Below are 72,089 nucleotides of genomic sequence, written 5' to 3'. Positions count from 1 at the left end.
GATGCAATTGTCTGGCCCCTCTCTGCCTCTACTATTTATCGCTCTGGAGTCCAGGAGCGATTCCATGTGCCGACCGCGCGCGTCGTGTCCTGTGATGGGGGAAACGGAGGCTGCGGTAGTTTGTGGTGGTATTGGTAGTTTAGGAGGATGGGGTGGGGGGAGGAGCGGTACCTCTATCTCTACGGCGGCCGTGGCCGAATGATCTTGTGTCCGCTTGCACTGTTGCTCCTTAGTAGAGCTTAGTATTGGTCCCCAGGCCTTACTGAGTTGGTACTCGGTACCCCTGTTGACAGGGTTCTATGTTATGGGAATTCCTATAGCCTGTTTGAAGATGCAGTCCCAGTAGTTATTTGTAGAGGCCAGTATTATTTTTTTGTCTCGTCATAATTCACTGTGTGTTCAGTGTACCTCTAGGGCAGATTGGCTCGGTGGCCTAGGCGGGTGCAGCGTTGGTTTTCCTTGCATCGATCTTGCACCGTACGAACTGTCTGACAGATAAAGGATTCGCCACAACAGCACAGCATTTTGTATGCTGAGGCCGACATCGTCTTTCACCGTTCCTAGTAAGACGAGTGTCTTCCCTGGTGGTCGGAAGACTCCCTATTTTTGACGACACGTTGCCTGCAAAAGATAAAAGCGCATGGGCTTTTTTCTTTTTTCCGTTTTTTCTTCTTCTTGATCCCTACAGCGCTTCTGTTGTCGGAAGGCCCTTTGGATTTGGCGGTTGCGGTATCCATTCTTGCGGAACAGTCTCCAGGTGTTTGAATTTCGTTGATATATTTTCTTCGTCCGAGATCGTATGTGCTCTGTGTACCAAAGTGTTAAGCTGAGCCGGATGCTGGCAGCTTGAAGCATGTAGGTGCAGGTCAATTTGTGTCGCCTTGCGATCTGATCTGATCGCCATCTGACCCGTGCTGCACCAGGACGTCAAAAAATGATGGTTGCCCTTTTTCTCGATTTCTTTACTGAACTGTAAGTTATATGGACGGGACAGCCATCTTGCAGAAATGTTTGTAGTTGACCTTTTCCATGTGGCCAGATTAAAATTATTACATCAGCACCAGCTGGTGATGGCGGGAAGGTTATTCACTGAAATATCGTGGTCATTCGACGATCGGATCCGGCTGGACACCCGAGAATCCTTCAACCAGCATATACGCGTGAGAATCCTCAGATCACAAAAGATTAGACCGTTGAAATACCGCCGGCTGGAGTGGCAGGGTGGTTCTGGGCGCTACAGTCTGGAACCGCGCGACCGCTATGGTCACAGGTTCGAATCCTGCCTCGGCATGGATGTGCGTGATGTCCTTAGGTTAGTTACGTTTAAGTAGTTCTAAGTTCTAGGGGACTGATGATCGAAGTTAAGTGCCATAGTACTCAGAGCCATTTGAACCATTTTCTTTGAACCGTTGAAATATTAATTCCGCGGAGTGTTATGAACAATACTGATAATGCATCCGCGAGCAGTCAGTGATTGTCACCGTTACCTCCAGTTGTTTTGGATTTAAATGAGTTGCATAAACTTACATAATTTATTTGCAACTTAATGATCTGCCGCGCGCCTTATAACATTAACCGTGGCTGTGGAGACATTTAAATTGCTTACCGTATGTAAAACTGGTTCGCCAGAATTGTATAACTATATGCTACTGCTAAAACGCGAAAGCTGTTAATGGGCACATTAACTCGATAATCAGCAGATTAATTGATTTACTACGCTAATATGCGGAATCAAGAGTTTTCCGCATTTTACCTATGTAATGAGAATATTAATGGCTTCCATATCATTAATATTCAAATTACGATTCTCTCATTTTCTTTCCCTGCTCCTTCTCCCTCCCCCTCCATTTTTACGTGTCGGCTGCCAGCGCATGTGTTTGTGTCGTGACTCCTTTTTAAGTTGATACATTAAGCACCTAGTATGTAAGCAAGCATGAAATGGGCGAGTAAAATGAAAAAAAAAACATTTCGCAAACATTTTAGGTAATAAAAATAGTGTATTAATGAAAAAAGGAAAGGATGATTGCCTAACTGTAGATGTAAATCGAATAAAAGTTTCCAGGAAGGAATTATCTCAAAATTATTAAAGTATTCAAAAATATGGTATGTTAACTGTACAAGGCAGTGAAAAACTGAACCGCTGTCAGAAGTGCGAGAAAGTGTGAAAAAGATTGGCCATGCAGAAGAATTGTTTGACGTATTGTATTCTACTCATTTGTCCATTGGCAATGGTGGAAGACACAGAATGGTCAAGCAATTAAATACGTTTTTAAGCAAAATAACAGAAACCGAAATAAAAATCAGTTTTGATTCAATAACTACATCCCTCGAGTAAAAGAATTTAAATATTTAGGTGAATGGATTGCAGAAAATTGTAATGAAAAGAAATCTGTCAGATCAAGAGTCCAGAAAATGGAGACGGCGTTTCAGTTAGCAAAAAACATTTACAACAAAAAGAGTCTCTCGTGGAACTGCAAAATACGACACTACACAACAGTAATTAAACCCGAAGCTCTCTACACATCTGAGAAACTAAACCTTCAACACAGAACACTAAAAGAGGAATTAGAAGTGAAAGAACGTAAGATAATGAGGTACATTATCCAAAACCCAATGCAGAAATATATAAAAATATCTCCAAAATAACAGACACAATGCGCATGAGAAGAATCCAATTCATGGGGCACTTAGAAAGAGTGGACTCAAACAGGTTAACGCACAAAACCCATACATTTTTAAAGAACAAAACTACAAGACCGAACTGGTACAAACAGACGGAAAAAGACCTGAGAGAATTAGGGTCTCCAATTCTACATGATAGAAATGAAATCAGAAAAATCACAAACACACGGGGTTTTGAGGAAGAAGAGAGAAAAACTAACCGACATACATGGTCTACGCAGCGTTGTTTATGAAGGAATACTGGGCGAAAGGGAAGGCCAACAAATGTTGATTACGCGTGGTCCTAAGTGATCCATCCGCGAAGAAGAAGAAGAAGAAGAAAAGGAAATAAGAAATGTTTTCGAATTTATGCGAACCTTGTCAATAAAAACAAAAAATTTCAAAAAAGGGGATTGTTGTGAAGCCGCTTATTTCATCGCATTTCAAAACCAGATGCCAGACGGATCTCATCCATTACCAGTCTCAACAAAATGGAATCTAAGTTTCTTCTCGAATATCAAACTATTTGAAAAAATTATTGTGCTGAAGCCGCTTAAATTAAAATGGGTGGACTAAGTAGCTTATAGCTTCTTTCTTATCTTTTTTTTTCCTTTTCGGCGCTCCCAGTATTTTGCAGTTTGTTAACGGAAGCGAATTTTGTAATAAGATCTTAGAACGTGTAACAGAATTTTAGACACAAATTAAAACGGCTAATGGCAAACTTTGACACAGCTAAAGTCAAGGGAATGTGGAACGAGCGAATCAAGAGACTGAAGGCATACTCGCTACTAGGGTGGCTGATAACCAAATTAAGAAGTGAAGTGAGGGCGTGCATTTTATAGAGTTCATGAACGATCGTGCCTATGATTCTGCAGTTAAAATAAGTCTATACGAAGCCATGTCCGGTTGTCCCACAAAAGTGGGATTATCTCCGTCCATTTCCATTAACACAAAATGTATGACTTTTGACAAACAGGGAAGAAGATCTTGATAAATTAGAAGATTCGTAAGAGACTTTGACTATGGGATTATAGTCAAATCTTTCTCAAGAGAACATTCGAATTCCCCCTGTGTCTACGGAATCACATACAAGAATATACCATCAGTTGTGTTACTCTGCCTTTTACTCCATTGGTTGAGGATACAGTTATGAAGAACATTCAGTTACCCTGCACCTCCAAGAATCACCTCTGCATGTTGAAGAAGCCTTCACTGATATAAGATCGCCTTCAGCAGAATCACCATCACAGTTCCGCACAGAACCCGAGTATACAAGACATGGCCTTTGTTGTTTGCTCAAATACAGCATCACGTGCTCACAAGTTTGAACTATGCGATATGTCTGTCCACCTAATTAGTGGTGACATAAGTCCTAAAGAGGGAGGGTGTAGTAAGAAGGTATTGTGCAACTCCTGTAAAAGGAACATAGAGCAGAAGTTACAGCGTGATGAAGCCACGAAATGTTTAGAATAGCGAATAAAGAATATATTAACAATTTGTAAAGGGAAGACTCAAATGTGGATGACAGAGCCACTGCGAGAACTAAAGTAACCGAACTAGACAGCCGCGCGGGGTAGCCGCGTGGTTTGAGGCGTCTTGTCACGGTCCGCGCGGCTCTCCCCGTCGGAGGTTCAAGTCCTCCCTCGGGAATGAGTAGTTGTGTCGTTCTTAGCATAAGTTAGTTTAAGTTCAATTAAATAGTGTGTAAGCTTAGGGACCGATGACCTCAGAAGTTCGGTCCCCTACGACCTTACCAGAAATTTCCAATTTCCGAACTAGACAGAGCAAAAACTGATGCCAACTCGATCTGAGCTGTGGTTCTTGGTAAAACAGAGGCTGGCTTTTATAAACTTGGTAGTAAAACGGATATTTTAAACCAGAGATCAGTGCCTGCAATGAGAGATTTTTAACTGGAGAAGATGTCCCTACTGCAGTAAATCTTTGCGCCAAGTAGCAATGAAACGATCCCTTAGTACTGGGAAGGACTTCAGAAAATGTGACTGTAAATCTAAAAGTACCACAAATAGGTGTACATGTGGCAAAAACTAATTTCTGTGTAATTCAGAGTGCGAACAGTCGCTGCACAGTCTAAGCATAGTTGTATTACATGTTTTGCAAATTCATTTCTTTAGTTGTACTAATACTTTAAACCTTATGATTGTATCATACACCGCAGGAAAACAAACTATTACATCCTTTTAGAGGTTTCCAGTTCGCTCAATATTTATTGTTGCAGCAGTGCATATGGAGTAAATGAAATGATTACAATTGCAGATCAATAGCCCAAGCACTTCTGAAGTACCAAGTATCCACCCATGCTGCAACACTCGTATTAATATATGGTGTAGCCTCCAAGAGCGGCAATGCAGATGCTGACTGCCATCCAATCGATGGTACAGATGGCTAATACTGTCCTGGAATGCGTTATGCTACGCTTGCTCGATCTGTTCATGTAGTTTTGTAAGAATTGTTGGTAGCCGAGTGGCATGAGTCACTTTTCGTCCCATCATATCTCACTTACGATCAACTGGAGACAATTCCAAGGATCGTGGTGATCAGAGAAGTTCCTGTACGTCTTTCATAGCGCGTTGAGTTTCACGGGCAGTGATTCAGCGAGTAATATCCTTTTGCAACCACGCATCACCTCCCTGTTACAATACCGGCAAAAGGACGGGTCTAAAAATAGTCTGCACGTACCGAAAGCTGGTTAGCGCCCCTCCAGAAATATCAAACGTGTAATAGAGTTGTAGCTTGTCACACACCACACCATATGGTTCTGGGTGAGACCAGTGTGTCTCGGACGAATGCACTCTACGAGAGAGCGCCAACAAGGTGTCCGTCGCATGCACAAACGACCATCGCTTTCGTGCCGGCAGAATCTTATTTCACCGCTCAAGACCACGGCGCACCATTCCAACTTCCAACGTGATCCTCTGCCGGCACCGGTCGTGCCGTGCATGTCGATGCTGTGGTCTGAGTGCAGGACTGGCTAGAGGCGTCGTACCCATAGTCCAGCTGCTAATAACCGGTTGGCAATAGTTCGTGATTACACACCTATATACACAAGCCCTCTTAAACTGTGGTAGTTGAACGATTTTCCAATGCTGCACTTACATTAAAACGATCTTGTCGGTCGTCTGTGCTGCTCGGACGTCCAGAACCTCGTCTACAGGTGTGAGAATGTTCACGTGACCACTACGGCCAGCATTTCAGCACAACTGAAGCAGCACGTCCAACTTATGTGGCAATCCTCCGGAAGGACCATTCCAACATTCAGAAGGCCACAATCTGACCCCTTTCAAACTCGCTCAGCTTGCTGTAGGAAACATGAGTGCGTCTCCGTGGTGTGGTTGCCCGATTGCTTCACACGTTAGCACTACACTGGACCTTCTGGCTGTGAGCATTCATTATTAAAGAGTAGACACAGGTGGTAGTCTGGTATCAGTACCACTACACTACGACGATGAAGCCATTAACAGTACATCTACTATCCCACAGGTGGTGACGTCGATTTTGACGTCGTCTTTTCAGGTGTACTAATTTTTTCCGGAAATGTAATTTTTTGATTGCTTGATGATTGACTGTTAACTAATTTGTTGATTGTATTGATACTGTACATGTAAAAAAATAAAACATTATTTTAATATAAGCGTACATAAACATTGCTGCTGTTCCAGAACGGTCTTTTCTTTCCACTTTCTCGGATGCCTATTATATAACCGAAAGATTGTTTAGGTAATGAGATTTTTTTCGGCACTTTAACCGATCATCGTAGTTAATCTGCAAATTACCTAGATCATCTGCAGAATAGCTTATTACTACACTTTAGCGGTAAGATATATTCGATCGCGATAAACATGTAATGATCGGATGGGCTGTATCTTCGAGATCGGCGAGTTAGAATGAGTGTCATATCGTTTTTAAACTGTATACGGTACATTGATAACGGAGTCGTGAGTGTCAGATTCGTTAGACTCATATATATGCTAAGTTGGATTTATAATTGCCACAGTTTTCTCGTCCAGCTTGTGTATAGAGGAAAGCCATATACGATATTACTACTGCCTGGAGAATCCTATACAGAGCAACAGGACATATCTGCTGGAAGAATCTGACAACTGATGGACCTACTTTAATTACGTCGCAAGCATCAACGTATTTCCGGCAGCGTCGCAACTCACCTACCACGCGTACGAAAGAGCTGCAATGTCAAAACGCTGTCCCCTGGTAAAGGCTCAAAGCATTTCAAACACTTCCAGTTGCAGTTTCTTTTTATTTTGTGACATTCGTTTCCCAATACATGTTTTTGTGTAATAAATGTAGTTTCTGTAAGCAGTGCTCCTATCATGTGTTGAAATTGCTAATCAGTCATTAGCAGCAGTCATTGCTACATACTATCTCTTTCTCTTTAATTTCTTATTTTACTGTAGCTGTCTCTGCATGTGGTGTAACGTATCTTTTGAAGGGGTGTGTTTTTATGTACGTGTGCAATGTGTTTTGTTAGGCACATTTAAGAGTTCTGTTGTAATATATGCTAACTCGCGTGTATTAGAGCCATCACTGTATTCTGAGCACCGACGAATCATACTTAGGGTGTTTATTTGCTGTCTGTGTAAGGTGAGAACCTTAACTCTGGCAGTTGTCCAACTATGCGAATTGTTTTTATACTCTATAGAACATCATATTACCACATCCTAATAATCATGTGCGAGATTATTTGGCACTCACCGTTTTCTTTTCTTTTTATTTTTATTTTTTATTTATTTTTTGTCCTCAGTCTTGTGACTGGTTTGATGTGGCCTTTCCTCTCCGATTCTGCGGACAACCTCCCCATTCCTTACCTTATCAGTCCACTCAATTTTCAACATTCGTCTGTAGCACCATATCGCGAATTCTTCGATTCTCTTCTGTTCCGGTTTTCTCACAGCCCACTTTTCACTACCATACAATGCTATACTTCAGACGTACGTTCTCAGGAAGTTCTTCCTCAAATTAAGGCTGATATTTGATATTAGCAGACTTCTCTTGACCAGGAATGCCTTTTTTTCCAAAGCTAGTCTGCTTTTGATGTCCTCCTTGCTCCTTCCGTCATTGAAAGAATAAGAAGAATAAGCATTGGCTCAGAACAAATGAACATACATACATACACACACACACACACACACACACACACACACACACACACACACACACACAAACACACACAGTTTAAAAGGAAACAAAAACTACTTTGACTTCAGTAAATATCGTGCTGATTAAAGAACCACACTCAGAATGTTCATTTAAATGTATCAACGGCTCCGACCAAGGGCCCACACAATTACGCAATTATTTAACCACTGCGACAGTCTGTCATGAAACTTGTCCGCTCTCAACACACTTTAATTATTTCAAAAGACTTAACACAAATTTTATAACAGTCCGGATAACTGCACTCAGCTCGATCCAGCACTCTTTTCCCCTTCCTTTTTAAAATGACGGATCCACAGGATGTTCATGATCCAGTCGAGAGGTCAGCATCGCACTGTCATAGCACAATAACCATGGCTCCTCCCAAAGCGCGCTTTAAAATTTTCCGTCCACTAAGCCCCATGACAGCGAACACCCTCGCCGAGACACGCTTCAAAACACCATGGCAATACAGGCGTGTTACATCTGTTCGCCACTCAAGTCCGTATCGAGTGCACAACTACCACTGCATGCGCATCAAAGCTCAAGCCGTCTCAGGTAATGCCATCCGGCTGATCCAGGCGGAGGTTCGAGTCCTTCCTCGGGCATGGATGTGTGTGTTTGTCGTTAGGATAATTTAGGTTAAGTAGTGTGTAAGCTTAGGGACTGATGACCTTAGCAGTTAAGACCCATAAGATTTCACACACATTTGAACATTTTGTAATGCCATCCAATACCAATGTCTTTTCTCTTTCTCTCGCTCACCAGCGAACACTACTGAGCATCCGCTCCCTAGGTCGCAACCAAAGCGTTGAACACTATCGATATTTGAGGCAAAGGGTATATTCGCGCAAAGACAAATTGAACTGCTACGCTACGGCTAAAATTCATAGTCAAAATTACGAGGAGTTGATCTACTTGAACCATTTGCTTCACATATGGCTAAATTATGTGAGAGGACTGAAACGAAGGATGCAAAAGTTATATGGAAAGGTAAAATGATGAAGAGAAAGGGTATATATACATAATTTGTGGGTTCTCTGAATGCCATGGAAGGGCGGTGGAACGACATTACCCTGAACTTTTCCCGCACCGACGGCTTACACATCAGCATACTCCTGTATCTTAGGGTTTTCCATGACTATGTGTTACGTGTGGGGTGTAATACATCTCGGTTATTGTACATCACAGGTTTATTCACTGCTGTGAAGGCATTTTCACAGAAATAAGTATAACTGCAATGACAAACCGAATAAAGGATAGTTACATTGCTGATAACGAATAGCTGGAGACTTAAAAGGTACCTTTGAAAGTTTTTCGTTGTATTTCAGGTTCACTCTCTATACGAGCGAGTGGATAACATGGTGATCTGCATGAGGATCTTCACAGGTGAATCTGCTGTACACAGAGAAGCCACAAGTGCCAGAAAATTGTAAAGAACTTCATTAAGACTAAAATATGACCGACGCTTGGTGTGGTGACCGTCTCCACTAAATTTCGGGTGTGCAGCAGCATAAAGTCAGCTTGTAGCCATCTTCACAACAAGACGAAAGTCTGACGCTCCAGCACTTGCTCCGTCCTTTTAAATTTGCAGACCACACCACTGTGCATGCGGCCACAGATAAACAGGCGCCAGAGACCGTTGATCGTAGCCAAACAAGTCCAGCGCCCATTACTTTTAACTGTAACTGTGCAGTCGACCCCAGCTGGGATGTCGACGTATCACTCTGAGCTGCACTGAAGAAACACCTTTGTAAGTTTATTAGAGAAAGCACCGGATTCCATGACTTACCCATGCTGAAACAGTTACCTTAATTTAAATCGTCACCAATCGAATTTCAGTTGCCTCTTTCACCATGAGAGTCCCAGAAAGATTTAGACGCTCAAATTTCAACGTTTCTGAACAACATAGAGAGACCAGTATCAACACAGTGTTCTGCCACGGGTTATTTATTTGGCTGTAAGAGGCTGATGTTCCTACTGTGTTGCCTACATCTTTCATGGGCTGTATGAATTGTTTGTCCGATTAATGTTCTCAGGGATTTACAAACCACAGCCATCCGAAACATCAAATAGTTTTTAAGGGAACCCAACAGTGCTGCTGTCTTCGGTAGAGGACGAAAAATCACATTTGCATTGTAGTTACTGAGGATCCGTCCTATTTTTGAAGACGGGCTTCCCACAAATGGCACGAAAGCCATGGATTTTATTCTTTCTGTGTGTTCTTCTACATTGCTTATGACCTTAATTTGTAGCGCCTTACGTATCTGCTGTGGAGGATATCCGTTGGCTTACAATCCATCGTTAAGTGTTGGAGCTCGTCCTGCAGATCGCTCTCGTCATCAACGACGTGTGCTCTGTGAACTAAAATTCTGAGTACACCTATTCTGCTGTGTGAACTAAAGGTCTGAAGACACCTCTTCCTCGAACTCCGCCGTAAATAAATTGGCCACAAAGGGCAACAAGGGACTACCCATAGCGACACCTTCAGTCTTTTCAAAAAATTAGTTATAAAATAAAATGTATTTCGAGGTCTCTACACGTTGAAACACAGCAGAAACCTTTTAGCAAAATCTCTACCAACAAGTGATAGGTATTCTGAGTGCATAATCATTGTGAACAGAGACACCACCATCGAAGCTGACTAATAGCCCACAAACATTCAGTGTCAGCGAGTGTAACCTGCTATTCAGAAGGCGCAGAGTTGCTTATATGGTGAGCACGTTTTCCCACGAGATTCCTTGATAAGGACGCCAGGTATTTGACACAGCCATAGATTGCATAACGAACGTTACTCGCTGTTGAACACGTAGAACCATCTTAGTTATGGATCTTTGAAACTCCATAAAGCAATTTAACGTCACGTAAACAGATATGAGTGTAATGCAGCGTATATTAATTGGCGAGATCATTGGTCTATGGTTGCCCGCATGCTGGCTCGGCGTCTTCGGTCAAAAGTTAGCGTCTTTGATTAGTAATCAAAACATCCTCGGTCTACGATTCGAACTCCGCCACCGCATACATTTTGTATAAAAATCGTCCGCAATGGCGGCAGAAGACTCCCGGCATAAGAAGTCACCCTCATTCTGCCAATAGTCTTATCAAAGAGACCGGACCAGCGGACAGAGATTCAGTGCCCTCTCTTGCCCTTGAGATGGGAAACTGCCTCAAAGGCGGAAGAATGACCAATGATCAACAGCACGAGAATGCAGAAGGCAATGGAAACCACTACATTAAAGACACGTAATGTGTATCGACAGACATGTGTCCTGTAACTGAAAGATTGTCATGATGACCTCTCCGTTGGAAAAAGATTCCAGAATAGTCGCCCATTCGGATCTCCGGAAGAGGACAAAGAGGAGGTGATCATAAGAAAAATATTGAACAACCAACAAAAGTATAACGCTCTTCGATTCGGGGTATGGAAAGCCAGAAATTTGAACGTGGTAGGGAAGCTACCAAACCTGCAGAGGGAAATGAAAAGGTTCAGTCTAGATGCAATGAGAGTCAGTGAAGTGAAATGGAAAGAAGACAAGGATTTTTGGTCAGATAATGTTGTAACCTGTTGTGAGAGAAAGCGCGGCGGGACCAAACGGAGAGCGGCCCGTACACAAACAAACGAACGGAAAGGACGGACACGAAACAACGACGGACGATGGGGAAAGACCTTACGACGACAACATGCAAGACGCAATGGAGTGACAGAGACATGCAAACGAATCCAAGATGTCCACGATTAACGAGATCAAAGTACGATAAGCACGCTGTCTTGTCGAGGCGATGTGTCGAGACTCACGCAACGATTAGACTCGCTGGCTGAGCTTCTTTTTTTTTTTTTTTTTTTCTTTATTGAGTTTCGATTCCCCCTGAAGGGGACAGGCTGGCAGCAGCTTAGTACGCCGCTCTCCAGCCTACAGAATTTGTTTTAAAAAGATGAAGATAATAAATAATAAAAGTTGGCGATGAAATCGGTGACTTAAATGTAAAATGGCGGAAAATTGTGGAACTTAAAACATAAAACAAAGGGTTGATGTTGCTAATAAAATAAAGCAGAAAAATAATAGACAGACAATTAAAAACACGGCGACAGTCCGGTTTCTGTTCGCAAGAGATATAAAAATTCACACCCAGCGACAGCATGATTTCTGTTCGCAACACTTTGGAAAGACGCACAACACTGAACACTCACTTGAACACTGCACTATAAAGGTGGCACAAATATGACATACCACAACCGAGAGCAGGTGGGGGGAAACTGGACAGTTCATGGGAAAATAAAAAAGGGGGGGCAGGAGAGGAGAAGCGAAGGGGGGGAGGGGGGAAAGGAGCTATAAGAAAGGTGGTAGGGGGTGCTGAGCAGACACAACAGGGAGTGGGGAAGGCAGAGGAGAGGAATACAAAAGGACTTTGGGGGGGAGAAGGGAGGTAGGGAGAGGTTAGGCCGGGAGAAAACACAGGATGGAAGGGGGGGAGGGAAGAGGGAACCCAGGGAAAGGACAAAGGAAAGGAGGGGGTTGAGGATCAGAGTTGATAGGAGGGATAAATGGAGGGAGAGAGGGCATCATCTGGGAGGGGGAGTTGATGGAAACCACCTTGGGAATGGAGATGGAGGGTGTGGAGATGGAGGTTAGGGGGGACACGACAGTGAAGACATGGCAGGGGGTGGGGATGGGAGAGGAGAGGAGCAACCTGGGGGTGAGGGGGATCAAGGCAGTGGGAGATGTAGAGTATGTGGATATGTTCGAGGAATAGGAGCAGATGGGGGAAAGGAATGAGGTCATAAAAGATCCGCATGGGGGACGGGAGGCGTATACGGAATGCGAAGCAGAGTGCATGATGCTCAGGGATCTGGAGGGACTTATAGAAATTGGGGGGGGGGGGGGGGGCAGACATCCAGGCAGGACTGGCATAACAGAGGGACAGATTAAGGATTTGTAAGTGTGGAGGATGGTAGAGGAGTGAAACCCCCATGTCCGGCCAGAGAGGAGTTTGAGGAGTCAGAGTCGGTTGTGGGCTTTGGATTGGACTGGTAGAGCGAGAGGCCGGCTCTTAAATACTCTATTGGGGACGCCGCTATTGGCTGCTGGAATCACATGTTCCACTGTGGCGCCCTCACACTACATGCAGGCCAGTACGCACGCGCCCCCACAGCTTATGGCGCGATGATGCATAGGGGTCTTCGGCGTCCATGACGTCTGGGGGAGATTAAAAATCCACAGCGCGCGGTACCAGATATAAGGATAGGGTAACATCAATAGCAAGAGAAAATGGGGTAATGGAAGTAGGATTTGTTACGAATACGAGGGTAGAACAGATAGGGTGTTACTGTGAACAGTTCAGTGATAGGGCTGTTCCCAGCAGAATCGAGAGCAAACCATCGCTGACAACGATAGTTCAGGTTACATGCTGCACGTAAATGGAGAAAACAATCTAAGAGGCATGGGGGAGTGGAATGCAGTTGTAGAAGAAAGAATGGAAGAAACGGTTACGGCACAATATGGGTTCGGTACTAGGAATGAAAGGAGAAAGCCTAATTGAGTTCTGCTATACATTTCAGCTAGTAGTAGAGAGTACTCTGTTCAAGAATCACAAGTGGAGGTGGTATACATGGAAAAGGCTTGGAGATACTGGGAGATTCCAGTGAGATTACATCATGTACAGACAGAGATTCAGAAATCAGGTACTGGATTGTAAGGCATACATAGTAGCAGATACAGACACAGATCACAATTTCGTAGTGAAGAATAAGCTGTAGCTTAAGAGATTAGTCAGAAGGAATCAATGTGCAAAGAAGTGGGATACGCAAGTACTAAGGAAAGGAGAGGTACGTTGGAAGTTCTCTGAGTCTATGGATAAAGAATAACACAATAGGCAGCTGCAGTCGAAGAGGAATCGACGTCTCTGAAAATGGAAATCACAGAAGTTGGAAAGAAAAATGCAGGTACAAAGAAGGTAACAGCGAAGAAAGCGTGGCTATCGAAGAAATAATGCAGTTTATTGATAAAAGAGGGAAGTACAAAAATGTTCAGAGATATTCAGAAATACAGAAACACAGCTCGCTGAGGAATGAAATAAATAGGAAGTGCAGGGAAGTTAAGACAAATCGACTGCACGATAAATGTGAATAAATCCTAAAAGGATGTCGAAAGGACAGAAAAACCAAAACAGATTTGGTGAAATTAAAAGCAAGGGTGGTAACATTAAGAGTTCAATGGGAGTTCCACTGTTAAGTGCAGAGGCGTGAGGGGATAGTTGGAAAGAGTATGTTGAAGATCTCTCTGAGAGGGAAGATTTGTCTCATGTGATAGAAGTAGAAACAGGTGGTAATATAGAACAGATAAGGGTTTCAAAACTAGAATTTAAGAGAGCTTTGGAAGACTTAAGCAAATTTCTCCTTCTCCATGACAACACAAGGCCTCCCACAAGTCTGCACACCCGACGAGAGCCCACAAAACTTAAGTCTCCTGTTCTCCCTCATCCACCCTACAGCCGGGACCTAGCAGCTTCTGGCTTCCAACTGTCTGACCCTATTAAGGATGCATTCATTGGGAAGCAGTAAATGGATGACGGGGAGGTTATTGATGTTGGCTCTGACGTCGTCCAGTACAGTGGCAAAAAGCAGGCATACAGGCCCTCTCAATAATGCGGTTAAGGCCTACGCCATGACTGGGGATTATGTTGAAACATTTAACACTCGGTTTGTACATAGCAACTATAATTAATGTATTTGCATATAAAACACATTAAAATCACAAGATCACACAAGGTCACCAAATGGATATTTTAGGCAGTGATAACAAGTTGCATCGACAGATACATCTGCTACAGATGCAGTAACCTACAGTAACCTCTACACTGAGGGTAAAGGGTACCTATGAGTGCAATACATCTTCAGTGATCATATCACTGTGTAACTGTCATGATTGTACCGCCACATTGTCTGGTGATAGCACAGTGAAGATAGTACAGCGGTGTGCTCAAGGAAGAAGGCCAGTGGATATTGAATTCTGTGCAGATAGAGACAGAAAACATTTTGTGGAGTGACCAGTGAACATTCCATCTTCGTACCATGCCACACACTCCTTCTGTTGGCTGTTCTGGTAACTCACGACGCTATGAAAGCACCATGTTAGTCCATTGTTTCTGGTTCTGGTTCTGAATTCTAGAAAACCCCATGTGGTATTATAGATCGATACCACCCCAAATGACATCTGACAGTTGGCAATGGAAAAACATGCTTCCCACAGACTCCTTCAGCCGCTCTGACTATGAACGCCGTCTGTTGTCTCGATATAGAACGGCTGGCAGCACCACATGGCCCAGTCCCAGTCGCAGACTTCGGGTCTTGTCAGTCTTAATCAGCCTTCAACAGTTTGCCTTTGCTCCCCCCCCCCCTTTCCTGTCCTTTCCCCAGGCTCCCTCTTCCCCCACTTCCATCCTGTTTTCTCCCCACCTAACCTCTCTCTGCCTCCCCCCCCCCCCCCCCCGAGTCCTTATGAATACCGATCCTCTGCCTTTCCCCACTCCTTGTCACGTCTGCCTAGCATCCGCCCCGCCCCCCTCTTATGGGTCCTCGTCCTCCATCGGCTCCTTTCCCCCCTCCCCCCACTTCGTTTCCCCCCCTCCACCTTTCCTTTCCTGTTATCTGTCCAGGTTCTCCCCCACCTGCCCTCAGCTGTGGTATATCATATTTGTGAAAATTTTTAGTGCAGTGTTCAAGTGAATGTTCAGTGTGGTTCGTCTTTCCAAAGTGTTGCGAACAGAAACCATGCTGTCGCTGGGTGTAAATTTTGTATCTCCTGCGAACAGAAACCAGACTGTCGCCGTGTTTCTTTTAATTTTATGTCTATTCTTTTACCTGTCTGCTTCATATGTATTTTATTAGCATCATCAACCCTTTGTTTTATATTTTAAGTTCTACGATTTTCCGCCATTTTAGCATTTAAGTCACCGATTTTATCGCCTGTCTTTATTATTTATTATCTTCATGTTAAAAAAAAAATTCTGTAGGCTGAAGAGCGGCGTACTAAGCTGCTGCCAGCCCACCCCCTTGGGGGAATTCGAAACTCAATAAAGGAAAAAAAAATCAACAGTTGGCTTGTGCATCAGTAGTGAGAGCCTCACAATGCGCGATGCTGTTAGACGTCTTATAATGACTGGGCTTTGTTGCTGCTTCTTCTTTCATAAAGTTTCGTTGCAACACTTGGAGATAGCTGCAAGTTAAGATAAACTTCTGTGTACTGTATTTACATGTTTGCTGATCATTTCCGCTCCTGTCCAGCTTCTCCACGACTACAGCTGCTGCACCATTTTGTAGCCCACCTCTCGTCACCATTTTGTAGCAAGCAGTACACAGCATTTTACTCTTTTGGGAAACCATGTGAGTTGGTCGTTATTATAATACTAGATGTGTATGTTTTGTGCCATCTGCAATAATCACAACAGGGGCTAATTAATTGCAAATTGTAAACTTTCGTGGCTGGAAATGTCACAATCAATAAAATATTCCGGGGTATTATGCCGTGATCGAATGGATGACGTTTGCGGAGGACATTTTCAAGGAGGCTCGCAGCTTTGTTGAATGTCCGACTCACACCCTGGCTCGCTGCTGACATAGTGAATAGTGGATAATTAAGTTCACCGTACCTAAACTAACATGAAAAAAGCTTAACATTTTATGTGCACCACTAAGCCCACGCTACAGGCAGATCTGACACAGTAACGCTGTTGGAGGTGTGATATGCTGCCACCCGCTGGTACTAGGTGTACCACCAGCTAGCCTTTTTACAGGCAGATCTCTACAGCTGGAGCGGGGACATGGTCCATGGATGAATTGAGAAAGGCGGGAACAACGGCACCTCGTAACAGTGGTACAGTCGGAGTTTTTGAACAGGAGAGGAACTGAGACAGAGACAGAGAAGTTGCTGTCCATGCATCAGCACGGTTTTAGGAAGCATCGCTCCTGCGAAACGCAACTCGCCCTTTTTTCACATGATATCTTGCGAACCATGGATGAAGGGTATCATACGGATGCCATATTCCTTGACTACCGGAAAGCGTTTGACTCGGTGCCCCACTGCAGACTCCTAACTAAGGTACGAGCATATGGGATTGGTTCCCAAGTATGTGAGTGGCTCGAAGACTTCCTAAGTAATAGAACCCTCGATGGTGAGTGTTCATCGGAGGTGAGGGTATCATCTTGAGTGCCCCAGGGAAGTGCGGTAGGTCCGCTGTTGTTTTCTATCTACATAAATGATCTTTTGGATAGGGTGAATAGCAATGTGCGGCTGTTTGCTGATGATGCTGTGGTGCACGGGAAGGTGTCGTCGTTGAGTGACTGTGGGAGGATACAAGATGACTTTGACAGGATTTGTGATTGGTATAAAGAATGGCAGCTAACTCGAAATATAGATAAATGTAAATTAATGCAGATGAATAGGAAAAAGAATCCTGTAATGTTTGAATACTCCATTAGTAGTGTAGCGCTTGACACAGTCACGTCGATTACATATTTTGGCGTAACATTGAAGAGCGATATGAAGTGGGACGACCATGTAATTGCAGTTGTGGGGAAGGCGGATAGTCGTCTTCAGTTCATTGGTAGCATTTTGGGAAGATGTGGTTCCTCTGTAAAGGAGACCTCTTATAAAACACTAATACGACCTATTCTTGAGTACTGCTCGAGCGTTTGGGATCCCTATCAGGTCTGATTGATGGAGCACATAGAAGCAATTCAGAGGCGGGCTGCTAGATTTGTTACCGGTAGGTTTGATCATCAAGCGAGTGTTACGGAAATGCTTCAGGAACTCGGGTGGGAGTCTCTCGAGGAAAGGAGGCGTTCTTTTCGTGAATCGTTACTGAGGAAATTTAGAGAACCAGCAATTGAGGTTGACTGCAGTACAATTTTACTGCCGCCAACTTACATTTCGCGGAAAGACCACAAAGATAAGAGAGATTAGGACTCTTACAGAGGCATATAGGCAGTCATTTTTCCCTCGTTCTGTTTGGGAGTGGAACAGGGAGAGAAGATGCTAGTTGTGGTACGAGGTACCCTCCGCCACCCACCGTATGGTGAATTTCGGAGTATGTATGTAGATGTAGATGTAGATGTAGCAGAGGCTGAACGTTAGTGACGATAGACCCGTCTGCTCTTCGAATTCACGGTGTAACTATGGCGATGTCTAAGGAATTTACAGAAACAGTGAATTTGTGGCTAAGGTAGAAATGTGTTAGTTCTGGAAAGTAACACTAGTCCTAACACGTGTGGCGCTGTTGTAAGTGTTTTTGTGCCTCCGTCCGTATGTCATAACTGGCGGCCAGTTCCAGCTGCAGCGGCGGCCGCGGCCCGGGGTGGGCTGCTCTGGCGACAGTTTATGGCCGAGCAGCTGGCTGCTGGCTGCTGGCGCGGCGAGGCCGCCACCTGTGAACAATGGCGGCAATTACTCAGCCGGACGCGGCGCCGTCCCTCTGCGCACCCAGAGCGCGCCCGCAGCGGAGCACGCGGCCGGCGGCCGTGACTGCTCGCCTCCCACTGTGCTGCCGGCTCTTAGCAGAAGTGCTCAACTAGGTGGGCGGAGATAACAGCGGTTTCGTTCGTTAGAGAGTAATTAGAGCGAATAATTGTAATGCAAATTGTGTTGATTTACCGGGTGATCAAAAAGTCAGTATGAATTTGAAAACTTAATAAACGACGGAATAGTGTAGATAAAGAGGTAAAAATTGACACACATGCTTGGAATGACATGGGGTTTTATTAAAACCAAAAAAAAAAAAAAACAGCTCACAAAATGTTCGACAGATCTCTTGCGCATGTCGTTTGGTGATGATTGTGTGCTCAGCCGCCACTTTCCTCATGCTTGGCCTCCCAGGTCCCCAGACCTCAATCCGTGCGATTATTGGCTTTGGGGTTACCTGATGTCCCAAGTGTATCGTGATCGACCGACATCTCTAGGGATGCTAAAACACAACATCCGACGCCAATGCCTCACCATAACTCTGGACATGCTTTACAGTGCTGTTCACAACATTATTCCTCGACTACAGCTATTGTTGAGGAATGATGGTGGACATATTGAGCATTACCTGTAAAGAACATCATCTTTGGTTCAAATGGTTCAAATGGCTCTGAGCACTATGGGACTTAACATCTATGGTCATCAGTCCCCTAGAACTTAGAACTACTTAAACCTAACTAACCTAAGGTCATCACACAACACCCAGTCATCACGAGCCAGAGAAAATCCCCGACCCCGCCGGGAATCGAACCCGGGAAGCGAGAACGCTACCGCACGACCACGAGCTGCGGACGAACATCATCTTTGCTTTGACTTACTTTGTTATGCTAATTATTGCTATTCTGATCAGATGAAGCGCCAACTGTCGCACATTTATTGAATTTTTGTATTTTTTTGGTTCTAATAAAACGCCATGTCATTCCAAGCATGTGTGTAAATTTGTACCTGTCTATCTACATTATTCCGTGATTTATTCAGTTTTCAAATTTATACTGACTTTTTGATCAATCGGTATTTAGCTGAAGATACTTGGACAAATCGTCAGGTTATTTAAATTTTTTCATCTGTTTAGCATTACTGAACAAAATGCAACAACAAAATTATTCTAATACACACTGACGTGCAAAACTTAAGCATGAAAATACCTTTCCCAAGAATTGACACTGCCAAGTCACTTATCTCTGCTACGCGACAATTTTTTTTTTTTTTTCTGTGTTGAAACAGCCGGCACTACTCATTCACCCGAATTGTCGCCAGCCGCGAGCTGGGAAGTGAGAAGATTTTAACATCGTTGCTGGATCAGGAAGACAGCCACCCCAACACACTTGGGAGAGACTGGGTGCAACTCAACAGAAAATGGTAAAAACAGTTCATTCTGAACTGTCTTCCTTACGGCCGGCAGGTGTGGCCGAGCGGTTCTAGGCGCTACAGTCTGGAAACTCGCGACTGCGACAGTCGCAGGTTCGAATCCTGCCTCGTCCATGGATGTGTGTGATATCCTTAGGTTAGTTAGGTTTAAGTAGTTCTAAGTTCTAGGGGACTGATGACCTCAGCTGTTAAGTCCCATAGTGCTCAGAGCCATTTGAACCATTTTGTCTTCCTTACCCCCGTAACACTACGTACGAGACACTAAATAGGACGCAACAACGTCTAGCAGGGGTTACGCTAAGCAGTAAGGACTCTGCAGCAAATTCGTTAAGCAAATGCAGCGGAACTACGCGGTCATTACGGATGACTTCGAAGAGCAGAGCAGAGCCATGGTGACATAAATACTCCACCCCAAGTAGCTTTTGGCTGTCGAAATATAGGATAGATGGCGATCATATCGTTCAATTGGATTCTCCGGTCACGGTAGGGTGACGTCCTGTGTATGAGGTTGTTCTAATGTCGGTCTTGCACTTCCTGCACTACAAGATGATCAGTAATCCGAAGCCATGTCTGACTGAGCCCAGCATTCAGCACCGACCTCAGCGCAGCATGCAGCGCTGTTCAACAGTCCAAGGGGCCACCAACGCCACTCTGGCCCCTTAACTCCGGCATCGAACTCGTCAGAAGGCATACTGTACCGGCAGGCCAGGTTCAGCATTCAGCACAACTACGGTATCCTACATCGCGGCCCGCCTGAGGAAACAATGAAGGAAATGATCTGTTATGGATTACCTCTCTAAACGGCGTGTGAATCAAAACACACATGCCGTGGTCATCGCCACATCCAAGTAAAACTACAATAGGGGCGTGCTTACCTCACCAGCGGGTGGTAAAACAGCCGCCTCAGGGTGTCATCGACATCTGAGCTGATGCACCACCCTCGGCACCCTAGATTTTGCTACTGGAGTCGCCGAATTGTTCTCTGCGCTACGCAGCCGTCAGTCAACGCAATAGAGCCAGGAACAGCTCGTATCTTCAGTAACTAACCGAATGATTTTGAGAATTGTTCAACTGCGGCTAACAATGCTGCACAGGTCCTTGGAGTACAATAAGAGTCGGCAGGTGATGGTAGTAGTGATGGTTGTAGCAAGTATCTACTAATACCAGTATTGCTGGCCCCTGTCTTCATCACAACCGTGGTAGATTCTTCCACACGTCTATCAGGGACCTGACGATGGCTTAGGAAAATGCTGAAACTGTCAAATAAAAATAAGGTTGGAAATTTGACAGCTGAAAGGTGTTTCATTTAACATCCTCTGTCTACGGAGATCTCTCCGTGAACAAAAGCAGGGTGAGTCGTTTATCGAGTCTTCTGTCATCAACGTACGAGGTCGCGCAATCCTTCCGATGCGCCGTGCGCAGCCACGCAGCACACATCTATGACTCCTGTAGTGGTGCAACGTGCGGAAACTCTCATTCGAAATGACAGACAGATGTGTCGATTCGTAGTGCTGACGCACTCTTCCACTAGTTGGGCTACTCCAAGCCAATTGTTTTCTTTGCCGAGTAACACAAGACCATAAAGAACAACGAAGGACCACCTGTGCGGAATTGCTTGATTGTTACGAGGTTGATCGTGACTGTTTTTGTCGAATATTAATACAGGTGATGCAACATGTGTTCGTCACTTCGAACCACAAAATACACTGCTGGAAATTGAAATAAGAACACCGTGAATTCATTGTCCCAGGAAGGGGAAACTTTATTGACACATTCCTGGGGTCAGATACATCACATGATCACACTGACAGAACCACGGGCACATAGACACAGGCAACAGAGCATGCACAATGTCGGCACTAGTACAGTGTATATCCACCTTTCGCAGCAATGCAGGCTGCTATTCTCCCATGGAGACGATCGTAGAGATGCTGGATGTAGTCCTGTGGAACGGCTTGCCATGCCATTTCCACCTGGCGCCTCAGTTGGACCAGCGTTCGTGCTGGACGTGCAGACCGCGTGAGACGACGCTTCATCCAGTCCCAAACATGCGCAATGGGGGACAGATCCGGAGATCTTGCTGGCCAGGGTAGTTGACTTACACCTTCTAGAGCACGTTGGGTGGCACGGGATACATGCGGACGTGCATTGTCCTGTTGGAACAGCAAGTTCCCTTGCCGGTCTAGGAATGGTAGAACGATGGGTTCGATGACGGTTTGGATGTACCGTGCACTATTCAGTGTCCCCTCGACGATCACCAGTGGTGTACGGCCAGTGTAGGAGATCGCTCCCCACACCATGATGTCGGGTGTTGGCCCTGTGTGCCTCGGTCGTATGCAGTCCTGATTGTGGCGCTCACCTGCACGGCGCCAAACACGCATTCGACCATCATTGGCACCAAGGCAGAAGCGACTCTCATCGCTGAAGACGACACGTCTCCATTCGTCCCTCCATTCACGCCTGTCGCGACACCACTGGAGGCGGGCTGCACGATGTTGGGGCGTGAGCGGAAGACTGCCTAACGGTGTGCGGGACCGTAGCCCAGCTTCATGGAGACGGTTGCGAATGGTCCTCGCCGATACCCCAGGAGCAACAGTGTCCCTAATTTGCTGGGAAGTGGCGGTGCGGTCCCCTACGGCACTGCGTAGGATCCTACGGTCTTGGCGTGCATCCGTGCGTCGCTGCGGTCCGGTCCCAGGTCGACGGGCACGTGCACCTTCCGCCGACCACTGGCGACAACATCGATGTACTGTGGAGACCTCACGCCCCACGTGTTGAGCAATTCGGCGGTACGTCTACGCGGCCTCCCGCATGCCCACTATACGCCCTCGCTCAAAGTCCGTCAACTGCACATACGGTTCACGTCCACGCTGTCGCGGCATGCTACCAGTGTTAAAGACTGCGATGGAGCTCCGTATGCCACGGCAAACTGGCTGACACTGACGGCGGCGGTGCACAAATGCTGCGCAGCTAGCGCCATTCGACGGCCAACACCGCGGTTCCTGGTGTGTCCGCTGTGCCGTGCATGTGATCATTGCTTGTACAGCCCTCTCGCAGTGTCCGGAGCAAGTATGGTGGGTCTGACACACCGGTGTCAATGTGTTCTTTTTTCCATTTCCAGGAGTGTAACAGTGGCGACACACCACCTGTCCTCCGAAGAAAAAGTTTGAAACAGCACCCTCAGCCATGGTGTTATGACGCCGGTCTTCTAGGACTTATTCTGTTGATGTCCTCCCACGTGGTGCAGTGATAAGCTTTGAAGTGTACTGTGGTGCCCTCAGAAAACAGAATTGCTTTGAGCGTGTTCGTCGCCACAAAAATGCAAACTTACTTCTTCTTCCTCATGACTACGCGAGGCCTCAGACAAGTCTGCGCACCCGAGAGGAGTTCACAAAGCTTTATTCAGCAATTTTTCCTCATCCATCCTACAGTCGTAATCGTCCATTTCCATGAGTTCGGCCCAGCGAAGAATGCACTACGCTGGAAGCAGTACGTGGATGACGGTATGTTATTGAAGCAGCAAATCACTGGCTCCGACGTCGACCAGTAGAGTGTTACCATGCGGGCATACAGCAATGAACGGAGATTATGTTGAAAAATTCAGTTTTGTAGCCAAAAGCGTGGACAATAATACGACTTGTTGGAAACCTGGAAAAACCAACCTGCCTTCAGAAAAAAGTGTTGCATTACTTATTTAACGCCCCTCATAACATGATTCTGAAGCGGTAGGGAGTTGGTTGGGGAATGGAAAATCACTGGGGCCACAAGGTAAAGTCTATCGTAACAATGAAAATCTTTCCAGTTATAAAAAATACACCAATAATGGAACGTCGTAAAAGAAAATTTTTTAAGTTCATAAGGCGTGTAGTACAAGTAGTCATCAAAGCACAACAATTCATGAGAAATAAAAAGAAAACAAAACGGCTTGTGGCCAAATAACAAAACAAATGGTTTAATGGCTCTAAGCACTATGGAACTAAACATCTGAGGGCATCAGTCCCCTAGACTTAGAACTACTTAAACCTAACTAACCTAAGGACATAACAAACATCCATGCCCGAGGCAGGATTCGTACCTGCTACCGTAGCAGTAGCGTGGTTCCGGACTGAAGTGCCTAGAACCGCTCGGCCACAGCGGCCGGCACCAAATAACAAGTGTCTTCCACAGACGCAGTAAAAATGAGTTGAAAATCGAAGCCAATTAAACCACAGTTACTCTACAGTGGCTGTTAAATGCTTTAGCAATCTTGACAGTTGCTAAGTTGGCTCAAGGCTAAATGAAAATGCACAATTCATCAGTAGGTCAAATAAATTATGTTGCGAGAAAGCAGATTACAAACAAAACTTAGCGGCTACAAAACTTACTTAGTCTCAGCTTTGAGTTACAATAGGGTGTAGTGCAACACATTGCAGTACAATTAGCAAGATAACGGTGCAAGAAAATCCAAATTATTCTTAATACCTGCAGCAACGGCTTGCCATAATGAAATAAATGGTATTTGTGAGAATACCAAGAACAGTTACAGATTATGGTACTAATACTAAATCTGTAGCTGGAACCAGAAGTTAATATTTCTCTTTCTTTTGTTATAAAAAAGTAACGATTAATTGTGAAAAAGTAAATAGTTACAGAAATGTTTGACACAGTACTGAATGTAGTATATCTTAAGTTTTGTGCACAAATGTTTGGTGTGACTATCTTCTGTTACGCTATAGATGTCCCATCAGTAATAAGTTTTATGCCAAATGCAATGAAGCATGAAGCGAGCGTTGATGTATGATGCAATTGCTGTGTTTTCAGTTGTCGTTGCTCGTCGACGTTCCCCAGAAGCGGAGGAACAAACACTCTGTCTTCAATTTAACCCTATACACTGAAATCCGTTGCGGCTGAACCAGGTGTTCGTCATGGCCTGTAAATTGTTCCACCACGACCAATCCAAGTCCGTACATTCCTATGGAGATACACGACGATTCCTTGATAACAAAGAGGTGGCACACCATCCTGCTGAAAAATAAATTCTGTGCCCATATCCTATGGTAACTGGGGAATTAGATAATGTTCAAGCATGCCAGCAGCAGTGTTGCGTCAGAAATGCTGACCGACCCGTAGCAGACGTCCTATGTGATACGCACCCAGTTTCGGTAAGACAATTGTACCAATTAATAACGGTATGTCGTTAGGAGGTGGCTTGTTAAACTTAGTCCTGCATTGTCTCAGAACTGTAATATCGGATCTCGATTCATGAAACCATACACAACCCTGATCATATTCTGCACCGTTACACTGCTCCATGATGACTATTGGAGTAACTCATTGGCGCATGCCAGACTCCATTATGACTATTGGAGTAGTTCATTGGCGCATTCCACCAAGCAGGAGCGTCGGAAAGTAACAATGTTAAGCGAGAGCAGGACTTGAAGATATACATGGTAAGTTAAAGGTCGCAGTACATCCTGTTATGTCAAAAACCCCGCAGGATTGGGGAAACCTGAATATTCTAGTAACGTATCGGCGAGAAAGTTTACCTTTTTCAGAAGGTACCGAACATGGACGACAACATGAAATTGGCCGTCTTGAATGTTAGTCATTTTTTTAAAAATGGAAATCAAAATTTTCTGACAAGTTCATTCCTCTAAACAGATTCGGTGTGGCGGGTATAGTTCAGAAGTTACAACACATTTTGTTTTGAATTACGGACTGGACTTTTATTCGTAAAGGACAATCATTTAATGTGTTCAATATGGTGTACCTTCCGGTCAACGCAAATTTGAAGGCGCTGAATCCAGTCGTCATGCGTTCGCAGAAGGACTTTCGTAGAAATATTCACGCACGCTACGTAAGTGCGTTGCTAGAGATGGTGTCTATTTTCTCTGCATATACGAGGTGCTTTAATGAACCCACAGAAGAAAGTCATGTGGTGTGGGATCAAGTGATCTGGCTGACCATTCCACAGAATCACTTCAGCCAATCCAGTGGCCAGGAAATTGACCATCTAACCACTGACGAACAACTGTTGTGTACTGTGGTGGAGCCCGATCCTATTGAAAATAAGAGAGAAAGCTGCCATCTTCGTTCGGAACCAAGGGACATACCACTTCTTGCAGCAGTAACAGGTAGCTTTGAGCATTTAGATTCTGGTCAACGAATACGTGTCCAGTTACATGTATACACCTCACCACACCACACTGTAACTTTTACGTCACCAATTACCTTGGAAGATTCCATCTATTTTCGATTCTTGTCGCTCCAGTACCCGCGGTTGTGACCGTTGACTTCACCATTGACAAAAAAACTTCGCCGCATCACTTAACAAAGTACCTTGCGCAAAAGAGCGATCTTCTTGAACTTGCTCCAGAGCCCATGTGCCAAACTGTATACGTCCGTCTGGGTGACCCTCTGCAAGGTGCTGGAACAGCTGAATCTTGAATGGACACCATTGATAGGCATGATGGATTCTTATGATCGATGACTGGCTGATTCCACATTCTACTGTCAGATTTCATGTGCTGCTACGCGGGCTCTTCACGAAGGACGCCGGAACCATTGTTAAGGTTGTCTCGTCAATAGCACTTTTCGGACGACCCCTCCGTGCCTTGTTAACCGCAGTCCCTGTTTCTTGGTATTTGGAAATTAAGAACCTGACAGTGTTGTATGAAACTGGAAGTATTTCTCGGTGCCGTCCTCCAGACATCAAAGTCACCTCAGTTTTCTCCATCTTGCTCAAAGCTATCTTCAGCTACCTGCAACGAAAATGTGTTGTAACTTTCGAACCATAACTGCCACTTCGAATCTGTTTACAGGTATGAACTTGTCAGAAAATGCTGATGATATTTGTTATATCACATGACCCCCTTTCCATTTAAAACAACAGACAGACTAATGATGGCCGATTTCAAGGTGACGACAATGTTCGGTACATACGGTAAAAGACTGACCACCTCAAGCATACGTTACTGAAATATTCAGGTTTCCCCTTTCCTGCAGGCTTGTTGACATAAGAGGGTGTACTGTAGCTTTTGACTTACCCCGTGCTGCATTCAGTGCTGCATCAAACATTTCTGTAAGTTATTCACCCATTTGATAACTAAACGTTACTTTTGTACAACTAATTTTTAAACACCCTGCATTTTAAAAGAAAGATATGTACTGGCATACGAGTTTATCAATCGGTGACGGTGCTTTAACGTTTACCTGAACTTCGCCTAACAGTCGATATGTCCATTAGTAACTACATAGTTACATTTTCAGCAAAATAGACACGCAAATTATAAGCAGAACTTAAATTGCAGCTCGCCTCTAAGCGACATTTCTTTACTTAAGCGTTTACCGAGAAATCATTTTCATTTGGGCCATACTGTTTAGATAACCCAAAATTTTCTTGCGAGGTAAACCCCCAACTCGTGGTCACAAGGAAGCAAACAACGGCAGTAACCGATCAAATAGGCAAACAGAACCGGCTGGACCTGCCGGGTAGCAAGGTAAATACAGGCATGGCAAATAACATCATTCAGGCAGCTAGATTTACAAGGCGGAAAAGTACAAGTAATACAGACCTATGATAAGAGGTGGATAGTTGCCTAACCAAAACAGGTAGCTTTTATACCTCATATTTTGTGAATGTCACAGTTCACTCGTCGACAAATGATTAAGTAACAGCTAATTCTATAACACTAACATTTGAACAGGATTAAACATCACTCAAGTTAAATATAAGCCAGTACACAACCATCAAGAGACGAAAATGCAAAGTGAAATTGGCTAGCAGTAACGCATAGACTTTAATGTCAATATGTGTAGTGTGTAGCTAATTTTACATTGTTTTCGTTTAGATGCAGAAGTCAAATAAAGGGCAATAAAATACAAGCCCCCTTGAAGAAAACTGCCAGGCATGTCAATTAAACCAAAACCACGCCAAGAAAGTTAGGGATCGAAATTAGGGAAAGCGTCTTAAAGACAATACAAGCAGAGAACTCCGTTTAGTATCGTGGCGGTTACACAACAAACTTGCCGGCCGCGGTGACCGAGCGGTTCTAGACGCTTCAGTCCGGAACCGTACGACTGCTACGGTCGCAGGTTCGAATCCTGCCTCGGGCATGGATGTGTGTGATGTCCAATTAGGTTTAAGTAGTTCTAAGTTCTAGGGGACTGATGGCCTCAGATGTTAAGTCCCATAGTGCTCACAGCCATTTGAACCATTTTGAACCACAACAAACTTGGCGCGGAGGGAACCAGAATGCGCAAAAGAGCCAAAAATTAATGCCTGTTACAATAGGTACTCACAATGATCCACAGCACTGGCAGGCAACAGTTATCCAATGCGGCCGGCCCCGTTCAGTGATCGGTTGGATGACACTAAAGTTCCCAACCGGCGTGGTGGCGGCAATAAACACTCTTCAGGTGTGGCCGCCGTTTCCCAACAATGTTCGGCGGACATGGAGCGCTCACACGTCATCAGTTAACACAGTATCCAACTGCCACCGCTGAGAGAGAGTCCTCCCTACAACAAGCCGAGCACGGCGACATACCCCGTCCGCCGAAGTTTAAGCGTGCCCTCTTGCTGCGAAGCGTCCTCTGGTCTCCCAGAAACAGGCCAGAGAAATACTTAGTATAGATACTATCGATACAAGTCCTTCCACTCCCCCCTCTTAAGCTGGAACCAGTCGGGGCGAGAGGATGTAGATAAGAGAAAATTACCCAGCATCCTGGTGGCGACTTTCAGCTGGCTGATGTGAGCATTAACTAATTTACCTATGGGGAAGTGTTGAATGAGGAAGCTGATCAGAGCTGTAACTGGAACCACCTTGTACAGACCCACAGGCCACCGTGGAACCTCTTCCCCTCCCTTAAGCTGACATTCGATTTCACACAATCAAGATCAACATATACTGTCTTGTATACAACTCTCTGAACTGCGCTGGGATCTCTCCAAGAACTATCCCCATACAAGCCATTTATTTCCCGCCTAGCAAGGATACACTGTCTCAGATTCGTATTGGTATGTATGGCTACGGGATCAGCCACGCGGTCGTCTGTAATACTTATATGAGATTAACATTAAAAATGCAGGGTGAATATCTGTACAGTCAATCTGGCTGTCCTCCTGGTCTTCCATGGCCTAGCTAGGACCAAAGTTAAGACCTATATATCAGTGCAATCGGAACGGCTTACCTTCAAGGAAAACTTGAACTACTCCAATCGAAACAACACGGCTAAGGCTCCAAATCCATATCCTGAATATTTGGATTATGCCACAGGTAAAGAGATCTAGGCACACAGGGTAGGCTTCCTTTCTTTCCCTTGAAGGAGGTCGGGTGCTGTGTCAGAATTGGAGGCATCTGTCTGCAAGATAAACTGCCTTTTAAGGACGACTGCTGTTAGGACGGCTGCACTAGCCAATGCTGCCTTCAATGCATTGAAGGATGTCTGCAGAGTATCATCCCACTGAAAATGTTTTCGCTTGCTTTGCAGTGGGCTAAGGGGAGCCGTCAGCTGAGCAAGAGTGGAAATGAATTAGCGGAAATAATTCACCATGTCTATGAGCCTAGCTATATCCTTTCTCCTTGAGTCTGAAGAACAGATGAATAACTTTAGTGTAGTCATGGTCTATCCTCGCACCTTCACTTGAAATAAGATGACAAAGAAACGAGGTGTTTTATTGTCATATCTGATTGCGGCAGTGTGCCAGACATTTTAAAGTATTTTGTTGCCTGGTGGCCCATTGCATGGCCAGATTTGTTCTACAAAAACTGGCTCTGAGCACTATGGGACTTAACTTCTGAGGTCATCAGTCCCCTAGACTTGGATCTACTTAAACCTAACTAACCTGAGGACATCACACACATCCATGCCCGAAGCAGGATTCGAACCTGCGACCGTAGCGGTCACGTGGTTCCAGACTGTAGCGCCTAGAACCGCTCGGCCACCCGGGCTGGCTTTGTTCTACACTTATCCTTGATCTGCTCTTGTAAAAAGGATAATTTGTGCATGGTGGGATAATCCCTACTTAAGTTCTTCATGCTACAGAAAACTGTATTGTTTTATTGTAAGTGGTTTCTGTTACGTTAGTTGAAATTCGATGCAAAATAAATTATCAAATTTAACCCAATGTCTGCACAATACCCAGCCTGAATGTCACCCCGTCTGGATCTCACACTAGTAGAGGTGACTCTCGTTATTTTTTGTTGGTTAAGTCATTTTGGTTCTCCAACTGTAAAGTAGCTATGGGCAGATATTATGAATATTGTGAATTATTTGTTCTTGGTTGCTGCCGAACTGTGTGTAAGAAGAGGTGACTAAAGTTAGTGTTTGAATATACTGTTCATTCACAGAATATTTTTTATATATTTTCTTATTTCTGATGTATTCATTGTAAGGTAACTCTCATTTTTGTGCAGAATACTATTTATTTCACATTATCTGCTAACCCTTTCTTCTGATGTCAAATGTGCGTTGTGTGATAATGTATGTTGGACATCAGACATATGTTCAAGAAAGGCTACTCTGAAGAAATATTAGGTAACATCAAAAATACTTCAGTTAATCGGTTAAAGAAGGGAGAACAAAAACATGCAGGGGACAGCAAGAATACTGGAATACAAATCGCGCAGTAGTGAAATAAACAGGAAGTGCATGTCAGACAAGGACAAACAGGTAGAGGAAAACTGTTGAGAAATCGAAAACGAAAAAATTCCTCTCAGCACTATGGGACTTAACATTTGAGGTCATCAGTCCCCTAGAACTTAGAACTACTTAAACCTAACTAACCTAAGGACATCACACACATCCATGCCCGAGTCAGGATTCGAACCTGCGACCGTAGCGGTCGCGCGGTTCCGGACTGAAGCGCCTAGAACCGCTCGGCCACAACGGCCGGCATCGAAAAAGAAATAATCGTAGGAAAGACTCACTCAGCATACACAGGGTGTTACAAAACTATACCGACAACTTCGAGAGCCTGTAGAGTGTGTCAGACGGAAGAATTTAGGATAGGATTCCACGTCCGGAAACATCATCCCATGGCGATAGAAAGCGTCAAAGTAACAGGCCCCAGCGTCTGCCGCTTTGCCACCCTCTCAACAGATGGAATGTAAGCGGAACGATTCGCATTGCTTTATTTTACTCGATCACCGCAGTTGATTACCACGATAGCCAGTGGAGAAGGTATATTTTCTGCTGCGTACAAAGGCCTCATCTCCTATCATTGTGTTGCTCTGTGGCCTGGGTGATTGACAGTTTCAGACACGGGCTTCCACCCGTAGTTAATTTTTCTGTTGTGTACTGAAAAACCGCAGATTTTAAAGCGTTGTACGATAATCCGTCGTCCACCGAGGTAACAGAGCATCGCATTCATAGGAGGCTAGGCCTGACTACCCAACATCTAGCGGCGGTCTTGGCAATAAGTCGAAATCACTGAACAACAAACAACATTGCAGGACGCACCACTTCATGTATAAAGTCACTTTCACTGTAGAAGGGGTGACACATCAGCAGACACTTGTGCTGGCGCCTATAACGTCGGCGCTCTGTAGAGTCTTTGGATAACGTTCTAGATAAGAGTCCTATCCTCGATTGATTCCTCACGACAATCTCTACAACCCTTCGAAGTTTCCCGGTATCGTTTGTAAGATCTTGTAGAAAAGCCAAAACAGCCTTCAGGTTGGTAACCTTGAGAGTGCAATGGGCGTTCTTCTGTAAAACGCAAAGGAAAGAGCGGCTAAGATTACTTCGAAGGCATCTGTGACGTGGAGGGGGAGGTATTGTCTCATGGCGTGACAGAAGAAGATACTGGAGTCGATATGGAAGATCGAGTAATAGCCAGAATTTAAAAGGGCTTTCGAAAACTTTATATTAAATAACGTAGAACGGACAGATAGTACCATGGGAATTTCTGAAGTCATCGGTGAAAGTGGCAACCAAACGACTATTCGAATTGGTTATAGAATCTATGAGACTGGCGACATACCGTCAGGCTTTCGGAAAAATATTATCAATTCAAACGCGAAATCTATTGCACAATCAGTTTAACAGGTCATCCGTCATAGTTTCTGAAAAGAATAACATACAGGAAAATGGATAAGAAAATTAAGGATCTTAAAGGTAAAGGTACAACAGAGGCATTTCTGACTTCGTAGCTGATAAGTGAAGCGGGAGTGGGAAAAATCAGTATATTTTTATAGGATTTGTCGATCTACCAAAAGCGTTTGACAATGTGAAATGGTGAAATATGTTTGAAATTCAGATAGAAATGGTAGGAAGTTACGGGAAGAACGGAAATATTCAATATGTATAAGAATGAAGAGGGAGAGATACGATGAAAAGACCAAAAAAGAAGTGCTGAGATAAAAAAGGAATGTAGTCTTTCGTTCCTACTGTTCAACTTACATGTCAAAGTAGCAATGAAAGAAGCAATAATGGATATAAAAGAAAAGTTCAAGAGTGGGATTAAAATTCACGGTTAAAGGATACCATTGATAAGATTCGCTGATGCTATTGGTGTCCTCAGTAAAGTGAAGAAGTACACTCCTGGAAATTGAAATAAGAGCACCGTGAATTCATTGTCCCAGGAAGGGGAAACTTTATTGACACATTCCTGGGGTCAGATACATCACATGATCACACTGACAGAACCACAGGCACATAGACACAGGCAACAGAGCATGCACAATGTCGGCACTAGTACAGTGTATATCCACCTTTCGCAGCAATGCAGGCTGCTGTTCTCCCATGGAGACGTTCGTAGAGATGCTGGATGTAGTCCTGTGGAACGGCTTGCCATGCCATTTCCACCTGGCGCTTCAGTTGGACCAGCGTTCGTGCTGGACGTGCAGACCGCGTGAGACGACGCTTCATCCAGTCCCAAATATGCTCAATGGGGGACAGATCCGGAGATCTTGCTGGCCAGGGTAGTTGACTTACACCTTCTAGAGCACGTTGGGTGGCACGGGATACATGCGGACGTGCATTGTCCTCTTGGAACAGCAAGTTCCCTTGACGGTCTAGGAATGGTAGAACGATGGGTTCGATGACGGTTTGGATGTACCGTGCACTATTCAGTGTCCCCTCGACGATCACCAGTGGTGTACGGCCAGTGTAGGAGATCGCTCCCCACACCATGATGCCGGGTGTTGGCCCTGTGTGCCACGGTCGTATGCAGTCCTGATTGTGGCGCTCACCTGCACGGCGCCAAACACGCATACGACCATCATTGGCACCAAGGCAGAAGCGACTCTCATCGCTGAAGACGACACGTCTCCATTCGTCCCTCCATTCACGCCTGTCGCGACACCACTGGAGGCGGGCTGCACGATGTTGGGGCGTGAGCGGAAGACGGCCTAACGGTGTGCGGGATCGTAGCCCAGCTTCATGGAGACGGTTGCGAATGGTCCTCGCCGATACCCCAGGAGCAACAGTGTCCCTAATTTGCTGGGAAGTGGCGGTGCGGTCCCCTACGGCACTGCGTAGGATCCTACGGTCTTGGCGTGCATCCGTGCGTCGCTGCGGTCCGGTTCCAGGTCGACGGGCACGTGCACCTTCCGCCGACCACTGGCGACAACATCGATGTACTGTGGAGACCTCACGCCCCACGTGTTGAGCAATTCGGCGGTACGTCCACCCGGCCTCCCGCATGCCCACTATACGCCCTCGCTCAAAGTCCGTCAACTGCACATACGGTTCACGTCCACGCTGTCGCGGCATGCTACCAGTGTTAAAGACTGCGATGGAGCTCCGTATGCCACGGCAAACTGGCTGACACTGACGGCGGCGGTGCACAAATGCTGCGCAGCTAGCGCCATTCGACGGCCAACACCGCGGTTCCTGGTGTGTCCGCTGTGCCGTGCGTGTGATCATTGCTTGTACAGCCCTCTCGCAGTGTCCGGAGCAAGTATGGTGGGTCTGACACACCGGTGTCGATGTGTTCTTTTTTCCATTTCCAGGAGTGTATTACCAGATTTGGTGAAGGGAGTGAACAATTACAAATTGTTCGTCAACAGTAAAAAGGATGAAGAATGAGAAGTAGCTGAAATGAGAATAGTCAGAAACTTAGGATGGTAGTTGGTGATTACGAAGTAGACAATGTTAAGAATTAGTGCTTCTTTGGAAGAATAATAGGTCAAGACGTACGAGGCTAGGAGAACGTGAAAAGCAGACTCGCGTAGGCAAAGTGAGAATCCCTGGACAAGAGAAGTCGATCAGAGTGAAACATAGGGGTCAATTTGAGGAAGAAATTTCTGATATTGGGAGTTTAAAGCACAGCATGGTTTGATAGTGAATCATGAACAGGGGGAAACTGTAACTGAAGAGAATCGAAGTTTTGGAGATATGGGCTACAGATGAACTATTAAGAACTGATTGGGAATGAGGAAGTCTACAGAGATTCAACAAAGAAAGGAACATATGCGAAACACTGACAACATGAAGGGATACAATGATAGGCCATGCGTTGTGGCATCAGGGATTAACCCGTATTGTACCAAAGGCAGCTTAAGAGGGTAAACGTCGTAGGGGTAGACTGCAATACATCCAGAAAATGATTAAGGGCATATGACCCAAGTACTTTCCTGAAACAGTTTGGCACAGGAGAGGAATTCGTTCCATCAAAACAACTGAGGACCTAAAATAAAAGAACATTTACTGACAAACGTTGTTGTAAAATAAGCCCACGCTTGAAAAACCTCCACCCTAAACGCTACTCCTCCAAAACCAAGTGCTACACCACGTTATCTTCAGGTTCAAAATACGCTGCAAACAAAACAGAGAAGGTGAAATGAATCTGAAAAGCAACAGCTCTTTCTTAGTTCGCCGTTTTGATGACATGTACCCTAAAAAAAAACTTTTGGGCTATTTTCACGGTTCCTTGCCGACCTCCCAATACGTCCATGTTCTGACATCGGCCGTCCGCCTGCTTAGCCGGGTGCTAACGGTTTTGCCTATCAAGCAGTGGGCCCGGGTTCGATTTCCGGGGCCGGCCGCGGTGGCCGTGCGGTTCTAGGAACTTCAGTCCGGAACCGCGTGACTGCTACGGTCGCAGGTTCGAATCCTGCCTCGGGCATGGATCTGTGTGATGTGCTTAGGTTGGTTAGGTTTAAGTAGTTCTAAGTTCTACGGGACTGATGACCTCAGATGTTAAGTCCCAATAGTGCTCAGAGCCATTTGAACCAATTTTTTCGATTTCCGGCCATGTTGGAGATTTTCCTCGCTCGTCATCATCATCATTTTATCACCGACATGTCGCCCAATGTGGCGTCGACTTAAATAACGCTTGCGGATCGCCGGCCGAACTTCCCCGGGTAGGGCCCTACGGCCATCAATGCTACACGATCATTTAATTTTTTCCCATCGGCCAGCAGCTGTTCCCACTCTCTCCACATCACACTCGGGCCTCCCAAATGCTTTGCTTTTCATTCTTCCTCCTTATCGTTTGATAAAATTTCTGCTTTCTCAGGTTTCTCAAACGTCAGAATTCCATAAGAGATTTTCATGATTCTTGTTCTCGTTTCAACGGCCAGAAAAATTTTAATTTTCTGTAGTACTATTTTTCATTCCACATACAAATAATCGAGTTCAGTTAAATGTATGAGAGGAGTCCCTGCAGGGGTTACTTCGACCATTAAACTTCCGTAAACAGAGAGCCCATTTATTCAGAACGTTGTAGAACAGTCTGGAAGCTCTTATAAGCCTTCCACGTGGCCCACTTTGTAGTCACACTGTGACTGCGGGTGCCTCCCTTCTCCAGGTACACGGATCTGTCGTCGAACTCCACGAAATGTCGCCCTGCTTAAAGTGAATACCATATTGGCCTGACGTACACCTCCTTCCGTTTGTGCGTCTCTTAAATGTACAAATAATTAATTTCAAGTTTACTTGTGGCGTTACACATAAAATGATTGCATCAAACGATTCAGGAAACTGAGACCTTTAGTCTGGAAACAACATAACGGTTTTACCCTTTATTTTTATACGAAATTTAATAGTAATGGAATGAAAATAATTGGTATGCTACGCTTCAAACTAACGACTATTACCAATTAAGAGCATTCTTGTATCCTCGCCACTGCATCTGTATTTCATATCCATAAATAACGTTCTCTTTCTTTTTTTTTCAATTTCCTTTCACATATTGATGTATCCCTTCCAAGGGACCCCAAGACATTTTAATTGCATGTCACCCTTGTTCCGTACCCAAGTATTATCCCTAGATCTTCGTAAGATAGTGATGGTACCGTATTGGAGAATTATGCTAAGTAGGCACTCGTGGCGATTTACTTTAGCACCATGAGGCCTCTTTTCACAGCTGCCTTCATTGGTCAGTTTCCACAACTATTGAACGCACTTGGTACGATATGTACGTAACTTTTTTCATTTCATATTACGAGAAACTTGTCTGTCTCCAGGTACTCCTCTAATACCCAGTTTTAAACTGATAATTAGATTTTCAGTGCTTGATATTCTGGAGAGAGAGCTTCATACCACTCTGTCAGAAAACCAAGACGTCGTCTGAAAAATTTTGCTTACAGTTTGGAAATGAATGCACATGTCATAATTTCAGAGTTGCCTGTTGATTCGGCAGTTTGACTTTGTACTCACTACACGGCAGTTACCTCAACAATATTAGACATATACCATCTGTACTTAGCTTTGATTGCTTGAAGTAACCTCTTCCAGCAAACCTTTTGCTCGTCCTCGGAGGCACTTTCGCATCTTTGGGAGGTCAGTCTGTGTATTAGCTGATGGGAATCTTTCGGTATTTGAGGCTACGAGGCTATTCCTGTTGAAATGTGCTTCCACAGCTTTGTTCAGTTCTTTGTTTTCTCTCTTCTGTTGTGGAACTAGTGGGAGGTCTACCTTAGAAGGAACACTGGCTTTGTTTGGTGTCGATCCGAGCTGGAGATTCTGCAATGGTGAAGGAGTTGCTCGTGATTGTTCCAGGTACTTGCCGCGGTGAAGCTTAGAAGAACCGCTTACGTTGTTTCGAAACTGCTGACTAAACTTCTGTACAGTTTACTCATGATTACTCCGCAGTCAGGATTTCGGCACTATTCTTCCGCATGGTAATATGGAAACTCGTAGGTTGCTCAGTTTTGACAAAATGGAAGCTGATTATATTAATGAATGTGTTATTCTGCAGATTCACAGTTATCAACCTCTCCGAAACTATAAAGCAGTTCTCTTCTTTTTAACACTGTGTACTGGAATCTTATTATTCCGATTGCCCACTGAAATTCATGCGCGTTTATCTTCCCTTAGGTCCGCAGCTCGTGGTCGTGCGGTAGCGTTCTCGTTTCCCACGCCCGCGTTCCCGGGTTCGATTCCCGGCGGGGTCAGGGATTTTCTCTGCCTCGTGATGACTGGGTGTTGTGTGATGTCCTTAGGTTAGTTAGGTTTAAGCAGTTCTAAGTTCTAGAAGACTGATGACCATAGATGTTAAGTCCCATAGTGCTCAGAGCCATTTGAACCATTTATCTTCCCTTAAGGACCCGCGTGAGGTTGTAAATCAGCTGTATTGCTTCAGATAACAATATATTTACTTATCAAAGAACTTCTTTCTGAGCTACTTCCCCTCTATCCCCAAGTCATTTCTTCGTTATGCGGTACGCTGCCATCCATGCTACTCGGCCGTATCACTTTAACTTGTTGACTACAATCAAGGTCGGTAAATATCCGTACGTATGAGAGGCTCCTCACTGGATTAGCATTGCAACTATGAAACATTAGAAAGGAGTATTCTCTCGTTTAGCGAAATTAGGTTCCAGGCAAAGAAAGGCAGTTCGATGACTGCGGTTCCGGTGATGGCTGTTTTCTAAATGCGCTGTGGAGTGATCAGGCCTACTGAGATTTTAGATGGCAGTGGTGTTGATAAATTATGTTTTGATTTTGTAGATCAGTTTATTCTCTCACTTTAAGAATAGATGAGTACATAATAAAATGGTTCAAATGGCTGTGAGCACTATGGGACTTAACATCTGTGGTCATTAGTCCCCTAGAACTTAGAGCTACTTAAACCTAACTAACCTAAGGACATCACACACATCCATGCCCGAGGCAGGATTTGAACCTGCGACCGTAGCTTTCGCGCGGTTCCAGACTGAAGCGCCTAGAACCGCTCGGCCACATTGGCCGGCGATTACATAATACATGACTACATTCTAGAACGGGCATCGTCATGAACATCTCTGGACGCTATAAGCAGAAAGAACACTTATTTCATTATTTGTTTCTTGATGTATCATTACCTACTGCTCAATGCTTAAATAATAGCTTTCCTGAACCCAGTTTCAGTTGCGTTTAAATTATGTGACTGGGTGTGTGTGTGTGTGTGTGTAACTATTGTATTAAGAATCTTATCACATATTATAACAGCACACACGGTAAAAGCCATCATCAGACTGAAAACTAAATTATCAGTTGGGTAATTTCGCTAAAAACGGAATTGTGTTTTGTAAACGGAAACCTCGAGCATTAAAATATCAACACTATAATCACTTTTAAACACTATCAGGACGTTCAGTTTAACAGCGACAGGTTATCTCATCACAAACCGCATTGCCGTGAAAATCTTCATGCCTGCACGGGCGTGATGTTATTGGAATGAAATGAACCGAACACCGACCGAAAAGGCCTTGGAAGGCCCAACGGTACCGACAGGCCGCCGTGTCACTCTTACAAGGGGAGGCCGCCAATTGTGAAATTCAGATTCGATTCATACTGCGCACAATAAAAACCCATGGCCAGAGGTGTAATGTGGCAAAGCACCAAGATGCACTTCTCAGCCGTTGTCGAGAAAATCGACAGTTAAAAGAAACCGTTGCGGTGAAATACTCTCTAGGATTAGCAATATTCTACAGCGTCGTGGCGCAGCGGTAAGCGCTCGGGTTCGTAATCCAAAGGTCGCCGGATCGAATCTCGCGCCATGCAATTTTTTTTAGTATTTTTTTTTTGTAATTCAAATACATATATATATATATATATATATATATATATATATATATATATATATATATATATTAATGAATTGCTTATGCATGTTGGTGAAGGCCGATCGCTCTCCAATTGTACCGCCTCCATTTTTCCGCTTTTTTTTAACAGGGTGTACCAAAGCTCTCCCGTCAGCACTGATTTTCGACGATGTTATAAGTTGCGCTAGGGACCGCATCTACCTTCTTTCGAAGTTAACAGGCAACTACGCTGTTATGCGGCGGCTCGTTTCGGCCCATTCAACATCTGTCCTCCAAGTGTAACGAGCGAGTAACGGAGTTTATATTTCATACCTGCCACAGCAAATTTGTGTTCGTGGGGTCTCTCTTCTAAATCGAACGTTTGACTTACTCAATACGTATTCGTTTCGGAATATCGTTTCTACGTATTCCGTTAACTAAACGTGGTTAACATTATGAAGACAATTAATAACATTTGTATTACGAAAAACAAATACAAAGAAAAGGTTGCATGGCGCGAGACTCGATCCGGCCACCTTCGGATTACGAACCCGAGCGCTTACCGCTGCGCCACGACGCTGTAGAAAATTGTTAATCGTAGAGAGTATTTCACCGCAACGGTTTCTTTTAACTCGATTTTCTCGACAACGGCTGAGAAGTGCATCTTGGTGCTTTGCCACATTACACCTCTGGCCATGGGTTTTTATTATGCGCAGTATGAATCGAATCTGAATTTCACAATTGGCGGCCTCCCCTTGTTAGTCACGGGCGTCACTGGATGCGCATATGGAGGGGCATGTGGTCAGAACGCCGCTCTCCCGGCCGTTTGTCAGTTTACGAGACTGGAGCCGCTACTTCTGAGTCAAGTAGCCTCGCAAGGGCTGAGTGCACACCTTTTGCCAACAGTGCTCGGCAGACCGGATGATCACCCATCCAAGTGCTAGTCCAGTCCGACAGCGCTTCACTTCTGTTATCTGACAGAAACCTGTGTTACCATTGCTGCAAGGCCGCTGGCATGTTATGGAATGAACTAACCAAATACACATCTCCCGCACAACTTTCAAAAAGTACGTGCTGTGTGTAAATAAACACAAATAATGCAGAATTTTGTATAATCAGTTCTACTATCGACCGTTTAGCTCTTATTTACAAAGCGCTACCTATCCCACAGGATTCAGCTCACTATAACTCTAGAAGCCTTAGATGAGAATATGAAGAAGAAAAAGAAAATGGTAGGGAACTGCGCAAGTGGACAGAGTAACGAGTAACATTGGTCAGATGCTAAAAAAAATACCAGTTCTTAGTCTCTACATCGGAGTGGCCAGCGTAATGCGCTCCACGTGTGTTACCGTTTCCGTCTCCCATAAATTATGTATTAGAGGTTATAAGGGAGAGCCACTTCCTTATGAAGATAAAATTGGAAAATTCCACCTCCTTATACAGCGTCTAAATTAGGTCCATCATGAACACCACAAAATCTATCTGGGAAAAAAACACAGAATACGAGAAACATCACCGCGATTTCCACAAGCTATCGCGTTACAGAGATCGTGCATCCTTGTCTTCACAAAATATGAATGTCTACTTTTTTCCTATTAAATTACTTTGCGAATTTGGAGCGAAAGGTACAAAACTACTCCGTTAATTCAATTCTTCGTTTAGCTATGCTGTTCTTCACAGATAAAGCGTATCCACAACAAACATGTCATATACTTGAAAACAAAATCATTATGATCTCTTCATCAGAGAAAAATTCCAGATTACTTCCTCGTTTGGCTGTCGGGGTTGTGACTACGAAGGTGGATTTGAGGATTGAATACCAAACGAAAAGGTAACATGTTAACGTCACAGGAGAATTATGCAATAAATTTTGGGTAGTGACTGCAACGACAAGAAACACAAGAGGAAGCGCATTTGTAAGAAGCAACAGAGAAGTGGAAAGATACCCCAATAACTACATCAATTTCTAAATCTGATACTGGACTGTAAAGAGTACACAGGAACAGCTGCTGAGAATTTTTCCAGGTTGTATGGCCCTGGTCCATAGAACTCTTCAATCCCTGACGTTTCGTCCAAATCGACGTTGGACATCTTCGGAGGTGCTCCTGGTTGTGCTGAGTCTTGCCGACTGATTAGGACGAAACGTCAGGGATTGAAGAGTTCCATCGACCACGGCCATACAACCCGGAAAACGTCTCAGCAGCTGATTACACAGAGACAGACATAGGCTCAAATCATAATTTAGTGATGATGAAGAGTAAGATGAAGATTAAAGAAATTGTCAAGAAGAGTTAATGTGTATGGAAGTGGTGCACTGAAGTACTGAGCTGTTAAGAGGAATGGTCATCACTAAAAGGAGTAGTCATAGACGTTGGACCGAAAAATGTAGGTACAAAGAAGACAACTTCGAAGATACCCTGGGCAATAGAAGAAATACTACAATAAATTACGAAAATAAATAAATAAAAATATTCAGGAACACTGCATTTTGACACGAAATTGAAATCAATACGCGACGAACGGAAGCTACAGTATGGGCCTCCCTGCCTGCCTCTTCTCATATTTTAGGGCTCCGTGCCTCACTCGGTATAAACGGTAACCTTGCAGGATAGCTTTATTATCCGTTTGTCCGTCTGTCTATCGGAGACTGTTAAAGAACGTATTTCTCATGAGCAGGTATGTGTATCAAGTTCAACATTATGTCACATATTGAGGTCTATAGTCCTTTGGCGGTGTAAAACATTGAAGCTTCCAAGTTAATGCAATCAAAAGGTACGGCCATTTTGCCACATACTTCGATACTCGCGAACTCAATCATCAAAACCTAAAGTGTACTTCCCGTTGATCTAAAATCATGAAATTTTGCAAATAGTAAGGTTTCACAGAAGAAGTAAAGAAAAAAATTGGAAAATTGTCAGTATTTAATTACGTCGCATGAAAAAATGTTTCAAATGTTTTTTTATTCCAGTCTTTGATCACAATCTCAATTCTTTAGACCATGACCGTTTTCAGTCCGTAATGACCATCCTCAGATCTACAGTATACAAATATATAGAATCAGTGAGCAGTGTGTCTTTCAACATAAAATAACAATACGCATTACAATACACTATCATACAACCAGGGAAATGTACAGATAAAATACGGTAAAACGTACCTTTTTTACACCATGTCCTAAAGTGCTAAGCCCATATGAAATACATGTAGCAGACGTTTAAAGTTGATAACTATCATGGAAACCAATTGTCATACATTATCACAATTGGTTTCCATGATAGTTATCAGTTTTAAAATAATGTGTTTTTATCAGATTATGTTTGTTGCGTAAATGATGACTTCATCTAAGCCCACAGTGGCGACATCTAGGGAGGATGTAGGCAAACAGATTTCTGGTAGCTACTGTTACTTCAGTAGCCAGTTGCAATAATCATTGTGTGGATGATGTGGCCTATTCTACACCTTATTTTAGATCTATACGACGATGCTGTGCTGAAGATATTTATATGTTTTGACGATGCCAATATGGCCTTAGCACTTTAGGACATGGTGTAAAAAAGGTACGTTTTACCGTATTTTATCGGTACGGCGTTTCAAGTTGTATGTGAAACTAGCCTCTGATGGATAAATTCCGGAACGGGTCATATGAGCAATGAACTCATTCCTTTTACCATTGCCACGCAGTTAGCCTGAATGGAGCACCACTGAGTATTATAATAATGGTCGCCTGCCTCGTGCATATCTTTACATTCATATTATATTCATATCATTGAAAGTAAAACATTCTCGAAATCTTGGAATTCCTGGGACCGATATCGTACGAGTATCGATGTCGATAACAGGCAAAAATGGTCGAGATTCGATTCCTGGGATGCGTGATCTGTCTATGTATACAAATAAGTTTGTACGGAAACTTCAGTGTACCACTCCTACTCGCACGTGGCCATTTCTTTTTGAGACGCAAATCCAATCAATAATTCGACGAATCATGCGCAACTCGATCGAATCCTTCTCCGCTTTAATAAGAGCGCAACAGCAGTGACTGTAAAGCCAGATCTTCTTTAACTAACCGTATGGGCTTACGTACAGGTTGTTTTTCACTTGTAAGCGCAGTCTTAGTGGAATGGTAAGAGCAGAACGTGAATAGCGGGTGTCGGAAAACCTTCCGGCGCACCGACGCACGGTGGGGTTAGCGCAGGGTTCGAAGATGCGCTGACAAAGGGCAAGGGTCAATGGCCGCAAGAAACCGCTCAGATATTCGCCCGGCGAAAGTATTCTGGTGTGGCGTCACTGCAGCTAGCTTTCACCCGCTAAAATAAGACTGTAATACAGACTCGCCCCCCACCCCTATTAAAGCGGCACCATACTGAATCATCCCAGAAAAGGCTCTTCTACGACAGTCGCAGTCAGAATTCCAAATGGTGAATAAAATCCTACACAGGCTGTTAAAATACTTTTGTTAAAACGTCACTACCGGTCTCGCATCATTAGGGATGCGTCTTCAGGTGATCTGTACAAGAAATTAAAATATTTCAAAACTACAGTGGCTTGGGAATCGATGTGCACTATCATAAAGCGCCATTTCTCAGTGGAAGTTTTGTACGCAGAGGTTTTTCAAACAATCATGGCGTTGTAGAGTGGCTCGTCATACTCTCTCATCAGTACAACTAACGCTGGCGCCGTACAAACCTGTATGTCGTCTACCGCATGGTAAGGCATGCAAATTTCTGTAGTACCTACTGTATTTTACGGACCATAAGGCGTACGTCAATTATTAATAAATTTAAAAAGTAATGTTTTTACTGTTTTTATTATTAGATTGCGAATCCAGACTAAAAAGGTCTTTGTAAACGTGGGCTTCCGCGGCCGTTGTCGCAGTCAATAAAATTCTTCTGGGTTTGAGGCCGCATTTTCAACTATAAAATTCCGACATTTCGGCGACTGTTGCAAGACGCCTTCCTCAGGGTGTACTGCTAACCGTACTGTTAGCAATACATCCTGCAACAGTCGCCGAAACTTCGGAATTTCGTAGCTGACAATGCGGCCTCAAACCCAGATAAATGTTATTGGCAAAAAAATCTTTGTTTATAAAACCGAACTGACATTTAAAATCCATAAAAACCACCACCTGAACTTTCTGCAGGTTCTTCTTCTTCCTCTTCGTCATCCTCGTTGTCCTTTTCATATATAAGATGCTCTTCACTGCCAAAACAAAAAATGTGTGTGAAATCTTATGGGACTTGACTGCTAAGGTCATCAGTCCCTAAGCTTACGCACTACTTAACCTAAATTATGCTAAGGACAAACACACACATCCATGCCCGAGGGAGGACTCGAAAACCGCCGAGACTAGCCGCACAGTCCAGCACTGCAGCGCCTTTGGCCGCTCGGCTAATCCTGCGCGGCTCTTCACTGCCATCGAGAGAGTTACTTGTACCGTACTTCTTGAAAATTGTAACAGTAATGTCTTCTCTCACTCTACATCACGACTGATTTATCCACAGACGCACTTGTTTGATTGTAGGTCGTTTCAAAGCTCTCTTCGGTGTGAATTCATATTGGGTTTCACACATCATCCATTTGTTCCATTCCACTTTCATAATAACTTTAAATAGTTTATTTATCGAAACATATAGAAGTTTCAGTTGAGAACTGAATCCTCCCAGAATAATGGCAAGCTCCGTATTTCCCTGTCTTAGTTCCTCTTTCATAGAATTTTTCAAATGACTGCTAAACTGATCTAGCACAAGAAGAGAACTCTTCACCAAAAAAACACCTTTCCTTCTCTCCCGCACTCTGTTAATCCATAACTCCATACCAGGCTCTTCCATCCAAGCCGTGTCATATACGTGAACAACAACTGACGGTATTTCAGAAGGTCTAGGCATTGTTTTACACTTGAAAATGATCATTAGGTAAGTTTAGTACCGTTAGCACAACATGAAAGGACAACAGTGTAGTTCATTTTTTTCTTGACACTTGTTTTTATAGTTACAGTTTCAGTACCCTCCATAGGAACAATTCTATTACTCAGCACACCAAATGTCAGAGGAGTTTGGTCCATATTCGTTATTTGGCTTATTTCGTCACTGGTTTTCTTTCGATATTAAATAAGAAAGCTATGACAAGATAATGTTTTCCCTTCATACTCTTGCGGCATTTTCTGCGACATGCTAAGTCCATGAAGCTCACTGTGTGATCAAAAGTATCCGATCACCCACAAAAACGATCGTTTTTCATATTAGGTGAATTTTGCTGCTACCTACTGCCAGGTCTCCATATCAGCAACCTCGGTGGTCATTAGACATCGTGAGAGAGTAGAATGTGGCGCTCCGCGGAACTCAGGGACTTCGAACGTGGTCAGGTGATTGGGTGTCACTTGTGTCATACGTCTGTACACGAGATTTCCACACTCCTAAACATCTCTAGGTCCACTGTTTCCGATGTGATATTGTAGTAGAAACGTGAAGGGACACATACAGCACAAAACCGTATAGGCCGACCTCGTCTGTTGACTGACAGAGACCGCTGACAGTTGAAGAGGGTCGTAATGTGTAATTGACAGACATCTATCTATCACACAGGAATTCCAAACTGCATGTACTCTGACAGTTAGGAGGGAGGTGAGAAAACTTGGATTTCATGGTCGGGCTCATAAGCCACACACCGCGCCGGTAAATGCCAAACGCTTGGTATAAGGAGCGTAAATGTTGGACAATTGAACAGTGGAAAAACGTTGTGTGGAGTGACGAATCATGGTACACAATGTGGAGATCCGATGGCAGGGTGTGGGTATGGTGAATGCCCGATGAACGTCATCTGCCAGCGTGTGTAGTGCCAACAGTAAAATTCGAAGGCGGTGGTGTTATGGTGTGATCGTGTGTTTCATGGAGGGGACTGGCACCCCTTGTTGTTTTGCGTTACATTATTTTGCCTACATTGAAGTTTTAAGTACCTTCTTGCTTTCCACTGTTGAAGAGCAATTAGGGAATGGCGACTGCATCTTTCAACACGATCGAGCAACTGTTGATAATGCACAGCTTGTGGCGGAGTGATGGACTAGCCTGACCTGAATCCTATAGAACAACCTTGGGATGTTTTGGAACTCCGACTTCGTGCCAGGCCTCACCGAGCGATATTGATACCTCCCCTCCGTGCAGCACTCCGTGAAGAGTGGTCTGTCATTCTCCAAGAAGCCTTCCAGCACCTGACTGAACGTATACCTGCGAGAGTGGAAGCTGTCATCAAGGCTAAGAGTGGACCAACACCATATCGAATCCAGCATTACCGTTGGAGGACACCACGAACTTGTAAGTCATTTTTAACCAGGCGTCCGGATAATTTTGATCATATAGTATATTTTCTATTAAGCTCCACTGTAGCGCTAGGTTACAAGCGTGTATCTGAATCATGGTGTTACTACAGAATCTGTCGAAGTTAAGACATGTTAAGTAGTGTTTTAGTTAGCTCGCATAATTATACGGTAGAAAAATTGATCCGGCTTCCTATCACTTACAGGTGCTCTGCAATCCGTATCAGTGTAATCATGGGCTATCGCTTTCAGCGTGCTATCTGTTTCTGATGAACGATGGGTCCTGGCGCTAATCAATCACTTTACAGCGCAATGACTGTTTAGAAATGCTGTGCGTACACAACTCTCATTGATATCTGACGCTCTGTTCTGAAACCATTGTAATCCCGTAATATTTCTGTTTGTTGTGCAGACAAAGTTAATACGCATCTCTATTAACACGAAGTCTTTAGGGAGTATTTGGGCCCATTTCTGCAGACTATCTTTCATCCCAGTAAGAGGAAACATCTATACAAGTTGTGTCAGGATCTTCTACCGAGATTATACTGTCGTTTGTAACTATACCCAGTTTTTGGTCAGCAGTTTAAAGGAAAATACGGTACCATTAAGGAATATGGGAGGATAAGCTTCGTATAATTTTCGTTGTGGTATAAGAATTATATTTGTGCTCTTAAAGTTCAGTTTCTGGATCCATTTGGTTGGCGCGTCTTTGTACTGAGAAAAAAAATCTGCATTTTTGCTTAAGATAGCAGTAGCTGACAGATAAAAGTGAAGGTCATTATGGTCTAACTTATTGTTCTAGTAATGTTACACGGATGAAACATTACTGATGTTCAGTGACAAAACACAACAGAAGAAACGTCTCTTGAAAATATTTTTAAAGAAAACTACCTGTTTACAAAGAGTTATATGATGCCTAAGAAAGATGTCGCTGGCCGGCCTGAGTGGCCGAGCGGTTCTAGGTGCTACAGTCTGGAGCCGCGCTACCGCTACGGTCTCAGTTTCGAATCCTGCCTCGAGCATGGCTGTGTGTGTTGTCCTTAGGTTAGTTAGGTTTAAGTAGTTCTAAGTTCTAGGGGACTGATGACCTCAGCAATTAAGTCCCATAGTGCTCAGAGCCATTTGAACCATTTGAACAGATGTCGCTGAACCACTTTAACAAACACAAAGTGTTGGGGCATGATACATTTCTGTGTATGTAGCAAATATTCGACTCACGTGGCAAAGATAACTACGACCTTCAGCCTAAGGTGCATAAGAGAATTAATACCCTGAACGGTTTGTCTTGCCTGAATGGGGAGACGACCCCGAACAAACAGTTAATTAGGGGCAAGTTGGAACACGTCTACATGTTGTGTACACTCCGTTCCCATGTCCGATCGAAAATTATAGACCACACAAAATCATTAGCTCTTCGTACTTTCGATGACTATTAAAATGAGTTCCATATCTACGGTGCAGTCGGAATTGGCAAGCACGTTACTCGTTACGAGACAAAAGCTGTTATATGGCCAATAGATGTTGAAGGTATACCATCGCCGTTGTAGAACGTTACGCTTTCTCCGTGATGGTTTACCAGCGCTGTTGAAGAGCTTTGCCCTTGCAGAGACGCTACTGTTGTTCATGCAGACAGAGCACCTCCGATCCATTCTACAGAACGCGCAACACTGCGTCACCACATCGTTTCACGGCCTGTTCGAGCATGTTTTGTAGCATAGCCTCCCCCTTCACAGGCTCTGAATCCGTTGGATTTATATCTATGGGGAAGTTTAAAGGCATTGATGTATGCTCAACTTATTGACAATTTGAGGACGTTAATCCATTGGATTCATATCTATGGGGAAGTTTAAAGGCATTGATGTATGCTCAACTTACTGACAATGTGATGATGTTACATGAACGTGTGACCAATGCATGTGACCTAATCGGGATGAAGCCAAGCGCACTTGAAAGAGAGAGTGATTCACTGCGAAGAAGGGCTGAAGGATATGTCAAGGTAAGTAGTAACTACAAGCATTACTGCCTACTGCGTGTACTTATACGTAATAGACACAGGGATATGAGACAACAGAATGGGCCGTATCTCAATATGTATTGATTTACGGCCATATACGCTCCTGGAAATTGAAATAAAAACACCGTGAATTCATTGTCCCAGGAAGGGGAAACTTTATTGACACATTCCTGGGGTCAGATACATCACATGATCACACTGACAGAACCACAGGCACATAGACACAGGCAACAGAGCATGCACAATGTCGGCACTAGTACAGTGTATATCCACCTTTCGCAGCAATGCAGGCTGCTATTCTCCCATGGAGACGATCGTAAAGATGCTGGATGTAGTCCTGTGGAACGGCTTGCCATGCCATTTCCACCTGGCGCTTCAGTTGGACCAGCGTTCGTGCTGGACGTGCAGACCGCGTGAGACGACGCTTCATCCAGTCCCAAACATGCTCAATGGGGGACAGATCCGGAGATCTTGCTGGCCAGGGTAGTTGACTTACACCTTCTAGAGCACGTTGGGTGGCACGGGATACATGCGGACGTGCATTTTCCTGTTGGAACAGCAAGTTCCCTTGCCGGTCTAGGAATGGTAGAACGATGGGTTCGATGACGGTTTGGATGTACCGTGCACTATTCAGTGTCCCCTCGACGATCACCAGTGGTGTACGGCCAGTGTAGCAGTTCGCTCCCCACACCATGATGCCGGGTGTTGGCCCTGTGTGCCTCGGTCGTATGCAGTCCTGATTGTGGCGCTCACCTGCACGGCGCCAAACACGCATACGACCATCATTGGCACCAAGGCAGAAGCGACTCTCATCGCTGAGGACGACAAGTCTCCATTCGTCCCTCCATTCACGCCTGTCGCGACACCACTGGAGGCGGGCTGCACGATGTTGGGGCGTGAGCGGAAGACGGCCTAACGGTGTGCGGGACCGTAGCCCAGCTTCATGGAGACGGTTGCGAATGGTCCTCGCCGATACCCCAGGAGCAACAGTGTCCCTAATTTGCTGGGAAGTGGCGGTGCGGTCCCCTACGGCACTGCGTAGGATCCTACGGTCTTGGCGTGCATCCGTGCGTCGCTGCGGTCCGGTCCCAGGTCGACGGGCACGTGCACCTTCCGCCGACCACTGGCGACAACATCGATGTACTGTGGAGACCTCACGCCCCACGTGTTGAGCAATTCGGCGGTACGTCCACCCGGCCTCCCGCATGCCCACTATACGCCCTCGCTCAAAGTCCGTCAACTGCACATACGGTTCACGTCCACGCTGTCGCGGCATGCTACTAGTGTTAAAGACTGCGATGGAGCTCCGTATGCCACGGCAAACTGGCTGACACTGACGGCGGCGGTGCACAAATGCTGCGCAGCTAGCGCCATTCGACGGCCAACACCGCGGTTCCTGGTGTGTCCGCTGTGCCGTGCGTGTGATCATTGCTTGTACAGCCCTCTCGCAGTGTCCGGAGCAAGTATGGTGGGTCTGACACACCGGTGTCAATGTGTTCTTTTTTCCATTTCCAGGAGTGTAACAATCGAAACTTTACACCTAGGCTTGATCAACACCTGTAGTAAGTAGAATGTGACCCTTTTTCTTAAAAACCCTGCATTTTCCATTGCATTCTTATTTGTAAAAGGGAACTTTAAAATTTGAGATTTCCTTGTTTCATTATATATACAGGATTTCCCATGTGGAACGGTCAATATTCAGGTTATTAAAATAACAACCATGCGAAGTATAAAAGATTGGTAAACATGGGCTCTAAAATGGTTACCTATGAGCTATGCGGTTGATAATGGAAGCAAGATTAAAGAAAAATCAAACCACCTTCATAGGATTTGCGACGTGGAAAAGGTGTCCGACAATGTAAAACGGCGTAAGATGTTCGAAATTCTGAGAAGGGGTAAGTTATAGGGAAAGTCGGATAATATACAATATATACAAAAGGCAAGAGGAAATAATAAGAGTGAGTGACCAAGAACGAAGTACTCAGATTAAAAAGAGTGTAAGACAGGGATGTAGTCTTTCGACCATAATGTTCAATCTGTACATCAAAGAACCAGTGTGGTAGTAAAAGAAAGATTAAGAAATTAAAATGCAAGGTGAAATACTATCAATGGCCCGATTCGCTGATGACATTGCTACTCTGAGTGAGCGTGAAGAAGAATTAAATGATCTGCTGAAAGGAATGAATAGCCTTATGAGTCCAGAATACAGACAGTAAATCGAAGGAAGACGAAAGTAATGAAAAGTAGCAGAAACTTAACATCAGGATTGATGGTCACGAAGTAGACGAAGTTAACGAATTCTACGACCTAGGCACCAAAATAACCAGTGACAGACGGAGCAACGAGTACATCAAAAGCAAACTAACTGTGGCAAAAAGGGCATTCCTGGCCAAGAGAAGTCTCCTAGCATGAAACATAGGCCCTAATTTCAGGAACAACTTTCTGAGAATGTATGTTTGGAGCTTTGTATGGCAGTTCAGAGAATCGAAGCATTGGAAATATGGTGCTACAGACGAATGTTAAAAATGAAGTTGACTGTTAAGGTAGGGAATGAGAAGGTCCTGCGCAGAATCGGAGAGGAAAGGAATACGTGGAAAACGCTGACAAGAAGAAGGGACAGGATGATAGCATATCTGTTAAGACATCTGGGAATGACTTCCATGGTACTAGAGGGAACTATAGTAGGCAAAAACTGTAGAGAAGGACAGAGATTGGAATAAATCTACAAATAATTGCAAAAACTGTAGAGAAGGACAGAGATTGGAATAAATCTACAAATAATTGAGGACGTAGGTTGCAAGTGCTACTCTGAGGCGAAGATGTTGGCACAGGAGAGGAATTCATGTCGGGCGGCATCAAACCAATCAGAAGATTGAAAACAAAAGAGCTATGATCACTGCGAAACAAATGTTTTCTACAGCACACTTTTATTTCTTTCCTTTCCACATGTGCGGAGGCGGTTGTACGAGAAAAAGCATTCCGCAACAGTTTCAGTAGAAGAGATAAGTTTCATGGTAGAGGAAGGTGAACAAGCGCTCATAGCTGCAAAGGTACATACTTTAGAGACCGTGATTACTCGAGATGTATTCTTGTTTTGTTCTGTGCTACTTGCTCTCAAAATGCGGTAAGCAAACAGCAGAAGAAGAAGAAGAAAAAGAACTGCTCACAGGTCTTAAAGTATGTATTCTAGAGCACCAGTTTACTGGACAACTTTGCTTCGAATGAACGTTCTTGTCATATCCCTGAACGTTACCATTCCTCCTGGGATTTATTTTTCCCACAAAGTAGGAAAAATAAATCCGAATTGTAAAATAATTAAAGAACTAAGCAATCCGACTTACATCCGACGCTCCAGGGGTAGACGATGTGAGTTGGGTTCCCTATCTACGTCTACATCTACATCAATACTCCGCAAGCCACCTGATGGTGTGTGGCGGCGGGTACTTTGAGTACCTCTATCGGTTCTCCCTTCTATTCCTTGTGCATGAAATATTTTATGGACCAGTGTACACAGAGTGTAACTAAATCTCCTTTAGACAAATTACCAAATTCTCCTTACACAAAAATATCTGGTAAGCATTTGTTCTAGCACATCTTTGATACTGTAAAATACAGCTCTTCCATTGTAAGCTCTTTGCTTTCCATATTTTGGCAGGATGTAATATGGACCAAAAAAAGAAAAAATACTAACGAAACATGGACTCTAAAGTGCATATTTTAAGAACCATGAGCACCACTTTTTCAGTCGAAGATATGTGTTTCACATTAGCGAAGATGAACAAGTGCCTTTAGCTCTTAAGATGTGTATTTCAGAGCACGTTTTTACGGGACTTTGTGGCTTTTTCGGTGTAAGGAACCTGTCCTAAAAATCTATTAATGGAATCTAGCTGCACCCTGTATAAAAAGTTTTTGCTTTTATTGCCGGCCGGGGTGGCCGAGCGGTTCTAGGGGCTACAGTCTGGATCCACGTGACCGCTACGGTCGCACGTTCTAATTCTGCCTGGGGCATGGATGTGTGTGATATCCTTAGGTTAGTTAGGTTTAAGTAGTTGTAAGTTCTAGGGGACTGATGACCTCAGAAGTTAAGTCCCATAGTCCTCAGAGACATTTTTGCTTTTATTGTAATAGTGTAGTCACACTAATATACTTTGTAGAATTGAAATCTGACACAAATATTCGATGTTCTTTATGCAGTTTTGGTATGTAGTGCATTGTGTTTAAGTGTTTTTTAATGGAGTCTTACAAATTTCCTGTTTGTGACATTATGTGACATGTTAGCACCGTGAGCGTCGGAAGTGCGCGGTATATTTTGCGGATTATTTTTTATTTCACCCGGCTTCATATCGAGATCATGAACACAATAATGACTGTCTTTTCATTGACTGAAAGTATAAGGAAACGAAGAATGTTTTGTTCAGACAAGAGATAGTTTCTTCTTGTAAGCAGAGGAATAATGGCAGTGACCGTGAGTGAAAAAAATAAAAAGCCAGCGTGATGAACCTTTAGACGGAGCACGCTGGAGGAGTATAAAGCTTTTCAGCAGCAGCACTGCACAGCCGTGATGGACTGCGTCGGCCCGGGCTTTGTCCAGAGAATCATGTGACACACGGCGCACTATGAGAGAGATTAATGAAATGTAAAGCACCGCCGACAGGAAGCGCTGCCGTGGCTGACTGGTGCGCGATGCGGCAAACAGCAGCTGCGGAACAGTGACAGACTCCAGGAAACAGCAGCCGTGACAAACTGGCAATTCCAGCGTGCTCGTACACATTCTGCACGTTTCATGAAACGGAAAACCAGTCGACATACTCCAGAATCTATGAACCTAATGTGGTCTTCATAAGAATTCTTTCAATTTCTCAACGCTTCTGGCAGAATGATCTGGCCTGTTTATGGAATATAATTTGCAACTCAAGCGTACATTATCCAAGATCGAATGTCGAGGTGATGCCCAGTGCAATATGAGTGAGCTGAATGAAAAATAAAAGCAAAATATTAACGATAATCTAGAACTGTAATGATAAAAGCGCATGCTTCGCATATGTGTGTGTGTGTGTGTGTGTGTGTGTGTGTGAGAGAGAGAGAGAGAGAGAGAGAGAGAGAGACAGACCAGACAGAGGCAGAGGAAGGGAGAGAGAGTAGTTATCAACAGAATGAAGGAGTGGCAATGAATGGTAATACCAATAGAACATTTTCGACAGAATCGTTTTACGACTTACTTGTGAAAACAGTCGCAAACTGAAACATACATAATTTACATGATGCTACAAGTACCCAGACAAAATGTCAAAAATAGATTCCAATAAGGATGTGAGAGCTCTAAAATGAGTGGCTTACATACCACATTGGCCAATAATTAAGTGCTAGCAACAGCAGGAACGGTCAAAAAGTATCAGTTCTGAACAAGCATCATTCCGAAATGGTCATATAGAGACGTGGTTTCCACGCTACTATAACAATTAGATCTCCCTATAACAGTTGCATTTCTCCATGACTACTGTTCGTTGTATGACATGTCAATTACAGGACGTTTCGTGGTGCCTGAGAGCAGCTCTGCCTCGAAGAAGGTATGTGCTTCTGCTAACATACAATCGAATGGAAAGTTACTCAACACTCAGACTGATGCAGTACAGAAAAGACCGTATAAACGTTTATATGGCGCCAAAAGTGTCATCGTATTGCTGCTATGAACACAGTGCGACGGGCTGCTGAATAAAGAAGTGCGGTTGCAGAGTTCACACGAGTGTGCATATACAAATGTTGGTTAAAAAATGTTATTGCAAATTTTTGGCTCTCACCTTAGTCTCAGGGGATGACTTCCACACTTGGTGAATTAGTACACTGTTCCACACCCGCGCATTAGTTTTAGTTTTTGAATTAATATTCATGAGTACAGTTAATGCTAGGAACAAAAGTTAGGCGATTATTCTATCAAAGTCAGTTTTTCACGACACAGTTTAATCACTGTTTATTGGCGTTGTCCTTTTCTTTCACACAATGAAATTAGCACTGATGAGACGGTTTACAGTTTTACGTTAATAAAAATTTGACTCCGAGCCCCCCAATAGTAGTAATGTAGACTGCTGTAAACGAAAATCAGTCAATCAGTTCGAACAGAACCACAAGTCCCACTGTCCTCTTTGTTCTAACAGTTTTGGCATGAAATCACAGTTCACCACATGTTCACTTGCGCCGATGTGTACCTCGTAAATCGTACTCACACAAATAATCGTAGCACTTTCAGTTCACCAAATATATGCTTGCACACTGAGACTATTAAACAATACTCTTTGTCGCAATAAATCGGAGCGAAAAACTCTTACTCAAACGACCACATGGGCCACCCAAAAGTGGGGTTTGCTCGCCACCCACCCTCCAATACGAGTGACCAATGACTGACCAACGACTGACCCCTGGCCAAGATGGCCTCATATAGGCTCGGACGTCTAGCACCCTGGTTATGCAAGTGCCAATCTCACCAGTTAAGGTTACAAATTTTGGTACATACATCCCTCGACATAAACAAGTACACCATCGGAACCGCGCTAAAAAGTAAACCTTATTTACTACGTTAGATTAATTTATAGGATTATTCTATCGCCCATAAATCAAGTTTTAGTTTTTTGCAAAATTTCACCACTTAGCGCAAATTTGTTTGTTGACATCTGTGCTGCAAAGTCTTAACACAGAACTGCATATAGCACCGTTTTTAGACGTAATCTATAGCGATCTACACATTGCGCTTCTCAAAATCTTCATATCTATAATAATTAATTGATTTTGGTTGATAAATGTTAATAATAATTTGCAAACAACGAAAACTATTGCAAGTTACGTGTATAGTATAACTTAAATAGTTTAAAGTACGTGTGATGCCACCGAAAATATTATATACTGCCGTTCTTTACGTCATGAATTTTCTATTGAATTTTATAAACAATTTTCCCTCAAACTTTGTTTGTTGCTCTTTACGGGCTTAATGGTTCAAATGGCTCTGAGCACTATGGGACTCAACTTCTGAGGTCATTAGTCCCCTAGAACTTAGAAGTAGTTAAACCTAACTAACCTAAGGACATCACAAACATCCACGCCCGAGGCAGGATTCGAACCTGCGACCGTAGCGGTCTTGCGGTTCCAGACTGCAGCGCCTGTAACCGCACGGCCACTTCGGCCGGCCGGGCTTAATCATTTATGAATCTTAACATATGACTACGTCACTCGATCCGCTATGACGAAACGGTTTTAATGAGTGCTCGCTCATCCCTGTAAGTTGTTATTTACTATTTTTATTAATCTTTCAGTATTCGTGATATTAACCGGTTTTGGGGTTACTATAACTTTTGCGTCTCGTGACTTGAAATAAAGATCGATCTTTCAGAGGGTGCATATTGCTGACCACAATTCACAGCCGCATCGCTCTTCACAGTAAGTTACATAGTTTTCGCATAATGCGCGAAAAACCAAACAATGCCTCAAGCTGCGGCCCATGTGGCCGCCCGGCGATGGAGGCGTCCCACCGACCGTTGCAAATCTCGCGCGGGCGTGCCACGCGCCTCCATTCCACGAATGGCGCACCATGTAGCGTGCTCGCCCTCCACAAAGCAATCCTTGCATACTAGAAATATTCATCTAGTAACGGGGGTTTGTACCGTCACAAGAAGAACGTGAAATTGTTCCAGTCGACTTTTGTCAGCTCACGCTCCAAAACTTCGATTATGCGTAACACACAATTCAAAGAACAATCAGCAGATATGGGTATGAATTACGCACAGTCTGCGGGTTAATGCTACGTCGATAAAACTGGACCACCACACTGAGGCCAAGACGCACCTGCAAGTGCTACAACAATAGACCTTCTCGCACCCCATCGATGTCTGTAATCGCTATGCTAAGGCGCGAGCTGTGAATGCAACGCCACTCTGTAAATTTGGTTTTGAAACAAATCGCATGTTTACTGCCGTTGGCAGTGCGTAGAAATTTCGTTGCTAATTTTTAATAAAACGTCACGTAGTAATTCAGTGGGTAACCTCTATCTGAGATTATGTAAAATTCAAATGGAAGATCCAATGAATGTCTCTGCCTATGTCCTTTTGTTCCCTTCCGTAGAGAAAGACGACGTATTCATTAATCGGAGTGAAGGGCAAAAAATGTTGTATACTCAAGGTTGAAGCTCACTCTTTGCTTCCAAATGAATTTACGCGGGCCTTCAACAATTAGTGCAACATTTATTTTCTCGACAAATTTCGGTTTAAAAACCACAGAATCGTGGTATATTCCCGCTTCAATCCCTACAGTTTCATAAATTTCCGATAGGTGGCAGAACTATAGGAACCGTTCAAAATAGCATCTGCAGCGGGGGGTGCGTTCCAAGCAAAGTGTTTGTTTTGCTGCAAAACCAGTTCATCGCAGGTACTCAAAGGTGTTTGCAGAATATTGTTTGCAGCATATCTTTGGAGACCTAGCAGCGAAAAAAAGCACTGTGAGTCTTTGAACGAGACGTCTGTCATTATCGTTAAGAAGATCGCTCAAACCTGTCCGATCTCCCATGTGCCATCCTGCCTAACACACGTGTGACGGCTGTAGGGGATACAGCTACGAATTACCACAGTCTACAGACATTTTCATTCGAGGTGACCGACGGATCACAGTGAAACATCGGTGATGAATTGAACAACACATGGCCTCACACAAGTCTGCTCACCCTAGAGCAGTTCACGAAACTTGATTGAAGTTTTCTCCCTCATTCACCCTACGGCTCGGCTCTCGCATCTTCTGAATTCCATTTGTCTGGTGAAATGAAGGATGCATCCGCAGGGTGCAATACGTGGCTAATGGGGAGGTTATTGATGTTGCTTGGCTTTGTCTTCAATGTCGACCACTAGAGTCGTATAGTGGAAGCATACAGATCCTCCCAGTAAGATGGCGTCAGACCGTCGCATTGAGCGGACATTATGTTGAAAAATAGAGTTTTGTAGTCAAAAGAATAGGGAATAGTAAGGTATACTGCAATCCTGAATAAAACCAATATCTATTCAGAAAAAAAACTTGTTGCATTACTTATAGAACGCTCTCGAATTTTTGGATAGTTTCCGAGTTAACATAGTTCCTCCCTCCTCTTCTTTGCAGGGAAATTTCGCTGAAGGTATAGCACCTTCGAAGTTTTTTTATTTCCTTTCATATCAACACATGCTGTGGTTTCTGTAGCTTTCTGTACTTCGTTGTATACCTGTTACAGTTTTATAGTTAGTCATTTTTACAAATGTCTCTGAGCACTATGGGACTTTAATTCTGAGGTCATCAGTCCCCTAGAACTTAGAACTACTTAAACCTAACTAACCTCAGGACATCACAAACATCCATGCCCGAGGCAGGATTCGAACCTTCGACCGTAGCGGCCGCGCGGTTCCAGATTGTAGCGCCTAGAACCGCTCGGCCACCCCGGCCAGCTCATTTTTACAAATTTCCATATTACGTTTACTGTGAATCTGCACTTGTAACTTTCGATACCTCATTATTTAGTGAGACAGACCAGGCAAATATACTGCTAAAGACATCAACATCATGCTCGTCTAAACAGTGTATCAAGGTTGTGGTCATGTGACACAGGAAGTTATCCTGTCACACAATGACATTGCTTTTGGGAAAGACTACAAGCATGGTGGGCTTTAGTTAGTCCTCAATATTGTTCACATTGTCTACAACTGTTTTTGTTCCTTCTATTACTACCACAGACCCCATGAAACCCCAGATAAATGAAACTTCCAGGGCAGATTAAAATTGTGTGCTGGACCGAGGCTCAAACTCGGGACTTTTGCCTCTGCCAAATACGGTGATCCCATTAAGTATAGACGAACTGGTCCACTGGAGCAGGTGGCCAGTGATCGAAGTCACTTCTACATACCTGCATAAAATTTTCTCACCTGTACTGGAAGAAGACCATAACCCAAAGATGTCAATCACAACAGTGGGTTCCTGTGCTGTAGCTTTGTTAGCAGTTCAATACATGGCTTTTTGCTGTAACATATCCAAGCAGTGCATGACTACAGCCTTGTACACCACCATACCCAGATAAATGTCAACCAAAGTTTAATACTGCTCCTACTGGAATTAACTGTGGCGGTACACATCTCGAGCAACTGTTCACGAGGATGACAGCCTGCCTGCAAAGGACCATCAGTACGGTGTAACAAGAAATGTTATTCAGCTGACAGTAGTGAGTAAGGGTGAAGCTGGTGCAGTCTTGTAAGCGTATTGTCATATCGCTGGCTTAGGGAGTCGAGCGCGGGACACGGAACTGATATGTTGTGTAGTGTGTAGCACTGCATGTGAGAGGCATTGTTAGTATGGAAGTTGAAGTGTTGCTGCAAGTGCTATTATAGTAAAGTGATGATATATGGAGATGGTTCTGAGGACATGGCCACCGTGACAGGACCTGCAACTTCGGATAAGAAGTGCCGCATAATTAACTTGGAGTGTGAACTAGTTGCGTATAAACAGTAATTATTATTTTCTATTGTTGAGTGACGTTACGTGAGCTCTGGTATGTGTACGTCAAAGAACTTGTGACACAGTATATATACTCGTCAGATCCGTGACAGTGCAAAGAGCTAGTGCTATGAAGTAAATATTATCCACAGTGGTGCGCTTTTGGCGACGCTAGCGGCATCTATGTGTAAAAGGAACAGTTATTTGGCAGCCATTACGGATGTAATACAATTGCAGAACTATATTTACGTTAGCTTATATTCAATTCTTTTTTTTTTCTTTTACGTGGTCTTCTATGTCATGCGTGCTTCTGAGCGTTGAATGTGTAAGGCGTTGTAGTTTGGTTGTGGTTATTCCCATCCATTCTGTGCTACAGTGTTGTTGTGATTCGTTTATTGCTCGCTTGAGTGGCTTATCGGTGGTTCAATATGGCAAGTAATGAGCTTTGTGCAACTGCAGTAGACAGGGACGTGAAAGCAGTCTCTTTAGGTGAAAGTAATCAGGTGGAGGCAGAAACAGAAGCAAGTGGTAGTGAAGTGTCGAAGGATTCCGTTATAGGCGACAGTAGTATATCAACAGAGATGGGAAGTCCTAATGCAGTGTCGTCACCAATCATGGAGACGCCTAGACGGGATGAGTATAGATTTAGGTCTGACATGTTCCAAATATTATTGGATAATAATAAACAAGTAGAGCAAGATAACAAACAATTAAGGGAAGATATTAAGCGATCGGTAGAGCATATGAACGAACGACTCAGTAAAACGATCGACGAGACTAATGAGGTTCTGAGGAAGCTGGCTGAGTCAAGTCATCAAAGGATAGATGAACTTACAGTTCGGTTTGAGGATAACGTTGCAGGCAATACTAGGAGTTTTGAAAAGGTGGAATCGGAAGTCAAAGAAGTAAAGGAAGAACCTACTAAAAACGTTGAGGTTTACGACGGGCTTTTCGAACAACTAGGTGAGGAAGTGAAACACTGGAAACACAGGATAACGGCTGTTGCTCTAAACCAGGATGCTTATGCACGGCGAATAGAAGAGGTGTACAGTGGCCCGCATCTCGTGGTCGTGCGGTAGCGTTCTCGCTTCCCACGCCCGGGTTCCCGGGTTCGATTCCCGGCGGGATCAGGGATTTTCTCTGCCTCGTGATGGCTGGGTGTTGTGTGCTGTCCTTAGGTTAGTTAGGTTTAAGTAGTTCTAAGTTCTAGGGGACTGATGACCATAGATGTTAAGTCCCATAGTACTCAGAGCCAAGGTGTACAGTGAGGTAGGAAAGACTAAGGAGCAAGCTGGTCAGTAGGTGGAGAACCAGGTGAAATCACTATTACGTAACGGAAGCATTGCTGGAGGTAGCTTAATTGGTATACAAAATGATGAGGTCTTCCTTGGCATAGGGAATTTTAAGAACTTCGAACCAAATGGGAGGTGGCATTCTAAAGATTTCTTAGATCAATTTAAGGGCGTGTTGCCTGAATTATGGGACGAGCAAAGAAAGGTACGCTTCGTTGCAGCAAGATTGGAAGGTGAAGCTGGTACCTGGGGTATGAGAATAGCACATAAGTGTACAACCTTTGCTGAATTTGAAAAGGAATTTTTGCAACAATTTTGGTCGCGATGGATGCAAAATGAAGTACGCAACAGTCTGTACCAAGGTAGAAGGTTTGAGACATGGTGTGACCAGAAATTAAACAAATATTTTTCAAGATAATTGTGAGAGAAACATGTATTTAGGTGAACCAGTGATGACAGAAGCAATAGTGCCCCTGACCATAAGTAAACTACCAACTGGAATTCATGATAAGTTGCTAGCTATCCCTAAAGATGACGTAGAGGCAATGAAATTAGTGTCAGGACAATTAAACCCGTTGTACGAGTCACAAGGAACAGGAGGAGGAAAAGATGATAGAAGAGTATCAGGGATCAAGGAAACTAATACAAATATTCATTCAAACCATGACAATAGACATAGTGGACGACATTGGAATAATTATAATGACAGGATATATTACGGTGGTTTATGTGTGCATGGTGGTCACAGAGGCTACCATGGCGGCTACGGATGTCAGAACTCAAGGCGTGATGCATTGGATGACCAGGTGGGACACTGGAACATAGCAAGTGGAAAGATTATGTAACCCATTTTGAGGGTGCAATCAACAGCATACCTCATGCCACGAGGGAAAACACCATGTGGAAAACATTAAACCATACCATAGTGAACGACATTAATGACTGTTCTGTGTGACATGTCTAAATCTGTATCTATGTCAACTGCTATTGTCCTTATGTACAGACATTAATTTCTGATTATTATCCGATTTCAAGAGGACACTCTAATCGAGTGAGATTTAACTAGGATGTGTTACTCCTATATGGAATTTTTTTCTCTTTCTTTTTATTTTCTTCTGTTATACCTAGATTATATGTATTATATTTCTTCTTGCCCACACAGCGATATAGTTCGAGTGATTACTAGAGTCTTGTGTATATAGGTTTGTCCTATCCGTGGGATGGGGCAGTATACACCCCCCCCCCCCTCGCCCCTCACATCATCTCCTTGACACCCTTCAGGAGGGAATTATCTAGATTTTTCGATATTCTCTTCGACAATTCGAAAACTTTTTCGTGCGGGAATGTAAGCGTATTGTCATATCGCTGGCTTAGTTGTAGAGTATCTTTGCGGGCAGCCGCGTCTGTAGGGAGTCGAGCGCGGGACACGGAACTGATATGTTGTGTAGTGTGGAGCTCTGCATGTGAGAGGCATTGTTAGTATGGAACTTGAAGTGTTGCTACAAGTGCTATTATACTAAAGTGACGATATATGGCGATGGTTCAGAGGAAAGTGCGTCCAGAAGTAATTGAAAATGAGCAATGCCGTAAATAACGTATTTATGTATCCTCTCGTTGGGTGTCGCACAGCATCGATCATCCGTGCCGTCTTCGGTCTCCCGGAGTGAACTAATGTGAATCAATAAAAATTAGTTACCATAAAAGAGTGAATTCAAGTGCCAGTGTCTTGTAGCGAGCGTGAGCACGTGCGTTCGGTCGCACTTAGCAACAATCAGCCGCGCCGCGACGGTTACGCGCACGTTCGTACAAGTGAGAACTAAGAAACTGAAAAAATTAACTTTACGAACAGTGTTATATCATTACTAGTGTCAAGGAGGACTATTACCAGATATCTGTATGTACGTGGTGTGGACAGGGCGCGCGGTCACGAAACGACAACCAGTTAAAGGTCCCCCACCCCCATTAGTACCCCCGGGCGTGTTACAGTCTGCATTTTTGCCAAATTTATTCAAGAACTCCCTGGAGGTCCCCCACCTCCAACCCTCACTTCTCCTCGCTGCATCCCACTTGAGAACTAAAGGGAAAGACTCAATCTGCACTGAGCTGTTGGAGAGGAAGAATACATCGTTTGTTCCTAGACTGTCTCCCCTACTCCACTTGAGAAATGGCAAGAAAAAGGCTCAGTCTGTGCTGAGCTGCTGCAGAGGAATGATGTATGATTGTAATTATATGAAAGTAACAAGATGCTAGCGTTGTACAGGGAGGTGTTTAATAAGTGTATTATCTGTAAGTGTACAGCTGAGAGCTGAGTCTACAGCCTCCTACATGAGGAATAGTAGGAGGTGATAATGGACGTGTGTAGGGGGAATACTTTTCAGCAAATAATGATGATGCAGCAGCGGGATGGAATGGAGATGCATTTCACAATGCATAGAAACTATTGCCTGCGCTGGAGCTGTTCGTGTTGTTTCGAAATTGCCAGTAAATCCATAGTGCAGGAGACAACTTTGTCCTATTCCACTACCCCAGATTGAATGAACTAAAAGTATTTGCCTTAAAGTATGGGGCTTGACTGATGACATTTGAAACAGCTTTAGTTCCCCTTTTCTATCATGTGTGCATATTTTTTCACCATGCTGTGTGCCTTGTTCACAATACTACTCGAAGTTGACGGGAAACTTTCTTACGACTGCCAGAAGAATTGCCTGCTACAAATCTTCAAGCATTTAGCAACTTAGGAACATGTACAGATACATAGTAAGAAGGGATTCTCTACTCCTCCTCGTTCTTTTGCATCATCCAACTCACTAAAACTACGAACTCAGTGTATGATAGTGTTGTAGACAATGGATGAGCAAATTGCCGAATTTGGAGCTCTAGGATGATACATCTGATATACAAATTGTGTCCGCCCTGGTAGCTGAGTGGTCAGCGTGACAGACTGTCAATCCTAAGGGCCCGGGTTCGATTCCCGGCTGGGTCGGAGATTTTCTCCGCTCAGGGACTGGGTGTTGCGTTGTCCTAATCATCATCATTTCATCCCCATCGACGCGCAGGTCGCCGAAGTGGCGTCAAATCGAAAGACCTGCACCAGGCGAACGGTCTACCCGACGGGAGGCCCTAGCCACACGACATTTCCATTTATATACAAATTATGCCTTCAAATGTCTCTTGTACATGTCTACTGTGTATAAAATCGACAACACATCCTAAATGAATCGAGAAGTTCCACTATTTTGATGTGAAAACTACTGATCACTGCAGAATATACTTGTTCTTGCAGAATATACATTTGAGTAAAAATGAGAACTTTTATCTCCAGAAACATTCAATCTAGTACCGAAACATCTATGTTTTAAGGTGTTGTATGACGGAAATTTTCAGTGGAACAGTTGTATCTAATGGCAACTTATCTCTTCTAAGCAACCAGCTATTAAGAAAGTACATTCGTAATGATAATAAAGCTGTGGTTCCACGAGAACAGTTGCAACCGATTTGTTTCAGTTTGATCGCAAATTTTCATAGTTGTTGAGAGCGTTCCTCATATTCAAAATAAGTGTGTGTGGAAGTCTTGTAAGTAATTAATTTCAGATACATAAATCATCAATAGAGAATGCTATCTTTTTTGCTATCTATTCGCACATCGGAAAAAAGCAACAGCCATTTTTACACCCAACAGCAAGCTACAATTCACATCACTCTCTCTTCACGCTATTTAGTAACATCTTATTGAGTAAAACTACAAACTAAATGAATGACATTAACGTCAACTGGTGGAGGACTCAATAAAATTTTACCTTGTCTCTCTCTTCTGATAAATCGAAAATAAATACTGTCTGCTTGTTGACATTAAACACATATGGTGATCCCAGTAAGTATACACAAAAAGGTGAACTGGAGCAGGTGGCCAGTGATCGAAGTCACTTCCACATACCTGCACGAAGTTTTCTCACCCGTACTGAAAGAAGACCATAATCCAAAGACTGCCAATCACAATAGTGGGTTCCTTTGTTGTAGCTTTGTTAGCAGTTCAATACATGGCTTTTTACTGTAACATATCCAAGCAGTGCATGACTACAGCTGTTTACACCACCATAATTCTCTTTTCACATTGTGACTTTGAGGTCTATGTCACATGCTAAACCAACATGAAAACGTTTCAATATTTATGCGACTCTGACAGAAAGCTGTACATCACATGGTGTTGGGTGTACTGTAGGGTGTACTGCGCCTATAACACAAAGGGTGTTGGGAATAGAAGGCAGAGGCGGTTTTCCTATTAACTAAAATGTGGAAGACATTGAAATGTATGGAAAGTGGGAGAATTTGGAGCACTGTCAAGCATTTCCAAACAACTGTCTGAAGGTGATGACCTCAACATTTAATCTCATATTCCACAGTGAATGTCTTGGTGTTGCATTTTCGAAGAGCCCAAGAGCATTGAGTCTTCATATTGCACTCAGGTACATAATCACTGTTTTGGGGTCCCAGGTGTTTGTCAACCTGACGTCGAAAGCTTTGGACCCCATGTCTTTCATTTTTATGTCCTACAATGCATAACTGCATGTGGAACAGGTGGTGTGCACCAACAGTTGCTGATTCCACTGGTGGAGGAATGGAATGATTTTCATATAAACAGGCTGCATGTAAGTACCCTTATATTTATTGTATTTTCCTCAGTTTTACATATTTTCTATAAATTTTCGCAATTTCACCAGGTTTTCTATAATTCGAACATCTTTTATCCAATTACTGGAGTTTGAAGCCACTATTGTCATGTCAACAAGACATCTCATCATATCAATCCCATGACACTCGTGGCCAATGGTATTGCAGCATAGTTAACAATTTCTGAATTGTTGCTAAACGACCCCTCCATTACTGAGGTGTGTATGACGTTGATTGAAATAATACACCGAACAGTATCCATCATGCAAACTGCTAAACTAAATCTTACACAGACACTAATTTTGAGCCCTCAAAGACTAGGAAAGCGTGCAGGATATGGGAGGGTGACAGAATCAGAAAGCAGCATCACCTGCAGTGACGTCAAAGGCCACAGGTCACAGCATCCATCACATATTCCTACTGCAAGACATAGCCAAGGGCTGTAGTGTGCTGTTAGCCATTCTTCTTCTGGTGACGCATCTTTGCCCCATCTGTGACAAATAGCCAAGTATTTTTCTATTGTTCAAGAGACAAGCCTGCAGGGAGTGCTCTTGTATTTGACCACCAACGGCCCTTGTGCGCTGTCCTCAATACAATGCAAGAGTGCATCGTGGTCAGAGCGATGCTCTGTGCAGCTGTAAGAGCATTATATCAGAGGTAAGCCACTTGAACGTGGCAAATAGTACGTGATTGTACAGTGGGTGGTTCCATAAACAAGGTTGTAACGCTTTTGGTGTTTTAAGAGGTGCCATATTGAACATTTATACCACGTGCAGGGAAAGTGGGAAACCATCGGCTGTCACAATACAGACTTAAGTGTGCGTCGAATGATGGGTCAGGCAGTCGGTGAACAGGACTGTGGAGAAAAGTAAGAGAATGACAAATGCGAAAGTCACTGTATGCAAGTGCTCTACCAGCTGAGCTACTCGTGCATAACTGACGATCCATTCGCACAGCTTTTCTTCCGGCTACACCTCATGTTTTACCTTCAAACTTCACAGAAGTTCTCGTGCGAAATTTGTGGAAGCACTCACAGAAGAGAGGATATTGGCTTAGACACAACCAGGGTAATGTATCCGGGATGAAATTTTCACTCGGCATCAGAATGTGCGCCGGTATGAAACTTCTGCGTGCCAGACCGAGACTCGAAATCCGCAGTAGAGTGAAAACTTCATTCCGGCAACATCCACAAGGTCGTGGTTAAGGTACCGCAAAATCCTTTTTCCAGGAGTGCTAGTCTCTTAAGTTTCGCAGGAGAGCCTCTTTGAAGTTCGGATTGTAGGAGACGAGGTACTAGCGGAAGTAAGGGCGGATCCTGGATTGTGCTTGGGTTGCTCAGGCGGTAGAGCACTTGCCCGCGAAAAGACGCTTTACCTCAGTGGATGTCTCCCGCAGTCGACCACGGCCTATCAGCCCGAAAGTTTTCAGTGACGGAAAGGAAGACACTCAGATCGAGTATCTTTCCGGAATACAGTTTTCACCTGCCTGGGAGTTTCAGTAATGCAATTGCCCGTAACAGGAAAACGTGGTGCCGAAGCCATAAAATCTGGAATAGCTTGCGACTGGTTGTGGTTCGTGCACGGATAGCGCTCGTGTTAAGATGGAAATCCTGCACAAATTTTCATTTTCGTCATACGCTTGTATAGCTGATGGTTGCTCGTATTCGGAATTGTGAATACACAGAATTATCAAAAAGAATCATCTCATTTGGCATGTCTATATTTCTGAAAGATATAAACATTTACAATGAATTTTGTTTTTTGATGAACGGGAAACTCAACAAGTTTTTTTCATGCCTTCCCATAGGTGTTCAATATGTCCCCCTTGAGATGCACGGCATATGTCAATGCGGTATCTAAATTGTTCCCACACTGCAGCGAGCTTGTCTTGAGATACAGCTTCCACAGCTACTATTATGAGTGTCCCAGTTCAGTCATTGTTATTGGTAGTGGATGCGCATAAACAGTCTTTTATAGACCCCCACAACAAATGATGACATACAGTCAAGTCTGGTGACCTTGGACGCCGATAGTGTAAGGCTGAATCATTTGGTCCAGTGCAACCGGTCCATCGTTCAGTAATCATTTGATTTAAAATTCCCGCACTTCCAGATGCCCGTGTGGCGGTGCCTCAACCTGTTGGTAAATGAAGTCGTTCGAATCAGTCTCCAACTGTGAGAAACGAAAGTTATCAAGCATCCTTGTGAAATTTTAATATTTTCAACATTTCGCGGCCCTGTCAGCAACTGTATAAATATTAATTTTAAGTTAATAACAGCCTCAGTTGCAATGTTTACGTAGATTTACCTAGGTTTCAGTTGGGTTTAACCCAAACTTCTTCAGAATAAAAGGAATTACGACTTGTCCATAATGGACAACGTCAAAAACTAAAAGCCATAATATGATAATACATCGTCATATTGCAGTAACTTATCTGGGAAACAGCATCGGCCCCACTTCGCGACCGCAGTACGGCAGCAACGGATGTCGTGCTGGAAATGGCTATAGCCTCGAGAGTGCATGCGCGGTAATGCATCATACGTACTTGTTAACACTGGTACCAACATGTACACCTAAACTTAAAATTTTATGAATAAGTTTAGGAGAATTTGTTGGTACCAGTGTTAACAGGTGAAACGTCCCCTTTCAAAAATTATACATGACTGTGCTTAAACTGACACACAATATTTTTAGCGCAACGCAATCTGACTTTCAAAAATCCCTACAAAAGAATGGCCCTGACTAACATTAACCTATACGTTTCACAAATCACTTACCTCACAAAAATCTTGGTTACTCGAGCTACTGCAATAAAGCGAGCGCCACTACTGCCAGCTAAATAAAAGATTCAAACTACAGAAGGCACTAACTACTGATAGGCATAGTTAGCAAATGAAAGAATTTAATACAGAACAAACACTGTATTTACCTTAATAGTCATAATATATATAGCAGTTCATGACAGTCTTACAAATTTCAAAACTCCGCCATCTCTCTCCCCACATCCATCACTGCTGGCGGCTCACCTCCAACTGCGCAACGCTACGCGCTGTTCATATCCAGCTGCCGCTGCCCAACACTACAATGGCAGACAACAATGCAAACTAGACACAGACTGCACACAGCACAGCCAGTGATTTTTATACAGAGGTGGCGTTACCAATAAAAAAACCTAAACAGCCTACTTACACAGGTATCCATGACACACTATCGCGCATGCGCTCTCGAGGCTATAGCCAGTTCCAGTACGACATCCGTTGCTGCTGTACTGCGGTCGCGAAGTGGGGCCGATGCTGTTTCCCAGACAAGTTTTTGCAATATGACGATGTATTACTATATTAAGGTTTTTATGGCTCTGAGCACTATGTGACTTTACTGCTGTGGTCATCAGTCCCCTAGAACTTAGAACTACTTAAACCTAATTGACGTAAGGACATCACACACATCCATGCCCGAGGCAGGATTCGAACCTGCGACCGTAGCGGTCGCGGGGTTCCAGACTGTAGCACCTAGAACCGCTGGGCCACTCCGGCCGGATAAGGTTTGTAGTTTTTGACGTTGTCCATCGTGGACAAATCGTAGCTCCTTTTATTCTGAAGAAGGTTGGGTTATCCGAACTGAAACCTAGGTAAACCTAGCAAAGCATTGCAACTGAGGCTGTTCTTAATTTAAAATTAATCCTTGTGAAACTATGACGAATGTTTTCGACGTCTGTGTCAGACACTCGGAGTCTGCCCAGCGATTTGCCTTTACACAAACAACCTGTTTGTCGTAATTGTTCGACTGTGCGGCTGGTCCCGGTGGAGGTTCGAGTTCTCCCTTGGGCATGGGTGTGTGAGTTTGTCCTTAGGATAATTTAGGTTAAGTAGTGTGTAAGCTTAGGGAATGATGACCTTAGCAGTTAAGTCCCATAAGATTTCAAACATTCTCGGAATTATTCATTCCATCGCGTAATGCTCTGTGCTATACGAGGATCCACACCATACCTAGTATGAAAGTCACGCTGAACAGTTATTACTGACCCGGACTGCGCAAAACGTAGGACGCAAAACGCTTTCTTTTGTCCGGACACCATTTTTACTAGAACTGAAGTGAGTGTACACTGCTGCTACCTAGCGGGAAACGTGTAAAACTCGAGAGTTTTCTCTTTCCAACAGTACGTTGTTCACGCACGTACGAGGGCTGTCCAGAAAGTAAGTTACGATTGATCGCGAAATGAAAATCACAATGAAAATCAGAAATGTTTCATTTGTAACAGTTAGCTACACCTTTCAGCTACTTCTGTACGTAGTCGCCGTTCTGACTCAGACATTCGTCGTAGCGTTGTACCAACTTACCAATACCCTCATCATAGAAGGCAGCCGCCAGTGCTTTCCGCCAATTCTCTACGCTGGCCTAAAGCTCGTTGTCTGTGCCAAAATGTTGTCTTCATAGCCAGCGGTTCGTTTGAGCAGAGATGAAACTCAGTGGAAGACAATTACGGGCTGTATTGTGGGTAACCAAACATTTCCAATTGAAACGATGCAGGAACATCTTCATTGCCCCTGCAGAATGAGGCTGAGAATTGTCTTGAAGAAGAAACCGCACGACAGTTATGTAATGTCGGTTGCATAGCTTCAGGGGAAAATTCTCACCAGGCCCTCGTACTTGGCGGGAGACACTATTTTCTATAAAATCTTTACGCGCTCACTAAGAGCTCAGGAATGAAAAGAGCGACATAATTCTACCTAGAGTCATACTAGAGACACTGCCCAACACATCTTTGCAAAGCTTCATCGGATTTTCATAGTCGTTTCCATTTCGCGACCGATCGTAACTTACTTTCTGGACAGCCCTCGTATCTCAAATAATAGTTGCGTTTTTTTTTGTTTTTTTTTTTTATTTTAATCGGGTGATTCTTTTTGATACACGCTGTATTTCATAACAGCTGTAGTCGCTGCTGTGTTTGTTCCTTCGGGCACGTACCTGTTCCTTCGGAAATGTGTGCTGCTGCAGGACTTTGTTCGTCCCAGGCTAATACCTATTAGTCTGGGTGTGGAGGAAATGGATCCCTATTTTGGAATAGCTGAGGAGGCATTCCAAGCTTCTGGCATCCACCGGTTAACTAAGGGAAGCCACACAAGAATCTTTGTCGGAACCTGCGGACTGAAAGTGTGTTATTTTATTTTATTTCGCGGGGTGTAACGCGCGCGCGACTCAGCCTACAACACGTGTCGGTTTATCGGGCTGGCGTCCTTTCGCACCACACGAGCTTGCGGGTGCTGCTCCCCCCTGGGGTGCGCGACAGCACGGGCACCGCGGCGGCAGAGCATTAATCAGGCGACAGGCCGGGTCGCATTAACGGTGCTGTGCCCACGGGACATAATCAGCGCTTAAGTGCGCCATCCATCACCGCGCGACTCGCATTAACTCACTTTTCGCGGAACTTCGCGGATAAACTTTATAAACGGCAGCCGGGAGTCGCCGTGTGCCGTGGGATCTGGCGACGAAAGTATCCACAAGTGTTGTGTTGCAGCAGTGGTGAGCGTTAAGTCGACATACAGCTGCAAGATAAATTAATATTAAGTGTTATCTAAGTCTGTGTTTCTTAAATGTCCGTCTCGTAACTGTTTATGAATTGCACTATTTACACGTTGGTACGTAGAATGTATGAGTCTGACAATGTACCAACGTGTACTTCGGAAAAATATCTTCCAGCAGATCCGAAGACTTCAAGAGCTGGCAAGTGCGAGAATTACCGCACAGTCGGCTCAACGGCTCATGCATCCAAGTTGCTGACAAGAATAGTATACGGAAGAATGGAAAATAAAATTGAGGATGTGTTAGCTGAGCATCAGTTTGGCTTTAGGAAAGGTAAAGGCAGCAGAGAGGCAGTTCTGACTTTTCGGTTGATAATGGAAGCAAGACTAAAGAAAAATCAGGATACTTTCATAGGATTTATCGATCTGAGAAAAGTGATCGACACTGTCAAATGGAGCAAGATCTTAGAGATTCTGATGAAAATAAGGGTAAGCTACAGGAAGAGACCAGTAATTTAAACCATGTAAAGGAGTCAAGATGGAATAATAGTACACTTATTGATGACCATGAACGAAGTACTAAGATAAGGATGTAGTATTTCGCCCCTAGTCGGTCGGAGTGGAAGAGCGGTTCTAAGCGCGACAGTCTGGAACCACGTGACCGCTGCCTCGGGCATGGATGTGTGTGATGTCCTTCGGTTAGTTAGGTTTAAGTAGTTCTACGTTCTAGGGGACTGATGACCTCAGAAGATAAGTCCCCTAGTGCTCAGAGCCTTTTGAACCATTTTTCGCCCCTAATGTTCAATCATTACATCGAAGAAATAATGATGGAAATAAAACGACGGTACAAGAATGGGATTAAAATTCAGTGAGAAACGATAACAACGATAAATTTCGTTGATGGCATTCTCATGCTCAGTGAAAGTAATGAAGAATTATGGGATCTGCTAATGGAAAGAACAGTCTAATGAGTACAGGATATGGAGGAGACTAAACAGGAGAAAGATAAAAGTGAAAAGATACAGCAAAAATGAGAGAAGCAAAAACAAGGTCTTCAACTGGGCTATCTCTTCAGATTTTACATTCTGAACATTGTCAAAACCCATAAACGGTTTGACCACAACAACAAGTACACAGATTTAAACCTGAATTTTAAATACACAAAGTAAATTAAAAGTTTAAGCTACAGATAGTAAAACAAAAAGAAGAATACACCTAAGAGTAGTTACCAAATAGTCGCCAGCCTGAGAAGCACGAGAATCAACACATTCCAACTAACTTTATAGTTTCACCGGACAAGTCGAAAGCTAACTAATAATAAAAGTGACCAATACTTCTGTCAGTGCCACGGGACTCATGCAGTTTCATACACAATGTAAACACAAATAAAGTAGAAGAGATGTATTACCAAATTGCGAATAGTCACCCATGAAAATTCGTGCTGGGATTGGACTCGAAGCAAGATTTTCCGCTTAACGTGTGCGGTCGCCCTAACCACTTCGACCATCCATGCACAGCTCCCTAACCTATCCAAACCTTTATATGTCTCCATATGTCGTTTCCACACAGGAAGAGGCATTGTTAAAATAGTATTTCTTGCCTCTCTTTGCATGTAGTACAGTTTTGCAATTTCTGTAAGTTACAGTGTATGTATAGTACTATTCAATATCATTCAGATATGCAGACATGCACACGTATGTCTGCGCTTTCAGACATGTATAGGTGTCCGGAGGACCTTGCGTACTACTATAGAGACACTGTCTAACACAGACATTTGAAAATTGTATTATATGCCAAGAGAGGCCAAAACCACGATAACAATGTCTCACTCTTTGTGGGAATCGCAGATAGTGTATGAGCTCTAAGGGACTTGAACATGGTTACATATTGATGTTTGGATAAACGCAGTAGGTTAGCACGGATATCACACGTTTTCAAGGTGACAGCTTGTGTCAGGTGGGAGATACATGTTCGCCTCCCGGTCTGGCACGTATTTTCATGTCTCACTAACAAATTGTACAGCTGATGGTTCCGAACCATTCAGGACCGATGTGTTGAGCATCAGCGGCACACTCGGCTGCTTCAACCTGAGAAGTCTGCAGTGGCGGAGCACTGTCTCACCGAGGGACACAGAATGCTCTATGACAAGACACAAATGG

Source organism: Schistocerca americana, chromosome 4 (assembly GCF_021461395.2).
Source record: "Schistocerca americana isolate TAMUIC-IGC-003095 chromosome 4, iqSchAmer2.1, whole genome shotgun sequence".
In the NCBI taxonomy this organism is placed as follows: domain Eukaryota; kingdom Metazoa; phylum Arthropoda; class Insecta; order Orthoptera; family Acrididae; genus Schistocerca; species Schistocerca americana.
Note: the sequence above shows the minus strand (reverse complement) of the source record.